This window comes from Cibotium barometz, chromosome 40 (genome assembly GCF_041138505.1).
Source record: "Cibotium barometz isolate CiBa-2024 chromosome 40, ASM4113850v1, whole genome shotgun sequence".
Taxonomy (NCBI): Eukaryota; Viridiplantae; Streptophyta; class Polypodiopsida; order Cyatheales; family Cibotiaceae; genus Cibotium; species Cibotium barometz.
The window spans coordinates 43,515,656-43,580,637 of NC_141085.1; the positions used below are offsets into that span (position 1 = coordinate 43,515,656).

At 44.6% G+C, this 64,982-nt stretch overlaps 1 protein-coding gene across 2 annotated transcripts; it reads left to right on the top strand.

Moving 5' to 3' along the window:
• Positions 1-9,006: 9,006 nt before the first annotated feature.
• Positions 9,007-38,160, top strand: LOC147615536 (uncharacterized). 2 transcript variants are annotated; one of them, XM_086779634.1, is made up of 6 exons: positions 9,007-10,308; positions 11,987-12,892; positions 36,251-36,548; positions 36,652-36,896; positions 37,389-37,564; positions 37,712-38,160. In XM_086779634.1, exons 1-6 carry the CDS (start codon positions 9,511-9,513, stop codon positions 37,977-37,979), a joined length of 2,691 nt encoding a protein of 896 aa, XP_086635760.1. In that variant the 5' UTR covers positions 9,007-9,510; the 3' UTR covers positions 37,980-38,160. The 2 variants fall into 2 exon arrangements, with proteins under 2 accessions (XP_086635760.1, XP_086635761.1); XM_086779635.1 differs by having other exon boundaries at positions 12,002-12,892.
• Positions 38,161-64,982: the final 26,822 nt, after the last annotated feature.

Below are 64,982 nucleotides of genomic sequence, written 5' to 3' on the forward strand. Positions count from 1 at the left end.
CACAGACACAAGCACATGATACGTGCACACACGCATACAAACACACGCATACAAACACACATACACACACACACACGCATGGACAGTGGACACACGTGCAACACATAGAGATATGTACACTTGCACACATACTCAAGCTTGCAAATACACACGTGTATACATGTGCACAAGCACATAAATACGCTCACATACACAAGTACATGTGCACACACATGGACATGCACACACTGACACACACATATGCACCTACACGTGCACACACATAGGTGTACACACGAGTATATTCACATGCTCACACACATACATGTAGACACTCGCTATGGATGCACACAAGTACACGTGCACACACATAGGTGTACACACGTGCACACACATAGGTGTACACACGAGTATATTCACATGCTCACACACATACATGTAGACACTCGCTATGGATGCACACAAATAAAAACATACACACCATGTGTACACACACAACAAATACACACTAACATATACACACAATCAAGACACTTGCACGACACATGCACGCATGAAGACATTACACAATCTTTTTTTTTTGTAATATCCAGTGCAGTATATTTATATGCTTATAAATTTACAATATGGGAAGTCTCCGAAGCGGAGAGTATCCCAAATGTCAGAAACACAAAGAGAAAAGCTCTAAACAAGAAGCATCCATATCACCCTCATGGCAGGCATCATATAAGGATTGCCGCAATGAGGCCCTGAAGGATTCATATGACTGGTGATTCTGCCGACCCAAGTATGCCAAATTATGCTCACTCCAGATTGTCCAAAGAGCCCAATATCTCACCCAAGAGAGAAATAGTGAGTATTGGGACAAGGAGCGCATGTATCTGCCAAAAAGCCAGAAATGTTTCCCAAAATTGTGACTAGGAAAATGGAGCCGAAGAAAATCTGAAATTCTCCTGAGGAGGATCGTGGAACAAGGGCAGTGCCAGAGCAGATGAAGAACAGTCTCTGAGGGAGCCTGACATCTTAGACATGTGGAAGGTGCAATGTGACGTTTAGCAAGTATGACCTCCACTGACAATGTACCTGTCAAACATCTCCAAAGAAAAAGTCTTTGTTTCAATGGCATTTTACACTTCCACAACATCCGGAGATTCTTTCTCCACCATGAGAGGGGCTTCCTTATATGCCATAGAGAATTAGCATGTTGATGAATCCATGGGGCAGGCTGAAGAAGCCTGTAGGCTTTGATGGAGGTTAAAGTAGGAAGGGGAACAGGATGAATGCATGTAGCAGATGGTTGCAATTGCCAATCTAGAAGCTTGTCTGTGTCAGCCACCACGGGTGGAATAGGTAAAAAGGGATGCAATAAATCAGCAATTTTCTTCCATATCAACCTATGATGCATTCCCAAGGCATAGGAAGCAGTGGCCCAGGGAAAGGATAAGACATATCCCCGATCATCTACCACATCATGTACGTACCTAATTCCCAATTTCATAAGATTGTATGCCCGAACAGGTTCTTGTAAAGCCAGTGGAGTGTCAAAGATGGCACCACTCCAATGAATACTTTCTTTCCTCATCGAGTTTGTCTCCAGGCAATTATCAGGAGCCCATTTGACCTTAGAGAGAACTTGTTTCCTCATCGAGTTTGTCTCCAAGAAATTATCAGGAGCCCATTTGACCTTAGAGAGAACTTGTTTCCAGTCAAGTATGAGGGCAGTAGAGAAAGGACAACCAGGTATCCTCCCTACAAATCTCCCAATCACAACCTCCCAATGATCCGTAATCCAATGACCATAAGCAGAAGTCCTCATGTTGACACACATGGATGCTAACATACAAGTCCATGGCTGCTGTTGAGACGGAAAAAAGTATGCAACATTGTAGCCTTCCTTGCAAGTACATGATATTTTATATTGAGGACATTAAGTCCACCATGCATCCTTGGGGAGCACACCATTTCCATCTTCATCAGTCTCAATGCTTTCACAGCAGTTTTTGTCTTCCATAATATTTCCATAGCTTGAGACATAAAAGCTGAAATATCCGTGGAGGACCAATGCAGCAAGGGCAAATAGAACTGGACATAAGACATCACAATGGATTGTACTATTCTGAGCCTGACATGAAGAGGCCAAGTAGAAATCTTCCAGTATTCCAGTTTATGTTGAAGTCTTTGGAAAATCCATTTTAACTGCTGCTTTCTGGTGATATGCCATCCTATGGGATATCCCAAATGCCTGACAATATCTCCGGAATGCACCACCTGACCTGGCCAAAGAATAGAATGCCAGTTACATTGTTTCAGGGGGAGTAATTTAGATTTTTCAAAATTGACATGCAATCCCGCTGCCAACCCATATAAAGAAAGAGTGGCCATAAGCATGCGAAGTTCCTGAGGAGAATTCTGTGGCATGAAGAAGGAATCATCAGCATATGCTTGTGCCAAAAAAGATGTAGCCCCTGGGATTTTGAGACCAGTCATCTGTCCTGTGTTTGTAAGATGATCAAGATACATCAAAAGAGGATGGATCGCAATGGCATAGAAGAGCGCACTAAGAGAGCAGCCCTGTCTAACTGATCGACCCAATATCCATGACCGAGACAGATGGCGCCCAAGAATGCACTGAGCAGTAGAGCCAGAATAAAACCAGTAAACAGCATTTGCCATCTTGGGACCAAACCCCAACTTTGTCATGATCTGAGAGATGAAATCCCATTGAACATTGTCAAATGCCTTGGCAATATCCACCTGCAATATAAGCACATCTTGATGGGAATACTTAGCATATTCAATTGCAGTCAAGGCATTGGATATATTGTCATGGATTTGTCTTTGCGGCACAAAACCATACTGATGAGGATGAAGTCCTGCATGCAATATCCTGTGAAGCCTATGTACAATCATTTTGGCAATAAGTTTGTAAAGTACAGGCATCAAAGTAATAGGCCTCCAATCTGATATATGATCACATAGATGTTTTTTGGGGACAAGCTTGACTATACCATGCTTCCAAGAGTGCAGCAACTGATTTTCTTCCCAGGGCCACATTGATCATTTGCAAAAGGACCTCTTTCAAATCATCCCAAAAAGAAATATAAAATTCCACTGTGAGGCCATCCCAGCCAGGGGACTTGTATTTGCTGAGGTGGAACAACGCATTATCAAGTTCTGTGTCAGTAAAAGGCCTTTCCAAGGTAAGAGCATCATCCATTTCAACTATTCCAGAAACATATTGAAGAAATTCAGTCCTGGCATCAGTCACTTGATTAGATGGGGAACCAGGAGCAGAAAACAATTTTTGGAAATAATTGTGGCATTCGTCTTGGAGATCAGAGAAAGAGTGAGTCCAAGAGCCATCCAGTTTCCTAACCCTTAGACATGAATTTTTATTTCGAGTAGCATGCAAGCCCTGGAAAAAGGATTTTGAAGAGCAGCCCTTATCCATCAGGGGCTTCATTCTTGCCCTAATCTGCCATTTGTGCAATTTTCTCTGATCATTAACATCAAGTTTAAATTGTGCATGTGAAAGGGAATCCTTTTCTGAATCAAAGAGTGGCCTCGAGTGAGAAAATTCAGTCAAATGTTGTGCTGTCCTTTTTGCCCATTTAACCTCATTCCTCCATTTTGTCATATGCCATTTGCCATACTCCCTAATGACATTCTGAATATGAGAGACGAAGCTGTCCCAAGCATAATTCATGTCCTCCTTGGCATGAAATGGCAAAGGATGAATGGCCAATCTGATCATTTGCTGAAAATTGTGATGTTGAAAATAAGCCCGATTAACATGCAATAGTCTACTGGAGAGAAATGGCAAATCATCCAGAGGCATGCCAAGCTGCAAATTCATCCACAATGGAGCATGATCTGACAAGCCCAATGAGAAATCTATAAGGAGATGAGGGCTAAAATCTGTAAATTATTGTGGATAAAACAGATACCATCTGTCAAGCCTTGCCCAATAGGTAGTAAGGGCATTATGATGAAAAGTATATCCAGGGACTGACCCTTGGAGAAGTATCCATAAATCTTCAGCCTGCACAGAAAGAAGCATGTCATCCCATTTGTGCCTTTCCATTGATAGCATATGAGATTGTGAAGTGGTATTATCTCTTGGCAAAGGGGAATTATTAAAATCCCCACAGATGAATGCATTGGATCTCCATGGATATCTGCATAAAGAATCCCACAAAGAAGCCCTCACGGCAGAGGGCATAGACTGATGCAAACTCAAAAATATCACCATTAACATTGCATTGTATTACTATCCATCTGCCACTATTGTCATTGAAGGCCAACTGAGGTTGCAATTCATGTCTAACCCCAGTATGCATACACATGAATAGGTAGTAGTACCAGCATAATATATATTATAACCGTGCAAAAAACCATGTTGTCCAGCCATGGAGTGTTGATTATTCTCTTGCAAACAAACAATATCTGGCTGCATTTTATGTACATAAATCCAGAAAAGCCTCCACTTTGCAAACAAACAATATCTGGCTGCATTTTATGTACATAAATCCAGAAAAGCCTCCACTTTGAGACATTGCAGAGGCTCTGTACATTGTATGTAAAGCACTTAAGTGTTTGAAGCATGAAAAGGTATGTACAGCAGAGTGTGAGGATAAGAACCATACATCAGAGAGGCTAGGCCTCTGCTTGCATAGGTTGCATGCCTTCATTGCCCATGAAAGACATAGCATTTTCCTCTTCTTCTGAATCACATATGGGGATGCCCTTCTTCAGTACGCCCACCCAATTTTGAAGGATAGGAGCAGAGGCTGAAGTAGAAGTTTGTCCTGATGAGGGAGAAGAAGCATTCCATTGACGAGATTGAAGGGGGCGTTGCTTCAATACAACCACCTTCTTGGGTTGTTTAAAAACGTCCTGATTAATCCCGACAGTTTCCTTCATCTTCTCTTTCCCTTTATCTTTTCCTTTTCCTGGAAGTGCGGGCATCTGATTGACTGATTTTGCATTCTTTGCTCTATTTGTATTTGCTGTCTTGACTTGCAAATTCTCATTCTTTTCCCGTGTCTGGGGTGGCAAGGCATTTGGGGGGGGGGCTGATGCAGAACCATTGGGCATTCAGAGGCTAGATGCCCAAACTTGTGACAGGCAAAACAAGCACCTGCAAACACACCTCACTTCAATTCAAAATACTTTTTGCCCAATTGCACTCCCTCAACTTCCACCGCAGTAGAAGGAGGAGTAGGTATGCCAGTGTCCCAGAGAATGCAGAACCTGTTACGGTTTCCCATGGGGCGTGGTGGACAAATGACCTGTCCCAAGGAAGCAGCCAGGCCAGGCAACTCTTCACGCATATAGTCCGGGAAGTTTGCAACCTCAACCCATACAGGGCAGTGATGCCGTATAAGACTTTGATAGTCCTTGTTTGGGGACCATGGCATAGCATGTACCATTTGTCTCCCATAAAACAGAGGAGAGAACTCAAGAAGCCTCTGCTTGCATGAAGCATGTACCTCATAAAAGCCTCTAGAAGCAAAATACACTCCCTCTACAAAGCATCCTCCAAGGATGGACTTAATCCACTGCGCGACATCGCTGGCCGCAGGGATTCTTCCTGGAAAGAATATTATAACCGCAGTTTGAGACAACTTTCTGAGAGGGTTTACTAGGGACAGCAACTTCAATTTGTAGGTGACCTCTGGAATCGGTTTGCCCCATTCCTGTCGTGACTGCTGAAAGTCATCCTTAAGGGTATCAAACACATACTGAGCTTCCAACGTAAATGCATCATCTTGTAAAGCCGGCTCTGATAGGCGGCGCTTAGCATCTGCAGATCTTTCTTTTCGGGCATATGTACAAACATCTAAGGCTGAAGCCATTGATAGAACCACGAAAAGGGAAAGGCTGTGAAAAGGAACAGGTTGATATTGACAGAAGGTGGCTGTGAGGTTACAAAGGCAAGAAGGAAAGTAGAATAGAACAGTAATGCAGAAAAAGTGCAAGAAAGCGGCAGAGAAAAACTGCAAAAAGGACACTATAGAGATATGGGAAAAGTATGGCAGGGAAAGACTGAATCGTGCAGCAAGGGGCACGAGGCAGGACAGTCCCGACGATAAAAACTAGGCGCGAGCACACACACTCACACACACACACGCACAGTTGCACCTGGAAGAAAGGAGGACACACCGGAAGAGGGCTGACAGTAGGCGCTTGAAATAGGAGAGACGACGAGAGGCTGGGTAGGCGAACAGAGAGTGCAGGCAACCGGCGGCACACGCCTAGCGCTGCAGAGGTAGCAAAGGGCAGAAGGCGGTGCTGCACGGGCAGCTAAGAGAGCCCACACACACACTCTACCTCACTCTCACACACACACACACTAGCTCTAACACGCCAAGACATTACACAATCACACATACGTGTGTATGTGCACACACAATCACACACATATGTATTTTTAAAAGAGAAGACAAAAGACATTGTATATTAGATACACTTATTTAAGAGTGAACACACCTTATCATGCATCCCCACGTATTAAAATTTAATATTAATTAAAAAATATATGTTTATATGTGTTTATTTATTTTATAAATGCACATGTATATAAAGGTATACGTCTCTACATATAATAAAACATAATATTATAGATAATATATATTTACATGTGGGTGTGGGTGTGTGTGTGTGTGTGTGAGAGAGAGAGAGAGAGAGAGAGAGAGAGAGAAAGAGAGAGAGAGAGTGTGCACGTGTGCATGAGAAAGAAGTGTGTTTGTGTGTGTGCATAAATGTATGTAAGAGAGAGAGAGAGAGAGAGAGAGAGAGAGAGAGAGAGAGAGAGAGAGATAGTTTCTATATATGGGAGAGTGTGTGTGAGAAGAGAGATAGCGCGCGCGTGTGTGTGTGTGAGTGGAGGAGAGAGAGAGAGAGAGAGAGAGAGAGAGAGAGAGAGAGACATGGAAGTCTATGTGTGAGAGTATGGGGGGGAAAGAGTGTGTGTTTGCATTAGTACATGTGCATGTGTGTACATGTGTGTGTGTGTGTAAGAGAGAGAGAGAGAGAGAGATAGAGAAAGAGAGTTTCGACATTTGAGAGTGTGTGCATGTGTGTGTGAAAGAAAGAGGGTGTGCATGTGCATGTGTGTGTGTGTGTGAGAGAGAGAGAGAGAGAGAGAGAGAGAGAGAGATTACATGTAAGATGCATTTATTTAATCTAAAAATTAATTAAAATTATATATATGTGTGTAAACCTATTTAAGTGCGCGCGTGTATGTGTGTGTGTGTGAGAGAGAGAGAGAGGTAATTAAATTATGTTGATGTTTGTATTTATATTTTTTAATACATATACATATATATATATATATATATATATATATATATATATATACATATATATATATATATGTATGTATGTATGTATAAGTATATGTGTCTATGTATCTAAAACATAATATTGTATATACTATATATTTACATGTGTATGTGTGCGTGAGAGAGAGAGAGAGAGAGAGCGTTTCTATGTGTGGGAGAGTGTAAGAAGAGAGAGGGAGTGTGCATGTGTGTGTGTGTGTGTGAGAGAGAGAGAGAGAGAGAGAGAGAGAGAGAGATGGTTATAGAGAGGGAATAGTTCTTTTCTGGAACCTTGGTCAGCCTCATCAATGCATGGGTGCAATATTAGTTCTTTTTAATATACTAGTTGGGAACCTGTGCTTCGCACGTCTTTTGAGGCTTCCAGAAATCAAATTCTACCCAAACCTCCTCCTCCCCTTCCGAACCTCCAAATTCTTGCCACATGGTAGCTTTGTGAAACTCTTCCTTAAGATAATACAGAGATAGAGATTTTGACCCACTTTCCAGTGTAAACAAAATCAACACTAATGGTGGCAGCTCAAAAACACACATTGAAGAGAAAATTGGGAATTTTGAAAAATAGATTCGTTGAAAACTTTGTAACACAATAACCTTTGTTTGAAAACTATAATTTTCCCTCTCTTTCCTGGCACTTCTCACAAATGTCTCCTTAACCCTTTGTGATGAAATCAATATTTGTGACTTGAAAATTCTAGTCAGGTTGAGTACATGCAAGAAGGTTTCTCATGTATTTGTAGATTAAAGGTATTAAGGTCTCTTCCATGCTTAAGGCAATGCTTTGATTAATTAGTGAATCTAATGTGTGATCTATCTTTAAAAAAAAGATTAATGAGGCTTCGACTGTGTTCCTCTTAAGGCAATGTTGGATGGTGACAAAGGGAATAAAGGTGAGGATGAGGAGAACACTTGGTGTCCTAAAAGATAGAATCTCCAGTAGGTGAGAACTCATATCATGATTACCTACATCTTCAATGATGCCCATGTACCTACAACTTTATTCTCTATACTTAGCATTTCCACATGTCGAAGTAGATACTCAACTTGACTCCCCATGTGTTGCTAACATACACTAGAGAGAATGGGGTAAAGTGATTGGCTTCCTTGTATGTTTTATTATACGTGCACATCAATCATCTCAACTTCTATACACAAATTAGCAAGCACATATGCAACTACCAAAGTGAGGCCCATACTGTTCTATCTTTAAAAAAAAAAATCCTTTGCGAAAATCTATAAATCTATTGAAGAAGAGAAAAACTGGGTATTGATCTTCAGGTGTGGATGTTGTGGCAAACATATTAGAACAGATTTGAGAAAACTTGGCTAACAGAATCACCTTTCATTGAGGTAGCTAGCTTCATTGTAAACAATTTAAAGGAGTTCTCTCTCTTGATATTCTTTCAAGCACTATGTTGAGGCTTGCGAATTGGAACATTTAGTGTGAAGTAGCAAATAGCAAGGCAATGGCTAATGATTAAACAGAATTATCAAAAGTTATTATAGTATGTTAGAACCTTAGTGTTAATGTGAAGGGCAAAGTATACATGAAAGTGTGAATGAAGGGCATGTCCTCGCCCCCAAGTCCTAGGTATCATCGACTGTCAACTCGCCCGCCATGCACGTGCGAGGCGTCCACACGGGTGTAAGATTGTGTTTAATTAAGTACAGGATTTCGTCACGAAAACACACACTGTCCCTCCCTCGCACTTTGCGTGGGGCGGGAAGAGCAATCGCCAAGCAAGCCAAGATCAGGTCTCTTCCTAGTTTCTCTCGATTTCCTTGTTCGCTCCTTTCTTCTTCCACTTCCTTTGCAATGCAGGTTCCCATGTGCACCGTCAGGTGAGGTCGACACTGTCGCTCGCTCGCTCCCTCAACATTGAATCGGCTCTTCTGTTCTGCTTTTCAAGGGTTTCTGCGCTCTGAAGTTCTTAGCTTGCCTTGTGCATTCAGTTGAGCCCCGAACATGCCGTCTCTTGGACCTCTTCTTCACCCTTCCTTCTGCTTTTCTGCTTTTCTATAGTTTCTGCGCCTCCAGATTATACGCTAGTGTGTTGCATGCAAGAGATTCTGAGAGCGAACTCATCGCAGCTTTGAGCTTTCGTACGACGAATAAATCCTTCCTATACGCTTGAGTTCTTGGAAACCTTCACAAGATTTTAGGGTTTGTCTTCAGAGACTTCATGCAATGGCAGCTGAAGCATCAGACAGCGAAGCGAATCTGCCTATGGCCAATGACAATGTGGATGACAAAAAGCATTCCTGGGCAAGCGAGGTTGAAGAAGATCAGGACGCGACCGGATGGAGCGTGCAACAAGAAGCTGCAGGAAACAGCTCCTTGCCTGTGTATCCGGGCAGGCCGACGAATCCAAAAAAGAATAAAAAGAAGAAGAATAACAACCACCACCACAACAGTAAAGCTATAAAGCAAGAAAGAGAAAAAGTGGAGACTGCATCAAATAGTATGGGGGGTTCACAATTTGAAGTTGAGTTCAAAAACCTTAATGTATCAGTGGACAGAATGTCTGGCCAGAATTCACATGCCATCACCCCTCATGATGATATTGAATGGCAGGTCACAATCTCTCAGAAGTCCGGTCATGCCCAATCCAGCCATAGCTTGCCTTTATCCAACCATAGCTTCAGGCCAGGCCCTGGGCTGATCCCTACTCCTGGTTCGAGGTATGCACAGCCTGATGCGGCAGGCTCTTTTGGTGGACATAGTGAAGGAGCTGGCTTTGGTGGAAAAGGAAATGCAGGCTCTCTTGGTGGGCGTGGTGAAGCAGCTGGCTACGGAGGCAAAGTAAATGCAGGCTTTTTTGGTACACATGGTGAAAGAGCTGGCTATTGTCAAAAATTAAATGTGGGGAACGTTCAACCTGCCCGAAACTCAAAGCCATTGCTGACCCAACCATGGGAAGTTCCTGATGCACCTCCTCAAAGATCAAGAATTTATCCTGATGCTTCTACAGCCATTCCTCAGAATGTAAGACTGCAACATAGTATGCCATTTGTTATTTTGATGTTTGGCACCATTGGTTGAAATATGGATTTTCTTAAAATACCAGTAGCATGTGCTAAATATACTCTTTTTGCCAGCATTTTGGCATCAGCACCTGTTAAAGGATGCCTTTTGGTAGCTTTTGTAAGACCTGGGTGTTGTTATATCCTATTTGGTGTCGTCCTCAAAAGGTGCATGTAAACCCCTTTGACATACATGCACACTTGATGAGATTTTCTTAGCTGTGTTTCACAGTGAGGTTTTGTAAGAGACCGGACATTCCCCGTGTGTGTTCCTGCTGTTGGGTAATATTCTTGAAGGATGTCTAAATCGCCTGTATGTTTGTTGCACACAGAGAGGTTTTGATTCATGCAATGCATTTTTTTTCTATTATGTTTGCTGTTTGTTCTCAAAGCATGCTTAAATATTTTGAACACACGCTGCATCTTGAGAGAATTGTTGGCTAAACAGCAAGGTATTGTAGGACCAGTGTTTTTTTTGGTTTGATTCTGTTGTTTGGTGATGTTCTTCAAGTGGGCTTTAGTTGATTTAGCATACCTTGGTTTCGAGAGTAATCCTTGGCAGTGAGGTTCTGTAAGGTTGACATCGGATGAGTTTCACATTTAGTGAAGCCTACCTTGCTTGTGCTTAAAGTCTTTCAAAGTATCTTGCCTTTAGGGTGCTTTGTCGATTCACCTGTGGTGGCAGCAAGGCATTTCTTATTGTTGTTTGTGCCATTTTGTAATGTTCCAATCCCTTTAATATGTTTCACATCTACAGGAATGTTTTTTGCTGTTTTGCCTCGATGTTGTTCTTGATGCATGCTCAAATCCGTGATAAACTTCGCTCAGATCCCTTTAATAGCTCTCACATTCAAGCAATGCATACTTGGCATTTCTTCTTGGCTTATTTTTTGTTAATAATGTTTTTGAAGCATGCTGAAGTCCATAATGTGCTTTGCATTCAGGAAGAGTTGCTGATTTATCTTTTACTGTACAGCTATGTAATTTCTGTTGCTGCTTTGGGTTTCTGGTAATGTTTTGAAAGCACATGGTGGTGTCGAGGGCCTACCTTCATGAGGGCTGAGCAGTGGGTCTGCCCTTCACGAGGGGAGTGATAGGAACTTGGCTCAAGAGTTATTGTATGATATTCAGATACTAACGAGCTCGTTGTGAATGAACTTGCACATTTGTGGGCTTGCATGATGTGAATTGGATTGTCACACATGGTTGCATGGCGGTGAAGCTTTACTTTGCTAAGTTTGGGATTTAATGTGAACCATCCTTTGTATCACCTCTGTGTATATTTGAAAGTTAGTTTTGGTGAGATTTTGCATTTTGTGATATGTTTGAAAGGTTACTTAGATATCTTCAACATGTCTCTCTAGCTGGCATTCAGCAATATACAATGTGTTTATGTTTGGTAGAAAGACTTATCATTTATTTCTGCTTTTGTGATTAGTTGCTGAAGTTTATGAAGCTTGCTTGAATCCTTCCATGCCACTGGCCTATGTTTGTAAAATTTTTAATGTGAGATGTTGTGTTTGATATGGTAGTCTGGCTATTGACAGTATACCGAAGTGAAAAAAACAGACAAACGGGATCTAAATCAGAGAACATGTTTTCTACAATTTTGCGTGAGATGCTTATGTTGGATACGGTAGTCTGGTTGTTTTCAGCTCAACGAAAGTGAAATGTCAAACAAACGAAATTGGAAGGGACATGTTCAACCACAAACGATAGCAGAGAGCCAGCTGTATCAGCAATCAAGCACAGACGAAGCTAGGAATGTAAGCACAACCTTAGTTGCCCAGGCCAGCTCAATTGGTTGTTCAAATGTTCTTAAAGGCCAACATACTCATGTGAATGCTTGGGACACATCTCTCCCAGTTTCCACTGCAAAAGAGGATCAGAAAAAGAATCGAATGAATCCTAACTTTTTGATGAAACTTTTGCCTTCTGAGAGAGGAGAGACAGAATTTTTGAAATCGGGCAGCTGTGGTATATCAGACAGACCAGGCACAAAGATGGGCAATAGAATTTCTTCCCCCCCCCCTGAGCTTCACGACTTACCTTGTACAGTCACTTCTGATAGTGCATGCTCAGATGGTGATTTGGATGATGATAGTGACTGGATTGGAAGTGACCCTTTTGATTCTGATGGGAGTGTTGAAAGTCTTGACACCAGGAAGCAGAACAAGTGGTTGCGCTCTTTTTTTGAGACACTGGATGATTTTACAAACGAGCAGATTGCCGAGCATGATCGACAGTGGCATTGTCCTGCCTGCCAAGGGGGTGTTGGTGCAATTGTTTGGTACAGAGGCTTGCACCCATTGATAGCACATGCAAAAACTCATAGAACGAAGAGAATTGGGCTGCACAGGGAATTTGCAAGTGTTTTAGAAGAAGAACTTGAAAGGCGCAGAGCAGGAACTGGATCTCTGGGTGAGACTAAATTTGGAAAATGGAAGGGATTGCGAAATGATGATGCTGCAAAAAATCCAGTGATTATTTGGCCACCCATGGTGGTGATACAAAATACTCGACTTGAGCAAGATGAGCAAGAGAAGGTATGCATCATCTGTCATGTGCTCCTGACTGCCTTCCTGGAATAGTTGATTGTGCATTTTTAAAAGCTCATAGACTTAAGCTACTTAGACTATGCTCTTTGTTTGAATATTGAGTGGGTTGCATGAAAGGGCGTGTTTAGCTGTGACACACGTCCACATCATGAGGGCACATGACAAAGATCCAGGGCAGGCTGGACAGCCCTCGGACAGGTGCGCCTGAGCCTTGTGTCAAAGTCACACAGCAGCAGCACGCACACCATCCTAGGGCAGTGAGCAACGTCGGCGGCTGGGCTCCCATCTCCCAACCGTTTCTCCCCCCAAAACCCGGGCGGAGGAGATATCTATGATAAGGTGCCACCACACCCTATATATGGCTCTTCGACTTCCCATGCTCTTGCATATGGGATAATCCACAACTTCCAGTCATGTGATAACCCGAGAGTAGCTATGAGAATTGCCACCTCCAACACCCTCCTTCAATTCAAACACCTTGATCAAATAGAGGTTAGGACCGCCCAGGACCACATAGGTCTGATACCATGTCAAAGTCATGCAGTAGTAGCACGCACACCACCCTAGGGCACTTAGCAAAGCTTCCCCCATTGACCACGGAGGGTATGAATGATATCAAGCCAGATATGCTCTAGATGGACTCCGTTGGAGGGGTGAGGGCGCCTTCGTTGCATCGAGCTCTCCAGATGTGCCACACAACAATATTGCTGCAAATCTGCCATCTTTGCCAAGAACTTGGAGTCTAGTGACTAGTAGATGGAGCTGGGACTGGCACTACATAAATATGAAGGTGAGAGACCTAAAGGACTAGTCCCCCACTCTCCTCCTCATATGACATGACGGCCATAGCCTTGATGGCCCAATCAATAGTGCCCCTGTGAGGAGGGGGCCCTGTCCATAGTGAAGATGCGGAGGATCTGCTGCCAAACCTGTTGAGCCTTTGGTGGGCAATCCTTAAGACAATGATGTTGGGACTCTTAGGGATGGCCACATCTCAGACATAATGTTGGCCTACCTCCAATGGCCAACCAAGTGCCAATTGTGAAACTCCTATGTGCCACTTGCCACATAAAGAGAGTGATCTTCTGCGGTCGAAAACTATCCCACAGCCTCTTCCAGAAATTTGAGAAAGTGCGGCAAGAGGCCATGGGGTTGCCAATGTTCTGATACTACTCGAGTGTCCTCAACTTCTAGCATCTGAATCCTACAACCCAGCTGTGGTGTGTATGCGAAAAAGGGGGTATTAGGAGTCTCGTGCTATGTCCACTCCCTCAGGTCGTCCCACTGAAGACGCATGAGAGGCTGGTCCTCCCAAATCCACAAACGCGGGAGTCTCTCTCTGGTCATCTTGGCCGGTAGAGAGTCAATGTGCCACTCATGTGTATGGAAACCAATCACTCTTACCTTTTGCAAGGCACATCCCCTAAAATCCTCCAAGGGGAGCTTTGCTCTCTCCAGTCTGCCATGAGGTCCAATAGAGAAGGTGAGCAAGGCGGAGGTCTCATCTGCGCCATGAATTGCCAAGGGTATATCATGCCTAGTGAATGCTCCTAGCCACTACGGGGGAGGACAGTCCGGTATCCGGGCTAGCCACTCCGGAAGGATGGAAGAGTCAATGTCAATGCTGAGTATGTCCCTACCTCATATCCCAGTAAGGCCCCTCTTGGGCCTTTGGGGGTTGTTGTCTGAATGTAAGCCAATCTCCAAGTGACCTAGCGGGACCCGTGCTCATCGATACGTGTGGGCGAGACCCAAGCATGTGACCACTAGGCAGACGGACCAGGGGGTTGTTGTCGGAGACGCTCCTTGGAGGCTACTGGAGCTGACTGTTGAAGGGCTGTCTTGAGATGATCCCAAGCACGCAAGAGATTGGCTGCAAATCTGTCCTCAAATATTAGGCTAAAGCCACGAGCCCGCATCTTTGTGAAAATCCATCTTGTGCTGTGAGGCCAAGGGTGTTGCATTCGAGGAAGCCTGGGTGTATTGATCCACATCCCTAAGCTTGATTAAGAACAAGATGTAGCATGCGCCAAGCTAGGACCGTGTGAAACAACGAGGCCTTCTTTAAACGTGAGTTTGGTGAGTCTTTAGCAGTCCTTTAAACAGCATACATGAAAATGAAAGATGTAGTCTAGACGACACCAGATGGGGTCCCAAATTACCCAATGAAGGCTCCCTTTGCAACCCGGAGTATTTGATTTATTTCTTCTGGAGAACTGAATACAAACTGAATTGTGTCCACAAGACTGAGTGGAACAACTGACCGATTGGCCGCCAAACACAAGGACAAAGTGACCAAAAGTTGGGTAGAACTGTGCATAAGCTGTAGGCGATTGTGAAGCTATTTTCGAAGAGAATACAATGGCCCAAGATTGAGGGTTGGTGTGTTGAGAGCACAAGAATGTTGAAAGTATGCAAAGGCTGGAGGCATAAGGACACATGCTTGACTGTTTGCTTGATAACTTGATTTGTATATGATGATTTGTGGATGGAGGATAGCTTGCCCTTTTATATAACAAAAGGGTGCTGGTCGGCTAGTTTAGGAGCTGTTGGCCTGCTAATTATTTGCCACTACGACTGAATAAATAGCATTAAGTGTTGGGCCCTGGCTTTGGTCGTGGGCTTCCCGTGGCTGCACGCCAACTGCAGTCTCTGGGCTTGGCCAACTGCTGCCCAAGCCCTCACAAGGGTGAGCCTACTAATGGTGGCTAAGGTATTTAATACCTTTTTCAAGGCTGACCCTCCTTCGGTAGGCCTTGGGGTTGGCCCTTGCCACTTACATGCTCTAATGCAACTAACCTAAGGTTGACATCTACATGAAGACTACTTGCTGAATTCTCCAAAGTGGGTTTAGAGGACTGAGTTGACATTGACCTGATAGATCTCTATGGCTGGGAGATTGACCTACGTAGCTCGTGCCTGACATGTCCTGGACTGGGACTCAAAAAGGGGTCACGGCATATGACAAAATAGCCTAAAAAGGTACTACTTCTGTACATCTTTCTTGCACTATTGATGAGCCAGTTTGTCACCGTATACCAATGCGTGGGTGCACATGATATTCCCTTCTGCTTAACTTGGTGGCAGGTTTGTGGCTTTGAGGTAGTTCGCCAATAACTGTGGATACTCGAGGAAGAATTCTTCATCTAGCGAAACGGCTTCATGAGTTCCTTGATCTTTGAACTTGGTATATAATCGGTGTAGTGGTCGTCCGAAACCGTGCTTGCAACGATGTAGAAAGATCTGCCCAGGCTCTATCACTGCTGCTTCATCAACCATTTTTGGCTGTTGCTCTTCTGGAACATTCTGTAATGAAGATCTGATATAAGGTTTTAACCAGGAGACGTGGAAGACGTGCATCGTCCAACTGTCTGGCAATCTGAGTTGCATGGCGACATCACTTAACTTCTTGATGATGGGAAAAGGATCAAAACTCCTGAACGACAACTTTGGACAGCGCTTGCCCACTTGCTTGAGTCTTTGCTTCATGATTCTTAATTTACCCAATCGCCCTCTTTGAAATTGACATCGCTTCTTGACTTGTTTGCCTGAGCTTTGGTAAGGCGCTCTTTGACTGACTCAACGATGCCTAAAAAATGTTTTTGATGTCTTGTTATCTTCCAAGAAAGGAGATATCATCCACATGAGAAGGGATGAAAATCTTTGATCAAAGGCTGGCTCATAAGGAGTTTTGCCAACATTGGATGATTGTGTGTCATTGAGTGTAAACGGAGGGCAATTGAACACGGAAAATCTAATCAATCATGAAATTTGAAAGTACACATAAGAATGCCAGATAAAACAAGATGACAAATCTGCACAGTACACACTAGGAGCCAAACGATGGGCTGAACCCCCCCCCCCCCCTTTATGGTTAGATTACCAAAAAGGAGTCTGCGTCCAATACAACTTTGCGGGTGCCCAGGGTTCACCACTGGCTGCACCTGTTTCTTCCAATACAATATGAAAACAAGAAAACATAACATAAACTGAATTTGCTGACAATTCTCAGCACAAGTGAGCATTCCCGGCATAAAACATATGTAGGACAACCATGGACAGCCCATAGCACTCCCACATCAGCCTGAGACAGCTCTGCATCTTCATCTTCCTCGTGTCTGGCTCATAGAACTAGTTGACCAGCCTTATTAGGGCTGTTAGCAACAGTCGACCAGCTCTCAAAAGCCACAGAAGGGGTCGCTTGGCAGCAACACACATTCAAGGAAGACTCCAATTAGCAAAAGATGACTCTTCCTCTAATCGGCCAGCTTTCTCCCCTCCTTGTGCTCTGACCAGCAGCTTTTTAAGAGCTGTAAACAGGCGGCCAGCAGCCAGAAAAGCTCCCAGGAGTAGTCGACCAACTTCTACCATGCACCTGCATGATTTCCGTCGCGATGGATGGTGAGAAAAGGCTGCCCACAGCTACAAAAACTGGTTGACCAGCTCCCATGCGCTGAGAAACGTAGGCGCATCCTCCAAATCTGAGTTTTCTGCCAGTAATAAGGGCTCCCCGATAGAAATAGCTCAAACGTGTGCTTTTCGGGTCCAAAAAGTGGGCGCCTCCTAGAAGTGGGTATAAATGAAGTTCGGTGCCCACCTTACGGCTACCACATGTATTAAATAAGTCCTACCTAGTTTGAATACCTTATAAATTGTCCGGCCGCTTATAAGTGTGTGTGAACCTGCACCCATAATTATTAGTATATGAAACCATAAAGCTGTAAATTGGGTTTTTGACCACCTGCAAAACACATGTAGACCACTTGTCAGTCCCAAACAGGTGTGCACATACACGTCCACAGGGTGCCTAGGCGTCCTCGGCCCCATGGACAACGCAGGCAGAAATCTCAGGCATTGACCAGGCAAACAAAACAAGTCATCCAAAGATAAAATCAAAGTCATGCAAGCACATGAGTGCAGCTAGATTGGAAGAAACACCCATCTGCTCAGTTGTATTTGATAAAATGTCCAAGGCTCATGATCCTTCCAGAACCTTCCCAGAACATAAATACAAAAGATCTCTAGGATAGCTAGTCCCAAGGAATTACATCATGTCAGACTCCATGAGCCATACATGTACACCATGTCAGGCCCTGCAAGCCACACATGTACTATCATGTCAGGCTACACCAGCCATACATGTATTGTCATGTTAGGCTCCATATGCCACACAGACACAACATGTCAGGCTACACCAGCCATACATGTATGTCATGTTAGACTCCACATGCCACACATGAACAATAGAAAAATAGAAGTTGTTGGTGACATTCCCCTTGGCTTCTAAGCAGTTGCTTCTAAGCAGTTGACCGCAACTGAAAAGCTTCCAAGTATGCCTTCAGAAGTTCTGGATAATCCGCAAAATAATCCTCGTCCATCCATTTTGCATCCATAGCCGAATAGTTTTTAAACTTCACAAGATACCTGCGCACTAGCTTGCCACCTGCATGCTTGCACTCTTTATGAAAAACTATCTGCTCAGGTTGCAATACCTCCTCAAGTTCATCCACTTTTGGTGGATCTTTCAAAACTGGTTCCATAGGAGGTGGTCCCACATAAGGCCTCAGCAAATTGACATGAAAGGCATTGTGTATTTTCCAGTGATTGGGCAATACCAATCTATATGCCACTTCATTTATTTTCTGCAAAATTTGGAATGGCCCATAATGCCTGTTTGAAAGCTTAGGAAACCGGCCTTCCTTACCTGGATGCTTCCGAAGACGTGCTTTTAAGTAATACCCAATCACCTTCCTTGAAAACCACCTCTCGCTTGTGTTTGTCAGCTTCCTTTTTCTTCTTAGCGTGAGATCTTTCTATGGCTGTCCGAACTTGTGCAAACGCAGTATCCAAATCACGGACATACTCATCTGCTGCAAAGATTTCATCTTTTGTTCATAAGATAGGTGGAAGCACCACCTTGCCATAGACTCTCTCAAATGGAGCCTTATTAGTTGAAGAATGCACTGTGTTATTGTATGCAAACTCAAACAATGGCAAATACTTTTCCCAATCTGACTTCTGCGTAGATACATAACACTTGAGCAAGTCAAGCAGAGCTGAATTTGCTATTTCACTTTGACCATCCATCTGAGGATGATAGGCTGATGAAAAACTCAACTTTGTGTCCATATTATCAAACAATGCCTGCCAAAATAAACTGGTAGTCTGAGGATCTCTATCCCCCACAATAGACTTGGGCATGCCATAATGTTTGAAAATCTGAGCTAAGAATAACTTTGCCATATGCTCTGGTTTGATTGTTTTTCTCACAGGAATAAAGTGTGCCTGTTTGCTAAAACGATCTATAATAGTCCATATAGCATCATTTCCATGTGTCGATTTTGGCAGATCCATAATGAAATCCATAGCAATGCTTTCCCATGGTTCTTGTGGAATGAAATGGGTAAGGGCTGAAGCAAGCCAGGTGTCTTGTGTTTGTCAAACTTGACTTTCTGACACACTATGTACTCTCACACATAAGCTTCAATATCACTAAGTAGAACTGGCCAAAAGAAATATCTTTCCAAAGCCTGTGTAGTAGCTAGAATACCACGATGACTAGCATATGGTGGAGCATGACACTCTTCCATAACCTTTTGGCGTAATTCACGCACTACACAAATACGATTCTGTGTCATTAGAAACCCATCTCTAACAGAATAAGTTGGGACAGCAGTACCATGATTCAAATCAGCCCAAATAAGCTGAAAATCTGTGTCTCCAACACACATATCTCGCATCCCTGATAAGTCCTGATTGTAGGCGATAGTTACGGCATGCACTTGTGGCCTGCGTGACAAACATAGTCACAAGGGACGGGGGACGGTGACGGGGGACGGGACGGGGGACGGCCATAAGTAGGGAACGGGGACGGGGGAGGGAACGGCACTCAAAAAATACTTTTTTTAAAAAATTTTTCTACTCTACACTTATTCTACTTTGGAAGTACATCAAAATGAGCACAAATTTACATGGACGGACTCAAATGAGTCAATGACAAAAAAGTGCTGAAGACTAGAGGCTAGAGAGACAGTCTATGCAATGTGTTTGAGACAGCACCATATAGATAGCATGTTCTTACACTACTCTCTCTAAATTTCTACCGCCGGGGGGATCTAAGGGGCGCCCCCGAAGCTTAAAACGAACTCAAAATCGTGATGATTTTTTCAATGGTCGGCAGCAAAACATCCTATTATGCACAAAATAATTCAAGAAAAATAGCAACAAGAAGTAACAGCCATAAATGGCTAGAAACGGGTAGGCAGGCGCAACGGCCAAAAACGGCAGGAGCAACGGCAGGCGCAACGGCTCTCTGCCGTCCCCGACCGCCGTCCCCGTCGCCGTCCCCTGTGAGAAACGTCCCGTGGGGGACGTCCGTCCCCGTCCTCCCTGCGCCGTCTCGATTCGCCGTTTCGGCGTTCCAAGCCTCCGTCCCCTCTGTCCCCTGTGACTATGGTGACAAAGCATCCGCCACCAAATTCTTCTTGCTTGGGGTATGCAAAATCTGAAAATGGAACATGGACAAGAAGTTTGCCCACCTTAGATGCTTTTCCAAGAGTTTAGGCTGTGTAAGAAAGTGCCGTAAACTCTGGTGATCTGTTTTTACCATAAATTCAGCCCCCAAAAGATAGTGCTTCCATGTTTGAAGGGCATGAATGACGGCCAACAACTCTTCTCATAAACCTGCAAATACAATTTCGCATGTTGCAGGCGGCGGATTTCAAAAGCCACTGCATGTCCCTCTTGGTTTAAAACAGCCCCCAAACAATCTCCACATGCATCACACTCGACCACAAAAGGTCTATGCAAATCTGGAATAATAAGAACTGGCCCTGATATGATGGCATCCTTCAACTTCTGAAAAGCTGTCTTTCCGGGTTCCAACCAATAGAATGCTACTTTCTTCTTCGTTAGATCATGTAACGGTGAAGCTAAGAAAGCAAAATGTCGAATAAATCGACGATAATACGAGCATAAACCAATAAAGCTCCTAACTTGATGCACATTCTGCAGTTTTGGACAATCCTTGATTGCTTGAATCTTTGCGGGATCCATGCATACTCCATCCTTGGAAACAATATGTCCTAAACAGTGAATTTTTGACAAGAAGAATTCACTCTTCTTTCCATTGATGAAAAGCTTATGTTTCCTTAGCTCTTCAAAAACAATGGCAAGATGCTCTTTATGTTCAGCCTCACTCTTTGAAAAAATGATAATATCATCAAAGAAACTTTCTGTGAACTTGCGGTGAGGTCTAAAAATTCTGTCCATCGTTCTATTGAAAGTAGCGAGAGCATTCGTAAGTCCAAATGGCACAACCAAATACTCATATAATCCAAATGATGTTCGAAAAGCCGTTTTGTGCACATCTTGAGGTACCACTCAAATCTGATGGTAACCACTCTTAAGATCAATGCGACTGAAACAAGCAGCTCCTTCAAGTTTATCAAGAATATCATCGATTCAAGGAATCGGAAACCTGTTCTTGATAGTAATCTTGTCAAGGGTCCTATAATCAACACACATTCTGTATGTCCCATTCTTTTTTTGCACAAGTAAAACTGGAGAACAATAAGGCGAAGAATCCTCTTGTGGGGCAGCACTCACCCTATAAGGAGGTCGGTTAGGAGGAGAGCTCCCAGGGATTATATCAATACAATGATCCTCTGGTCTCTCTGGGGGTAACTGTCCTGGTAGTGAATCAGCAAAACAATTAGCATATTCACTTAAGAAATCAATCTTTTCTTGATCTACGGGAGTTACAGCATCACGCTCAACGATATCACGTACAAAGACCAAGTAAGAACAAGTTGATTTCTTTATTGCCTTTGAAATAGATATATGGCTTACAACGAGAATGGTACGCCCAGTAGTACCCGCATCAATACAAACTTCCCTACCCCTATGAGTAAATATAACTTTCTTTTTTTTGTGCAAAATCTTGGGATCCAAATGATAATGCCAAGGCATCCCAAGTATCACATCACATCCCGTAAGTGGTGCCACGAGGAAGTCTTCATGATCCAAATATCCCTGTATTTGTATGCGAACCTTCCCAATGATGGGAGTGACCTTAACTTCCTTGCCCTCAAAGGCAGCATTTGCATGAAAGTCCATGCCCAATTCCTCGGGCTTTAACCCAAGAGCAGCAGCCATCTGTAGGGATATGAAGTTATCTGTTGAGGCATTATCAAAAAGGAATAAAGCTGTTTGGTCCTTTAACTTGCCCCAACCTTTGCATAAGATTCTGCTCTTTGGTTCATGTGTAGTGTTTCCTTGAACATCGGGTATAACATTCACACTCGGTTTGGCATCCTGCACATTATTCCTTTTGAGATTCTGGGGGTATTGAGCTTTCATGTGATCTTTGCTCCCACATGTGAAGCACTGCCCCTCTCTCATGCAATCAAAGATATGCTGTTTGGACAGCTTAGGATCATCCTTTTTACTCCCCGGCTTGTTTTTTGAGCCTCGTTTTGCATCCTTGGCCTCATGAGGCATAAACTTAGGTGGTTGTCCACCCTTCTTCTGCTCATTTTCAGCTCTAAATTTTCCCTTGTATGAGCTGAATTCTTGTCTTTTTGATGCTCCCTTGCCATGCAACTCCTCAGAATGTCTGTTGGAACTGGTTCCTCAAGTCTTCTCAGGCCTATCGCCTGTGGTTTTCCTCTGCTTCGAGCTCTGTCCGCAGTCGCTCCTCTTTGGCCTTGCGTTTGGCTTTCTTTGCTAGCTGTTTGGCCAGTCTTGCTTCACGGTCTCGCTCTTCTTTTTCGGTCATCCCATTGCTCCATTGAGGAACTTTGCTCTTTGGGTGTCTCTTGCTAGGTCAAGGTTGCTTGTAATTCTACCAGTTTTTTTTTTTCCATTTGGACTCTTTCTAGTTGAATGTGGAGTTGCCTTAGCTACTCCTTTAGCTTCTAGTTGTCTTTATCTTCTTTTTGCGGAAGAGTTTCTTCGAATGGTTCTTCTTCTTTAGTAATGTCTTCGAAGCTTGATGCCATGGTGGATTGCATCAGAGCATGTAAGTAGCAAGGGCCAGCCCCAAGGCCTACCCAAGGAGGGTCAGCCTTGCAAAAGGTATTAAATACCTTAGCCACCATCAAAAGGCCCAAGTCCACAGCCCTTGTGAGGGCTTTAGCAACAATCGGCCAGAAGCCAGGAGAATCCACGACCAGAGCCAACAACAAATGCTATTTATTCAGTCGTGGCAACTAATTAGCAGGCCAACCGCTCCTAAACCAGCCGACCAGCACCCTTTTGTCATATAAAAGGGCAAGCTATGCTTAGTCCACAAATCATCAGAGATACAAATCAAGTTATCAAGCAAACAGTCAAGCATGTGTGCTTAGGCCTCTAGCCTTGGCATACTTTCAGCATTCTTGTGCTTTCAAGCCCAAGGCAATCAGAAGCTCAGTCTCTTCCAGAGTTCTCAGCACACCAACCCTCAGCCTCAGGCCGGTGTATTCTCTTGGAAGATAGCTTCACAGTCGCCTACAGCTTATGCTTAGCTCCACCTAGCATTTGGTCACTTTGTCCTTGCGTTTTGCGATTAGCCAGTCAGTTGTTCCACTCGGTCTTGTGAACACAGTTCAGCTTGTATTCAGTTCTCCAGAAGAAATAAAGCGAATACTCCTATTTGTGGGGGGGGGGGGGGGGGGGGGGGGGGGGGGGGGGGGGGTCAATGGTTAGTTTGGACCCCATCTGGTGTCATCTCGACTACATCTTTCAGATTCATGTATGATGTTTAAAGGATTGCTAAAGACTCACTAAACTCATGTTTAAAGAAGGCCTCGTTGTTTCACACGGTCCTAGCTTGGCATATGCTACATTAGTATCAGAGCTTGGGACGTGATTCAACCCAACAACCTAAGGTGAGAGCATCCTGTGTATGGTAAAGCTGAGATCGGGAAAAACCAGGTACTACCTCTGCACATATTTCTTGTATTGTTGATGAAACAGTTTGTCACCGTGTACCACAGTGCATTGGGTGCACGTGACGCAAGATGGTAATTAAACATGATTAAGGCAGCGGAGAGAGAAGAAAAGAGAGATAGTTGGTGTCAAATTCTCTTGTATTTATATGCTACAAAAAGGTGACTTGAATGTCTGTACATCTGTTAGGCCCTTGGTCTACCCAATAGGGTGACCTGTGGCCTTCTACATGACTTCTAGAATTCTTGATGAATGATGAATGAATGAATATCCTGAATGACTGATGCAAATGTTGCTTTATGCTTATATATATGCTGAGGTTGCTGGTCAGCCAGCTACTGCTACTGTCGGCTAGCTTTGGACAAAAAATCATAGAATAATACTGTAAATGCTCGCTTTTCCTTCATTGCCCTGCCCACACTGCCAACTGACTTATAGGTGCCTGGTCGCCTGCTGCTTGGGTACCAGATGGCTGTCGAGTGCTTGTATGGAGGCTGCCGATTGGACATCAAAGCCCTCCATGAGGCTGATGCTGATGCTGACGATGCTACTGCTGATGGTGATGATGCCCTAATTGCTGTTTATCTGCTGATACTGATGCTAATGATGATGATGCTACAGTTGATGGTGATGATGTCCTAATTTCTGTCTATCCTGATGTCCTAACTGATTAGGTTGTTCATGCTTAGGATTAGCCATGGCATAGGCGTGCACGTGACAAAGGGCCTCCCAGAATCAGGGTGTAGGTAGAGATCCTAGCTAGGAGGAAGTCCTTCCAGAGCTCACCACCCAGAAGGAGGCTCGATCAATCAACTTGCCCAAAAGGACCCGTGGAGGGGTCGATGATGCCCAGGCCCCCTTTGCGTCGTGGCTGAATGATCACTTTCTAGGCCACCTAGGCCTCTCGTCATTGCCAACCCACAGATTTTTGCGGTTCAACTGCTGAACCTGACGAATACAAGCCCGGGAGAATGCCCAACAGGAGGTGATGTACCACATGGTGGTGACAAGAACCTGGTTCGCCACCACAACCTAGCCAGCTAAAGAAAGCCTGCCTGAACTCTAGTATAGTGGCTTCTTCCTCCGAATGCTCAAAAGAAGAGGGGCTAGTTGTTGCTCAAGGGAGATCTCGATGCCGACTTGGCATGCAAGTAAACAAACTGGAGTGCCCCTTGAGATCCACTAAAAAGCCTCAACTAGACACCAAGTCCGGGCGGGCGATGAGCCAACCCAAAATCGACACGACTTATGCCAGTGGATTTGTGCTCCAGATGCACGACAAAAGATCTCTATCACCTTGGTGAATCTTTGGAGTCTCCCCTCGTTCCCAGACAGGTATGCTGGTCTGTCATCGGCAAACTCGGAATCAAGTAGCTCCTCCTGCGCGCGGATGGGAAGATGCAGTCCCTGGAGCCCGATCTCTTGAGCGGAGTAAAAACTACTCATGGCCTTAGCTACAAATAGGAAAAGATAAGGTGCTAGTGGGAAGCCTTGCCAGATCGAGTGAGAAAGCGGAAACTTGTCGTCTCTGGCTCCCTGAATAAGAACTTGGTTGTGTGAAGCCGAGTAGAGTCTTGAAACACCTCGGACCCACTACTTCGAAAATCGCAACCTACCCATTGTCCCCTCGAGAAAGTCCCAATCTACTCTGTCATATGCTTTCTAAATTCTCGCTGATGCATCTTGGCCGAAGCAGTGGCCTCTAGAAAGTGAAGACGTTGTCTTGAATGCTTTGATCTGGAACAAAACCGTCTGTGTACCATGTATAAAGTCTGGGAGGAAGGGCTGTAGTCGCCGATTGATGGCCTTAGCCATAATTTTGTATGCGCTCCCTAGGAGGGTGATGTTGGAGCAGGAGAGTAAGCTAACTCTAGGTGCAGAAAGGAAAGATGGCAAACATAATGAAATGGAAATGAAGGAAATGAAAGCAATGAACAAGTACTTACATGTAGACCAAGATAGCTTGATTTGATTGATATCACACACAAGAAAGTACATCACTCTTATAGAGTGAACACACACACTCAAGTACCATATGCTTATGGGATAACTCCCAAAGTGACACGTGGCATTCTCTCACACAAAGACTCATAAACTAGTTCCTAGTACACACTCTTTGACTATGATTTCTCCAACATCCCCCCTCAGAGCAAAGAGTGTGAGACCCAATACGCAAGGAGTAAACCGATCCCTCCTCCACCGCAAACTGCAAAGAGCGAGTCCAACTGACCAACACCTCCCGTGTGTCAGTGACTACTCAGTCAACTTGCGACCGGCAGTGAGAACCATCACTCGTCACCCCCCTCTTACTCTGAACTGGGTGTCAATACTTCATATCAAAGTAAAAACAATACACATTTTTGGGGGACAACCCAGGGCAGAGGACCCTTATTGACCATCACACATCACACTGTTTATTTCATTCATTTTATGCATAATGCAAGGGCAGAGTACCCATACAGACATTGAAGAAATCAGAAATAATAATCTTTGTCATCCTCATCGAGGGTGACATGGGCAGAAAGTGCATGATCTTCAGGAAGCTCGTCTGGTGGTTCATCAGCAACAAGATTAGCATGGTGTTGTTCTTGTTCTTTCTCCTTCTTCTTGAAGCAATTGGCTTCAATATGACCTTTCTGCTTACAGTATCTGCATATGATGTTCTTGTTGGCTTTCCATCTGCTGGCGGAGATAAGCATCAAATGTGTTGTTCTCAACAACTTCCCAGACTCCTTCACGCATAAGTAGCAACTGCATCTTGGTTTGCCATGTGGGAAAGCCTTCCCCCTTGAACTTATCCATGAACAATGTACTAGAAGATAGCGAAGTCATGACTCAAATCTGAACTGAAAACTTTAGCTCAAAAGCTTGAAGGTGCAGCAGATGGGTAGGGAGTTTTTAGCTTCATGTGAAAGCCCCCCTATTTGTGGTGAAGTGTGAAGCCAAAGAAATAATAACCTTATCCCAAACAAATGGAAGAGCTACGCCTCATCCTACCGTCCACGCCAAAGACCGTGGGAGCTGTGATTGGTGGGTGATGGGATCAGTGTGAGCAGCTGAGGACTTCATGCAACCGGACCGCGGCCAGTGGGGGACGAGGCCCAGCTGTTGCTGTTGTCAGAGGCCAGTGGGTTGATCAGTGGAAGGGCGCGCATGGGAGACGACACCTTAGCTGGTTGGGCGGGCGGAGAAGCTGCTGCGCGCAAGGACATCAGTGGCGGGTCTTTGCACAGTGGCGCCACCTGGTTGTGTAGAAGCTGCGCTTCACATGCTCAACAGCCACCTGGTTGTGTAGAAGCTGCGCTTCACATGCTTAGTAGCAGCGTTCAGTTAGTGGAACCAAAGAAGTGGAACTAAAGAAGAGGCTGGTGGCGATAGATGTGGCGCTTCTCCTATGCTCAGCAGCGATCGATGAGGATGAAGGAGATGGACAACCAAAGGATGAAGACCAACTTCCATTTGTGGGTCGGCCTTCACCCCAAAGGGTTGCCCATGGAGAAGCATGGCTCTAATACCATGTTGGAATAGGAGAGCAAGTTAACTCTAGGTGCAGAAAGGAAAGATGGCAAACATAATGAAATGGAAATGAAGGAAATGAAAGCAATGAACAAGTACTTACATGTAGACCAAGATATAGCTTGATTTGATTGATATCACACACAAGAAAGTACATCACTCTTATAGAGTGAACACACACACTCAAGTACCATATGCTTATGGGATAACTCCCAAAGTGACACGTGGCACTCTCTCACACAAAAACTCATAATTTAGTTCCTAGTACACACTAGAACACACTCTTTGACTATGTTTTCTCCAACAGGTGATTGGTCTCCACTGCCAAACCTCCAATTTGTCACCACCCTCCTTGGGAATCAAATGGATCAATCCCTCTGAGAACCTCTCCGGTATGGCTCCCGTAGCCATTATCTCATTGAAGGCAGCTCTGAGGCCGTCTTCTATGAGATCCCAATGTCGGAGAAACAAGGATACTGGAAGCCCGTCCTCTCCAAGGCATTTGTCCCACCAACTGCTACTATGTGGGGCTCCTCTCTAAGGACACGGTACACCACACCAACCTTGAATGTTCCATGAGACAATCCGCATGACTAAGATTTGTGGGAGACGGAACTATCGGAACTGCCCTCTACTCGAAGAGTCTTGGGCGTGGGATTCAATGGAGAGTGGTCTCACTGTCAGTCTTGGGGCAAAGCTGCGCCAGATGGGCACGAATCCTGAGCTCCATGTGAGCCACTCTGTCTGAGCCCTGGAGTATGCACACTCTGGACTCCACCCATGGCAATGCGGGTATTTGGAGGAGGGGGGAAGGGCTACTACCACTAAAACATGAAGAAACACAAAAAGAAGCACCTCCAGGTTGGAGGACACCATCTCTCCTTCCTGATCTCTATGGCCCGAGTCACCCAACTCCATCCGAGCCAAAGGTCAGAGCTGGGTAAGCGCATCAGTGATATGTAGATCATGCAAATGGTGTGAGAGCTCTATTGCCTGCCCATGAAAAGTGGCGAACACCGATTCCATGCTCCAATCCGGCACCAATGCGGCACTCAAGGGGAAGAAGAAGATCATCGAGCCACTCTGAGGTGGAAGGTCTGGAGTGATGTAGCTGTCACCAGCCTGGACATTTCCCAGTCTGAAAGGGGTCTGGTGGACTCCAGGATGTTTAAATATTTGGAAAGTACAAGCTTTGGGAATGGGGGGGACCACACTCCTAAAATTTAGGAGAGTTGCTATTTTTGGCCCGACTTCGATGGAAATTCTGTTCGCGTCATTACATCTGGAATTGAGCAGATACCAAGAGTTGGCAAAGTGCCTATGACAGAATGTCTACCAGTTGGGATATTTTTAGAGGTAAAAATTATGGAAGGACCCATCTCTTAGATTGGGACATGTGGCAAGAAAGTGGACCAAAGTGAGACAAGTGGCCTGACACTTGTTAGAAAAAGGAATCAAAGTGAGACAAGTGGCCTCACACTTGTCACTTCAGCTATTGTGTGGCTCTCCACTTGTCATCGTAACCTTCTCTTGCCATTTTAGCTCATGGGAGGCCCAAATCTATAAATTGGAGCCCTCTCTCTTCATTAATAGAGGCTCTCTTGCTGCACACTAGCCTCTACCACCGTTACAGGCTGCCCTAATGATGTCTACTCTCTTTCTCTCTCACTTGAAGGCTGCCCATGAAGAATACCGGCTGTTGGGGACTGTTTTGGAGGCTTCCATCGTGAAGAAATACTGAAGGCAAGGGTATTTAATCATTTATTATGATTTCTAGTCATTGTACTTGTTGTACCAACATTTGTACTTGCTGTACCAGCCCTTGTACTAGCTGTACCAGCTTCTGTACTTGCTGTACCACCCATTGTACCGGTTGTACCAGCTTCTGTACTTATTATACCTGCTGTACCAGCCACCGTACCGACTGTATCAGCCATTGTACCTGCTATACCGACTGAATGGAGAGTTGTACTTGCTGTACTCTTTCTATTGCATGAAGACCCGTGGTTTTTGGGGAAGAATCAGTACCCACATGGAGGCATATGGATTATATTGTTGGCTCGGCATTTCTACAGTCTATGTTCCGGCTTGGTTGCCTCGCGTTGGGCTGTGTTATGGCATTTGTATATGGATAATCCGGCATCTCCCGTGGGGAGAGTAAGGCCCTCAAAGCTTGTACATGATATTATTCTCCTTGGGTAATTAATACTCCAAGGGGGGGGGGTCGGCCCATTCCGGCCTCTATGCGGTGTCACACGTGCAAGCTCCATTTTCAGCATTTGTGGATGTTTTGTCCAGCTTTATGTTTTATGCAAAGTGATGATGGATATGTGTTAAGGCTGTGGCCATGTTTAAATGTTTTAATATGCATTGATGGTATCAACAAGTGTGTCAAAGGCCCTAGTCCCCCGGGCACCCGCCGCGAGTTTCATTGGTATCAGATGTCACCAGCCTGGACATTTCCCAGTCTGAAAGGGGTCTGGTGGACTCCAGGATGTTTAAATATTTGGAAAGCACAAGCTTTGGGAATGGGGGGGACCACACTCCTAAAATTTAGGAGAGTTGCTATTTTTGGCCCGACTCCGATGGAAATTCTGTTCGCGTCATTACATCTGGAATTGAGCAGATACCAAGAGTTGGCAAAGTGCCTATGACAGAATGTCTACCAGTTGGGATATTTTTAGAGGTAAAGATTATGGAAGGACCCATCTCTTAGATTGGGACATGTGGGACCAAAGTGAGACAAGTGGCCTGACACTTGTTAGAAAAAGGGATCAAAGTGAGACAAGTGGCCTCACACTTGTCACTTCAGCTATTGTGCGGCTCTCCACTTGTCATCGTAACCTTCTCTTGCCATTTTAGCTCATGGGAGGCCCAAATCTATAAATTGGAGCCCTCTCTCTTCATTAATAGAGGCTCTCTTGCTGCACACTAGCCTCTACCACCGTTAGAGGTTGCCCTAATGATGGTGGCTACTCTCTTTTTCTCTCACTTGAAGGCTGCCCATGAAGAATACCGGCTGTTGGGGACTGTTTTGGAGGCTTCCATCGCGAAGAAATACTGAAGGCAAGGGTATTTAATCATTTATTATGATTTCTAGCCATTGTACTTGTTGCACCAGCCCTTGTATTGGTTGTACCAGCTTCTGTACTTGCTATACCACCCATTGTACCGGTTGTACTAGCTTCTGTACTTGCTGTACTTGTTGTACCTGTTGTACAACCATCGTACCGGCTGTATCAGCCACTGTACCTGTTGTACCAGCCATTGTACCGGCTGTACCAGCCATTGTACCTGCTGTACCAGCTGAATGGAGAGTTGTACTTGCTGTACCCTTTCTATTGCATGAAGACCCGTGGTTTTTGGGGAAGAATCAGTACCCACACGGAGGCATATGGATTATATTGTTGGCTCGGCATTTCTACAGTCTATGTTTCGGCTTGGTTGCCTCGCGTTGGGCTGTGTTATGGCATTTGTATATGGATAATCCGGCATCTCCCGTGGGGAGAGTAAGGCCCTCAAAGCTTGTACATGATATTATTCTCCTTGGGTAATGAATACTCCAAGGGGGGGGTCGGCCCATTCCGGCCTCTATGCGGTGTCACACGTGCAAGCTCCATTTTCAGCATTTGTGGATGTTTTGTCCAGCTTTATGTTTTATGCAAAGTGATGATGGATATGTGTTAAGGCTATGGCCATGTTTAAATGTTTTAATATGCATTGATGGTATCAACAAGTGTGTCAAAGGCCCTAGTCCCCCGGGCACCCGCCGCGAGTTTCATTGGTATCAGATGTCACCAGCCTGGACATTTTCCAATCTGAAAGGGGTCTGGTGGACTCCAGGATGTTTAAATATTTGGAAAGTACAAGCTTTGGGAGTGGGGGGACCACACTCCTAAAATTTAGGAGAGTTGCTATTTTTGGCCCGACTCCGATGGAAATTCTGTTCGCGTCATTACATCTGGAATTGAGCAGATACCAAGAGTTGGCAAAGTGCCTATGACAGAATGTCTACCAGTTGGGATATTTTTAGAGGTAAAGATTATGGAAGGACCCATCTCTTAGATTGGGACATGTGGGACCAAAGTGAGACAAGTGGCCTGACACTTGTTAGAAAAAGGGATCAAAGTGAGACAAGTGGCCTCACACTTGTCACTTCAGCTATTGTGCGGCTCTCCACTTGTCATCGTAACCTTCTCTTGCCATTTTAGCTCATGGGAGGCCCAAATCTATAAATTGGAGCCCTCTCTCTTCATTAATAGAGGCTCTCTTGCTGCACACTAGCCTCTACCACCGTTACAGGCTGCCCTAATGATGGCTACTCTCTTTCTCTCTCACTTGAAGGCTGCCCATGAAGAATACCGGCTGTTGGGGACTGTTTTGGAGGCTTCCATCGCGAAGAAATACTGAAGGCAAGGGTATTTAATCATTTATTATGATTTCTAGCCATTGTACTTTTTGTACCAGCATTTGTACTTGCTGTACCAGCCCTTGTATTGGTTGTACCAACTTTTGTACTTGTTGTACCACCCATTGTACCAGCTGTACCAGCTTCTGTACCTGCTGTAAGGCCCTCAAAGCTTGTACATGATATTATTCTCCTTGGATAATAAAATACTCCAAGGGGGGGGGGTCGGCCCATTCCGGCCTCTATGCGGTGTCACACGTGCAAGCTCCATTTTCAGCATTTGTGGATGTTTTGTCCAGCTTTATGTATTATGCAAAGTGATGATGGATATGTGTTAAGGCTGCGGCCATGTTTAAATGTTTTAATATGCATTGATGGTATCAACAAGTGTGTCAAAGGCCCCGAGTCTCCCGGGCACCCGCCGCGAGTTTCAGTAGCCCCACACATATATGAATGGGAGCCACCGTCTCCTTGAACATACCAGCTCCTTTGATGGGAAGGTATCAGAAGAACTTGTAGTCAACTGGTAATGGTTCTCTGACACCAACTTAAAACTTTATGAGTGTAACCATGTTTATATGGGTTGGTTAAGTGGCTAAAAAGCTTAAGATCTAAAATCTTAAAGATAAAAGAAGTTGTCTTTTCCACTTCTAAACCATGTTTATATGGGTTGGTTAAGTGGCTAAAAAGCTTAAGATCTAAATCTTAAAGATAAAAGAAGTTGTCTTTTCCACTTCTAAACCTCCTACATTCATTTTTAAGTCTTAAACATAGATTTGTTGAAGAAGATATAAAAGGTCTCTTTGATTAGATGCTTAACTAAAAAGTTTTCACATAGCTTGTTTAGAAGCTTAAATGTGCAGAGAGAGAGAGTATTGGGTCCCGAATGCCCTCTGTAGGCACCCCACCACGAATGGTGTATTTGCTTTATTAGAATGATATAAGTCTGAAAATAAAGACTGGTTCTTGACCTACACTTTTCACCTTGGCTGGAGCACTCTCCTTGGCTGTCCTGGCCCTTGGAAGCAGCAACCCTTTGTGAATATTGAGATGATTGACCTGAATTATGCCTTGGGTATTTATACCCCTAAACACTACCGGTCCGCCTGTTCTTATTTTCCCTCCACAACCTGGTCCCAGCACTTAAATGCTTCCTTTAATCATGCGAGTTCACACTGCTGCCCTGGCTAAATGGTACTGGGCAGCGCCTGGGCTTGGCCGACTGGCTGCTGGGCAGCCTTTTGGCCTGGCCCATAGGGTTTGTCGGCCGTCTGGCCAGGCCCCCTTGGGCTGGCCGATAGCCTGCCCAACCCTTCTATGGGCTGGTGGGCAAGGCCTGGGGCCTTCTTGGCCCCTTGGGGTGGCACAGAGCCTGCCCCTCTCTTCCGGGGTAGTCCTATGGGCTGGATCCCATTCTACATGCTTCTATAGAAGCCTGGTGTCCGATTGCAAACCTAACACACATATCATTTGACATCATTCCAAAGGGAGACTCACAGTATGGACTGGCACTACTTCATGTACAAGACAATGCACACCTGACCTCGGACGTGTAGAGTGGAACCTTGGTTGACTTGTTCCGGACTGGGCTCACATGGGACGAGTTTCCACTCTAGGTCTTGCACCTTCTTGTTCAGATATGTCCATGTGGCATCCAAGTGCGGGATGCACATGACATCCCCTCTACTTAACTTGACGGAAGCTGCATTGCCTCCAAATAGTCCGTCAATAAAGCCGGATAGTCGTTGAAGAATTCTTTGTCAAGCCAAACCACTTTGTGAGTCCCTCGGTCTTAAAACTTCGTGAGGAACTGTCTTTGTCTTTGGCTTGAGCCATGCTTGAAGCAGTGCAAAAGGATCTGTTCTAGAACCATCACTTCAGCTTCATCAACTATGTTTGGTTCCGTTTCGTCTTTCATTTATGAAGAGATTGGACTTGCATATAGTTTCAGCCAACTGACACGGAACACATTGTGCATAGTCCAGCTCGGAGGTAGCTTCAACTTCATTGAAATCTCATTGATCTTTCTCTGGATAGGAAAAGATCCGAAGCTTCTGATAACTTTGGGCATCGCTTGCCCACATGTTTTAGTCTTTGCTTTATAATCCAAAGATAAACCCAATCTCCTTCCAAGAACTTCACCTCTTAAGTCTTTGTTGACCTATCGAGTGTAGGCCTCCTGTGCATTAGTGAGCTTGTCTTTAACTAATTCCAAAATCTCCTGGTAAGATTCCGTCATTCTATTTGTTTCAGGTACTGAGGACAAGGTTTTGGTCAATAGTGATTGGAATGGTCTTTCAAACGCTACTTCATGTGAAGTCCCTCCAATAGCTGAAGAAAATGAATCATTCAAAACTGCTTGAACTAAAGGCAAATACGAGTCTCACTTACCTTGTAGATCGTGGATCAGCACATCAAAGGCCAATTGGTTGTAGATTTCTATCTGGCTATTAGTTTGTGGGTGAAATGCATTGCAAAAATTCAGTTTAGTACCAAAATTATCAAACAATGCTCTCCAAAAATGACCGATAAACTTGGCATCTCGGTCTGACATTATGGTCCTAGGGATCCCGCCTTTGTGGTATCAATGCCGAATGAACAAATGGCCAACATCTTCGGCGGTCACATTGGCCTTGCATGGAATAAGCATAACAAATTTGCTAAATCCATCAACAATAGTTAAGCATTGTGTATTACGCTTACCTGGACTGGGAGGCAGATTTGTGAAAAAGTCCATCGATATATCTTGGAAAGGTCCTTCAGGGATTGGTAAAGGCTGTAGTAACCCTATTGTCTTCTCATGAGGAGCTTTCACTTTCTGACAAACGTCATAGTGTTGCACATGAGTAAACACATCGCGTCTCATTTTGGGTCAATAATATTGCCTCTCTAACTTTTCCAGAGTCGAAATCATGCCTTGGTGACCACCAGTGATGGCATGGGCGACATGGAGAAGAGCTGCTCTAAACGACTTCATGACGCAGCAGCAACATTGTCGTGGGATTGTTGAGATAAATGCTGGTAATGGTTCTTTGACACGACTGTATCTTCTTGTGTTGGTGCTAGTGTGGCGGCAGTGTATTGATCCGGAAATCTACCGGTGGTTCCGCCTTGAGCTAGCAGTCTGCCACTCTCCTGCATCGAGATCAATCGAGGTTGGAACCTAGTGCTTTGGTGCCTAGGGACCGGTATCCCTCCCACCCAACTAAGGAGAATCCGAAATGGGAACTCGTGCCGGGGGGGTGGGGACATTGGCTTGGGAGGCCAGAGTACTCAACTCTTTGCAAAATAGGGCCCCCTCAGAGGCAAGGAAGCAATATGGCATGAGGCACCGACTTCGGAGAGGCTATGCAGATATGAAGGGATGGACTCCCGGCCATTTGAGCAAGACCGAAGCAGCGGTGTGTTGGGGGGGGGGGTGGTGGAAGGGGGGGATTCCACCACTCTCCCGATAGCACAACCTATCACTGGGAGGAGAGGAAGGTATTCCTTCCTAAGACCTAGAAAGCATACTGTCACGGGAAAGCCTGAGATGCAAGCCAAAGGGTTGGACGCTGGCCATGCTACCACCTCGCAAAGAAGGCCTAGGCTGTACGTAGTGTGATTGGGCTCAGCTGCATGACTTTGCCCGAAGTTGCAGGTGAATCGAACTCAACGTGGTAGTAGCCACACCCCAAGGGATGAATATCAGTGATCTTTCTAGGTGTGCCAAGAAGGCTTGCCTGTAACAGATCCTTGAGCTGACAGCGTGCCGGGCGGCTACCCACAATCTTGCATACCAAGGTGGAGGCCTCGAGGGACAATACTATCGAAGCTAAGAGCTGGATGTCCGCCTCTGAAAATAAGCAAGGGACGGCGGCCTTGGCCAGGGATGACAAAGGGGTTGCCATGGAGTCCTCCTAGAAGGTGAAGACTAGAGAAGGCCGACTCTCGCTGAAAGAACTGCCCGACGTTGAAAACTGCCGAAGAGGAGGCAAGGGAGGAAAAAGGAGGGAGGGTGGATAGAGGCAGCCTGGAAAGGCAGGCGACAAAAGGGCGGGGGAGCGAAGGAAAGCGGGTGGAGGGGGAACAGGAAGGCGGAACACAGGGGAAGGCGTAGGCTAAACGTAGGGAGGGGGCAGGGAGAAGGCTGGTGACTGAGGCGCAAAGGGCTGGATCAGGAGGAGGTGGGCTCAGGCTGAAAGGTGGCAGGGGAGGGGGAGGCTGGCGCCACAGAATGCGGAGGAGGGAGGGGGGACGAGATGGTGAAGGAGGTGACAGTCAGATGCCGGGGTAGCTCCAGCTCACTCTTTAATTCACTGCTTAGCTCTTATGAATAATTTAGTGTGGTATCCCTGGGCTCGTATTAATCACAAAAAAGCGAGCAGAATTATTTTCTGAAATATTTCTTACACTGTTATGCATGTTTCAATAAAGGAAATGTTTGAACACTGTATAGAATCAGAATATTTAATGAGAACTTGACACCTTGGGAAATGATTTTTATGCAGTGGATTGGAATGGGAAACAAGGAACTTTTAGATATGTTTAAGGAGCACTGTCCGATGAAGGCTAGGCATGCATATGGTCCTCAAGGCCATCGTGGGATGAGCCTTATCATATTTACAGACTCACCAGAAGGATATTACAATGCTGAGGGCCTTTCAAAGCAATTCAAAGATTCAAGAAGAGGAAAAGAGCACTGGGATCAGCCAAGCAAGATAATATTCCTTCCAGGGGGTGACCGGATGTTGTATGGATACATGGCAGCAGCTGAAGACCTGGAGATCTTTAACAAGCATAGCTCAGGTGATTCTTGCACATGGATTGGAGATTCAATATTTTGGCAATTTGCGATGTCTTTTGTTGTCCTCTTGCTTGAATGCTGATTTTAATGCTGTGTCTTTTGAAGGTAAATCCAAGCTGAAATGGGAGCTTAGAACGTATCAAGAAGCTGTTGCCCAGCCAATGAGACGAATGTATGAGGACAATCAGTGGCTGAACTATTACAAAGTCACGGCACAGAAGCAGAAAGAGCACAGCAAAACACTGGAAAAGTCTATGAGTGTGTTTACAAGGAAGCTGGAGCTGAGAGAGAATGAAATATCTGTCATACGAGAAAGAGCCAAAGAGCAGCATGATGAAAACCAGAAAGAAGTAGGTTTTTATTATTGTGATTGCTCACGTGTTGCCAGTGTGTTTGTACGCGAGATTCTGTAGTTTTTTTCCAGTTGCCAGGAGAGTGGTACTTGCATTTTGTTTCAATGGCTGGGGGAGAACAATTTGCACTGCAGGATGCGTTTGGGATTCTTTAGGTGATGTCCAGCCAGATGCATGTATGTCTAGGAGAGCACAACTTACATTATTGTACGTCTTTAGGTGATGTGCAGCCAGAGGCATGTATGGCTAGGAGAGCACTGCAGTATGCCCTCAGGTGATGTGCAGCCAGCCGCATGTATGGCTATGAGAGCACTACTTGCAGTGCAGTATGCCTTTTGAGGAGTCCTTTAGGTAGTGGCGATATTGAATACTGTTAGAATTATTCAGATTTGCCCAAAAAGGGACTTCATGAATAACATTCTCTCCTGTTTCTTTTGCCTTGCTGTTAAAGAAGGAAGAGACTTGTATTCAACTCTTTCTTTTTTGCAGATGGATGATCTTGAGCAAACTTACAAAGAAATGATAGCTCAATTGCAAAGGGACAGTGCTAAAAGAGAACAAGAGATGCAGGAGAAGCAAGAAGAGTTTAAGCAAGAGCATATAGAGCGTTATCAACAACTTGAGAAGAAGCTGGGAGAAGAAGAGCAGCAGCCAAAGCAAGCCAAGTAACAATATTGTCTCTCTTCTCATGCTTTGTTGGGGTGGACTTACCATCTAGTTGCTTTCATTGAGCTGGACTCTATGCATGCCTGTGGGATTGCTTCGCATGTGTACAAATCATACTTGCTGACTTATGCTTGGGACTTTTACAGAGTAGAAGAGGCGATTCAACGACAAACAGCGATTGTTGAATCTAGCTTACAGGATTCTGAAGACTATGAGTATCAGAAAAGAGAGCTTATGAAGCAACACCATTTGAAAAAGAGGGAGTTTATGAGAAAGCAATATGAGGAAGCACTTGATTTTGAGAAAAAGCTCGAGAAAGAGAGGCAAGCACTTCTGGATAATTATAGGAGGCAAATGGAGGAAGCAAGTTCTAAAGTGGAGAAGGGAGTTTTGTTAGGGAAGAAGCCTCTATAACTTTGTAGAGGTGAGTAGAGAAGAAGTTGATGCTCATGATTATGCTGAGAGGGCTGGATTTTCTAGGTCTCAACCTCTTGCCAGAGATATCAACCTCTAAATCTATGGTAGCGTATATTCTCATGATATTCAATGACTTGCGGTTATGCTCTTTTGACCACATCAAAATGTCTTTGCTGCACTTTGTTTTTCCTATAAGCCTTTTTTTTGTTTTGTTTTGTTTTTTGTATGCAGAAAGGGGACTTCTATTAAGTATGAATAGACCATACAAAATCACGGTTGGGAACAAAAAATCATCATCCCAGAATGTAGGGTGATCTCAACCAATATGGGGCACAAAGGTGCCAAGAGAGTCCTTGGGGGTCGATGAGAAAAAGATCCCTTGATCCCACTCCCTCATGAAAACAATGTGCTTTGCTTGCACAAATCTGGATAGTCCCTGTATACAAGCCCATGTGTCCATAAGAGAGTGAATAATATCTCTCCATATAGTACAAATGCAATGGGTGTTGTATATCTGAATGCAATAGCCTCAGTGCATCTGTCCCTCCAAATCTGCCAAGGTGTGATACTGGCAATGATCTTCCAAGTAGTATTAGTCCTCTGCAGAGGTAGCCTATATTGTGTATGAGGAATAGCCAATTGCATACAACGTTGGGCCACACCTCTGCATATCATTATGGCGGTGTCCAGATCCTTGTCCTCAAAAAATATTTGTGGACGAGATTGAGTGAGCCAAGCAATAGCACTCCAAGTAACATAAATGGTCTCTCTCCTCAATCTGCACAGAAGCTGAGCTATAGTCCCAAATCCTATGAGCAGCTCTACACCCCCATATGCAATGTTGTACTGCCTCAAAAGCTAGTGGGTATCTGGGGCAGGTGGGGTTTGCTCCAAAAAATACCCCTTCACTAAATAATGGGGAGGCCACCACATGTAAGAATAACCAAAAGAAGTGGGAGATCTGGCTCCTCCTATATGAGTGCCAAGTCTGCCAAAATGGTGTGTTCAATCTCATAGATGAATCCCACATCTAAGAGTTTTTTGATCTCCTCCTTGATGAGCTGAGGATATTTATAACTCTCCTAGTGCGGTGTCAGTGTAGGAGTCCTCTAAATCTGTCCAAATAAAAGGAGCAATGTGGTTGAAAAAAGGTTGACTCTTCATAGGATTGGCTGCAATTCATTCCCACTCACTAGGATTTCAATGAAGATATCTGATAGGACACCCACCATACAATCATAAGCACCAAGACCCATGGGTCACAATTTCAGGCGGAGGGTCAACATGCCAGTGCTTCTTTGAGCGACTATCCTTGATAAAGGGCAGTGCCGGGAATAATCTCTTTGCGTGTCACATTTCAACAATCTCTATCCTGGTTGGAGATAATAAAAAACATGATCTTTCTCCTCATCTTGATCCAGTAAAGCTAACACCTGTAATGGCACTCTTGTCCTAGAGAAAACACCCAGCCACCTAGGATCATGTTGATCATGAAATGTGCCAGTAATCCACTCATGAAACTCAGTACGAAGGGCTTTGTGTGAATATATGCTCTTATGTGTGTGTGTGTGTGTGTGTGTGGAGTGCATGTGTGAGAGCATATCTTGATACAGAGTTCTACACCCACTATTGGGCACTGATGACGTTAGTGGGGATGTCGTAGTATCTAGTCCATACTATGCATAATGGAGTTGATAGTTATATAGTCTTGCGGGTTGACTACCATGAGTATATAACATGCACGTTCCTAAAAGGTGAATTTGGGCATGTTCCTGGATTCATCTAGGTATATATATCCACATCAATTTGATCGATCTGTCTAAGAGTCCCTCCGAGGTATTGGGTGGATGCAAGTCTCTAATCCAAAGAAAGACTTTTAAAAGTCTTCCAAGCAATAACTATCAATGCACATCTCTCCTTGCCTGGTCCATGCATATTCTACATAATGAGCTGTATATTGGCCTCATCCTCTTGTAACATGCGGAAGCTCGGTGGATAGAATCGGTAACTTCAATGTTCAGAATTCAACCTTTCATGACGAAGATAACACACAACATAGAGAGAGATGTGCAGAAATAGAGAGAGAGAGAGAGAGAGAGAGAGAGAGAGAGAGAGAGAGAGAGAGAGAGAGAGAGAGAGCTGTATTAACGTCTACTAGAGGCCGAACTCGACCTATGAGACAAATCAATGTACAACTCTCAATGTCTTTTGGATGTCCAGGAAAAAAAAAGGACAAGATGAACATGAAATAAACTATGAAAGTACTGAGCTAGTGGGGGGGTGTGATGGATGGAGCACTACTGCTAGAGGCTCAGTATGCAACCTATATGCGCAGGGTATACAAGAATGCAATGCAGATCTGTCTAGCTCCAACCAGTACCATAATGGGGGTGTAATATGTGATACATAGGCGATGGCGAGGCAAAAATACCTCGGAGCATGGTCTCCAGGTGTGAGTGTAAGTGAGCTAGCCGCTCCTGGATATGGTGCTGAAGTCGAGCCCGTATCTCTGTGATCTCCCTTTGATGTAGTCTGGGAGTCTGGTAGCTTGGTGCTCTTGGTCTCCGTCTGGCTCGGAGGTCCGCAGCGCGCTGAAGTGTAACCCCTCCTGTGTCAGGATAGGCACTGGGATAGATTTCTGGAAGAAATCAGTGAGCTGGAGCTGTTGCCCACCTCTCCCTGTGGTATGAGTCCGTAGCAGTCTCTCTCTGTGGCGCTGTCTCTAGCAAGAACTGGCCAAATCTGCGCTGGTTTGCGGACTCCATGATCTGGCGGAGTGAGGGATGTCCACTGAAGATGGTGGTGTATCTCTCTCTAATGACACTATATGCTCTGCATCTGCATACATAATGTTCCTCACTCTCAACCTCCTCCTAGCATAGTCTGCATATCCTCTTTGCTCTGGGGATCCGTGTTGCCCTACCTGCCTCAATCTCAAGCTGGTGTGATGACACTCTGAGCTGGCCAATCATCAAAGAGAACAACTAAATGAGACTAAAAAGTACAATAAACTGATTGTCTTACAGTTATAAAAAACAGAATCGTAAGACTCCGAGATGATACTGAGTAGAAAATACTGGAAAATGTATATCAGGTAGATCAATGTATGCTGATCAGTTGAAGTGTTTCCCTCTCCTTAGATCAAATATCTCCGCCATGGGGCTGTCTAGAATGGAGAGGTCGTAGGAAGCGAGGTAGGCGCCTCCGGTGCCGGGCAATAATGGCTCTGATATGGTGATGGTGAGGATGCCGTGGTCGGGATCCTGGTGGGCGTGGCCGATGAGCACGACATAAGATGATTGCTCTATCAGTGGTGACTCCCTGGGAGTGTGGTCGGTGCCCTGGGGATATCCATCCTAATCACGCAGTTTTGCTCTGGCAGGTGAGATCCAAAAATGGACAATCTAGACTGTACTGAAAGGGTGGTAGTGCCTCTATCCGCAAACCATGTAGGTCAAACCATGATCTCATCTAATGTCACGTGCATCCCGCACTTGGATGCCACGTAGACATTCTGTACAGAAGGTGCAGGACCTGGGATGGTGAACTGGTCCCATGTGAGCCCAGTCCGGGACGAGTCAGCCAGGGATCCATCTCAGTCGTCCGAGGTCAGGTGTGCATTGTCCTGCACATGAGTCCGAGGTCAGGTGTGCATTGTCCTGCACATGAAGCAGTGCCAGTCCGCGCTGTGAGTCTCCCTCTGGAATGATGTCAGATGTGCTGTGTATCTGGTTTGCAACTGGATGCCAGACATCTGTAGGCATGTAGTTTGCATGTAGAGATGGGGCCAGCCTGTAGGGCTACCCCAGGGCAAGGATTTGCATTGGCATAATTAGCATGGGCATGGGGGAGGTATAGAACCACCCCCAAGGGGCCAGGAGGGCCCACATTGTGCCCACCAGCCATGGCTTGGGCTGGAAGGACAGTCGGCCAGGCCTAGGGCTGCTGGACAGGCAGCCGACAGGGGTAGAAGCCCTGCCCAGCCAGTCGGCCAGGTGTGGGGGGCAGTCCCCACACCCATGCGCTGATGCCCAGCACCTTGGTGCTGTCCCAGAAGTACATGCGCAGGCTGGACAGCATGTATTATGGTGTGAATTCATTTATTGCACAAGACTCAGTCGTGGGACTTCATAAAGACAGCCGACTGCATGATATGAGGGGTATAAAAGCCCAAGTCATAATTCATTTCATCCATCTCACAATTCACCAAGAGTCTCAAGCATTCAAGGGCCAGGACAGCCAAGGGTTTGCTAAAGCTAAGGGGTGAAGGACTGAAGGTCAAGGGCAGGTTTTCCAGCCAAGAAAAGGTCAAGTACTTTGTATTTGTTTCCAGATTTACATCATTCTAATAAAGCAAATACACCATCCGTGGTGGGGGCCCTACAGAGGGTAATTGGGACCCAATACTGTGTCCTTCTCCATCTCCCCCTTCTCTCTCTATTTTTCTGCACATCGTCTTTCAATTGTGCGTTAATTCCGTCGCGAAAAGAGTGCTGTTTTCTGAGTTTTGAAGTACCGATCCTTCTCCGAAGCTTCCGCATATTACAGTGGTATCAGAGCCTACTTCAAGGACGAAGATTCAGCAAAGAAGACCAGAAAATTTTTCGCTCGTGTGGTTGGTTTTTAGACGCCGGTGGACTACCCTTTTCGGAGTGACTCCTGTCCCTCGAAGGACGGTTGGTTTTTAGCCTCCGGAAGCCTCCGGAAGTCTCCCACACAGATAGTGGATGGTCAGATTGCGTTCCGGAAAGGAACTGCATATTCCCGCTATGGCGAACTTCGGCGACGAGAGAGAACCAGAACCATGGGACCAGAGTGCACCAGGCAGCCCAGCTAGGGCACCCGGCTTGAGTGTACAAGACATGTTCCAGCAGATGATGCGAGCAATCGCAGACCAGACAACCAAGTTGGACGAGCAGAAGGCGCGGATTTTGGCTCTGGAGGAGCGTTCTCGCTCTCCAGCGTCGCGTTTTCCATCTCCTCCTCCCTCTCCTTCCGTACCCCAGATACCAGATCCTCGTCACAGGGACCCTCTCGAGGGGTCACAGCCGCAGTCAAGCTCCTTGCTTGCAGTCAAGCTCCTTGCTTGCAGTCAAGCTCCTTGCTTGAGAGGCAGATACAGGCATTGGAGATTCGACAACGAGAAGACGAAGCCATGCGACGAGTGGAACACGAGCGTTACCTCCGAGCTTTGGACGCCAGATTGACACCGGCGGCGCCCTCGAATCATTTTCCCGAGAAAATGAACTTCAGTAAGTATAATGGTAAACTCGATCCCACTACTCTGTATTCATGGTTACATCAATTTGAAGCTTACTTTGCCGCAGTTAGGAAAACAGATATTGACAAAGTGATCTTAGCCAGTTGGTATTTGGAAGGTGAGGCCATTCCTTGGTGGACTCAGTGGGCTCATGCCCACACCAGATCAGGTATGGCAGCTTATAGGTGGGACGAGTTCGTCCGTGACCTTAAGCAGCGGTTTTTACCGCCCCACTACCTTGAGCGACTCGAAGACGAGTTCAGGGGAGCGCGTCAGAACGCGCAACCAGTCCTTCAGTTTGCCAATAGAATTTCGACCTTGTGTCTACAATTAGGCTTATCTGATGCGGACAAGAAAGGGCAGTTTTTGTATGGCCTGGACACGCAAATCCAATGGGAGGTGCGTATGTTTAGGCCAGCCACCTTTGAGGACGCACTCTCGCTTGCGCAGAGTGCAGAAATGAAACACAATGGTGGCAAGCCCAAGACTTCCCAGCCGGCTTCTCCCAAGGCTAACGCCTCGGGGGGCAAAAGCCAGAACCAGACGGGGTCTTCCCCAGGACAGAGCCCGGGAGCCTCTGGCTCCAAGAACTCGAACAATGCGTCTAAGCTTACTCCAGACCAGAAAGCGGAGGCAGGCAAGACAGGTGGCAAGTTGAGTGCTGAGGAGCTTGCTCAGTACAGGAAGGAGGGTAGATGTTACTTTTGTCACACAAAAGGACATACTTCTCGGGATTGTCCGAAGAAGCCTCCAAAGCCCGCCGCCGCCTCCACAGCTTCCGTGGTGAGCACGGCTCCCACACAGACCCCAGCGGCGACCCCTAGTTCTTCAAACCCCGGTGCTTCAGTTGGAGCAATTATTAGCCGGGAGCTCGAAGATAAGCAGAAGGGCGCCCATGACCAGGAGTATGAGCGCAACGAATTGCTCAAGTCCTTTGGCTACATAGGTGGCCAGAGAGTCGTTGTCTTGTTTGACAGCGGCAGCACGGAGGATGTGATCACGGAAGAGGCCGCTAGGCGTGCCCGCTTCGAGCTCACTCCGGTGGACAAACAAGTTGAGGGATTTAGCACAGGTATGACTACGAGCGTCAAGTATGAAGCTCTCGGTGCTAAATTAGTCATTCAGGGCATAGAGTTTGTGCGTGATTTTATGGTTGCCCCTCTTGTAGGAGCAGACATAATTTTGGGGATCCAGTGGTTTCACAAGTTTCTCCCTGATGTCAAGTGGGACAAGCACACGTTCCAGATTGATCGGAATGTGTCAAACACCCCTGTGACCATTAAGTGTGAGCCAGGTATTCCAAACTTTCCGCTCATAAGCCACTTGCAGGCTAAGAGAGCAGTCCGGAAAGGCGCACAGTGTGCGATGATTTACATCCAGACAGCCCAGACGGTGGCCAGTGCTTCCGAGAAGTACTCGGTTCTCCATGAAAAGTTCCAGAAGATTTTTCTTCGGGACAGTCTCCCTCCCCAGCTTCCCCCGTCCAGACCGGAAGATCACAAGATTGACCTCCTCCCAGGCTCGGAACCCCCGAGCAAGTTTCCGTATCGCCTTTCTAAGGCAATGGAATCGGAGTTGGACCGCCAACTCCAAGAATTGTTGCAAGCTGGCTTCATCCGCCCCAGCGTGTCGCCGTTTGCAGCACCGATCTTATTTGTCAAGAAGAAAGATGGGTCTTCTCGGTTGTGTGTCGATTATCGTGCACTCAACAAGCTGACTATCAAGAGCCGATTCCCGATGCCTCGAATTGACTACATTCTCGAGAGGCTGAATGGAGCTAAGGTGTTCTCTAAATTGGATTTAAAGAGTGGGTACCACCAGGTTCGGATTGTTGAGGGGGACATCCCCAAGACAGCTTTCCGTACAGAACGGGCCCACTATGAATTTGTGGTCATGCCATTTGGTTTGACGAACGCCCCAGCTACATTTAACCGCATGATGATGCGTATTTTCCGGGAGTTGATTGGAGTGTGTGTGTTCATATTTCTGGACGACATACTCATCTTTTCAGCTACAGTTGAGCAGCATGACATTGATGTGGAGAAAGTCCTTAAGTTGCTGGAAAGCAACGAGCTCTATATCAATGAAAAGAAGTCAGAATTTTATCTGTTCCAGGTACATTACTTGGGATATATAATCAGTGCCGAAGGCATTCGACTTGATCCGGCTAAAGTGGCCGAGATTGTTAACTGGGAAGTACCTCAGACTGCTTATGACATTAGATCATTTGTGGGTATATGCCAGGCATATTCCACCCACATAGACAAGTTTTCTGATCTCTCGGCAGACCTCACCGATCTGCTAAAGGGAGTGAAAACAAGGAGGCAAAAGATTCGAATGACTCCACGAGCGTTGGAGGCATTCCAGAACCTCAAGGTGGCTTTGTCAGAAGCGCCTTGTTTAGCCCTTGCCTCGTGGGACGAACCATTTCAGGTGATCACCGATGCGAGTAACATCGCAATTGGAGGTGTATTGCAACAGAATGGTCATCCAGTAGCTTACATGTCTCGTAAGTTACTGCCCGCCGAAAAGAATTACTCAGTCTACGATCGTGAACTCCTAGCAGTCATTCAGGCCTTGAAACATTGGAAACATTTCCTGTATGGCCGTGACTTCGAGGTTCGCACTGACCATCAGGCATTGCGCTGGATTCAGACGATGCCCAGTGCACAGTGGAGTGATCGACAGCACCGCTGGAGTCAGATATTCCAGCAGTTTGGTGGCATGATTGAGTACCTTCCAGGAAAGGCCAATCCAGTGGCAGATGCTTTGAGCAGGAAGGGACAAGTATCTGCGATTCAGACCACTAGACTGGACCTTGTTGGTACAGGACTAGAAGACATGAAGCACACGTACGCGGATTCCGAGGAATTCGGTACACAGTGGGAACAGGCATTGGATGCCACAGGACCATGCCATTTTCTGATACGCGATGGTTGGCTTTACTACAAAGGCCGACTGTGTGTCATGAAATCATTCCGGGCAGCTCTTCTCCATGATGCCCATGACGCCATTACAGGTGGTCATAGGGGCATGAATTCGACCCTGGAGAAATTAGAACGGCAATACTATTGGCCAAAGATGAGGCGTGATGTGTTTACTTATGTACAACGCTGTGACATTTGTCAAAAGGTGAAAGCTCCTCGTGGAAAGAAGATAGGGTTGTTACAGCCTTTGCCAATTCCTGAGGGTCCTTTCCAAGACATTTCGATGGACTTTGTCACAAATCTGCCTCCCAGTCCGAGTAAGCGTAATACACAGTGTTTGACTATTGTTGACAGGTTCAGCAAATTTGTGATGCTTATTCCTTGCAGGGCCAATGTGACCGCCGAGGATGTTGCCCAGCTATTCATTCGGCATTGGTACCCGATTGGTGGGATTCCTAGGACCATAGTGTCAGACCGAGATGCCAAGTTTACCAGTCATTTTTGGAGGGCATTGTTTGATAATTTTGGTACTAAGTTGAATTTTTCCAGTGCATTCCACCCACAGACAGATGGCCAGACAGAGATATACAACCAGTTGGCCTTTGATGTGCTGAAGTGTTATGTCCACGATCAGCAAGGTAAGTGGGAATCGTTTTTGCCTTTAGTTCAAGCTGTGTTGAATGACTCTTTTTCTTCAGCTATTGGCAGGACTCCATATGAGGCAGCGTTTGGAAGACCTTTCCAGTCGTTGTTAACCAGGACGTCGTCTTCAGTACCGGAGGCGAACAGAGTGACGGAGTCTTACCAGGAGATCCTAGAGTCCGTCAAAGACAGATTGGCTAAAGCGCAAGAGGCCTACACTCGACAGGCCAATAAAGACCGAAGGGACATGAAGTTTTCGGAAGGAGATTGGGTATATCTTCGGATTATGAAGCAAAGATTAAAGCAGGTGGGCAAGCGATGCCCAAAGTTGTCTTTCAGGAGCTTCGGACCATTCCCCATCCGGAAAAAGATTAATGAGGTGTCTATGCAGTTAAAGCTACCTCCGAGTTGGACTATGCACGATGTATTTCATGTCAGTTGGTTAAAGCCATATGCAGGTCCACCCCCTTCAGAGGTCAAAGACGAAGCGGAACCAGACATCATTGATGAAGCAGAAGTAATGGTTCCAGAACAGATCCTTCTGCACCGTTTCAAGCATGGCTCCGGCCGAAGACTACGACAGTTCCTCACGAAGTTTCAGGACCGAGGAACTCATGAAGCGGTATGGCTCGACAAAGAATTTTTCGAAGATTATCCGGCTTTATTGACGGATTATTTGGAGGCTATGCAGCTTCCGTCAAGTTAAGCAGAAGGGGATGTCACGTGCATCCCGCACTTGGATGCCACGTAGACATTCTGTACAGAAGGTGCAGGACCTGGGATGGTGAACTGGTCCCATGTGAGCCCAGTCCGGGACGAGTCAGCCAGGGATCCATCTCAGTCGTCCGAGGTCAGGTGTGCATTGTCCTGCACATGAGTCCGAGGTCAGGTGTGCATTGTCCTGCACATGAAGCAGTGCCAGTCCGCGCTGTGAGTCTCCCTCTGGAATGATGTCAGATGTGCTGTGTATCTGGTTTGCAACTGGATGCCAGACATCTGTAGGCATGTAGTTTGCATGTAGAGATGGGGCCAGCCCGTAGGGCTACCCCAGGGCAAGGATTTGCATTGGCATAATTAGCATGGGCATGGGGGAGGTATAGAACCACCCCCAAGGGGCCAGGAGGGCCCACATTGTGCCCACCAGCCATGGCTTGGGCTGGAAGGACAGTCGGCCAGGCCTAGGGCTGCTGGACAGGCAGCCGACAGGGGTAGAAGCCCTGCCCAGCCAGTCGGCCAGGTGTGGGGGGCAGTCCCCACACCCATGCGCTGATGCCCAGCACCTTGGTGCTGTCCCAGAAGTACATGCGCAGGCTGGACAGCATGTATTATGGTGTGAATTCATTTATTGCACAAGACTCAGTCGTGGGACTTCATAAAGACAGCCGACTGCATGATATGAGGGGTATAAAAGCCCAAGTCATAATTCATTTCATCCATCTCACAATTCACCAAGAGTCTCAAGCATTCAAGGGCCAGGACAGCCAAGGGTTTGCTAAAGCTAAGGGGTGAAGGACTGAAGGTCAAGGGCAGGTTTTCCAGCCAAGAAAAGGTCAAGTACTTTGTATTTGTTTCCAGATTTACATCATTCTAATAAAGCAAATACACCATCCGTGGTGGGGGCCCTACAGAGGGTAATTGGGACCCAATACTGTGTCCTTCTCCATCTCCCCCTTCTCTCTCTATTTTTCTGCACATCGTCTTTCAATTGTGCGTTAATTCCGTCGCGAAAAGAGTGCTGTTTTCTGAGTTTTGAAGTACCGATCCTTCTCCGAAGCTTCCGCATATTACATCTAAGCGTACCAGCAATGAGTATCTCCATCCTCTGCCAACTGTATGGATGAGGTCAATGCCAATCGAGAGTACCTCTGCTGAGGGAGCTCCCATAGCCGCTGTAAAAAGGTAACTGCCTGCAATAGGGCCTCGGTCACTACTGGTGTGGCACCCAGCTCAGCCCGAACAATCTCATGTGGTACTGATGAGTTGCTCTGAATCATGCGGGCAATCATCATAATCAGTGGTCTCTCCATTTGCCTCCATCCCTCATCCGTTCTTCTCTGAGATCTGTGATGTATGCTGGGCCCCCAAATTGGAGCTCCGTACAGGATGGTCGGTGTGACAAGCGTATCAAATAGCCACAATTTGGTGCGTGGCTCTTGAAACTATATGTGTGCACACTGCCTCTCAAGTGCCCCCAAGACTGCATGCCGTTGAGCTAATCTAGCTGCTGCTGCCTCCTTCAAGGAGAAACGCGGTCCTGTGAAGGTAACTCCCAAGTAGACATGACCTGACGTACTCAACCGGCTCGCCTCGGAAAGTGAACTGAGGCTCTGATCTCGTCACCCATGCCTGTGTGGTGTTAAACACCATAACCTTGGTTTTCCCAAGGTTCACTGTCAGATCTCTATCCGCACAGAAAGCCTGTAATGCATCTAGGTGTCTTTGTAATCCCTCCGGAGAGTCTGAGATTAGAACAATATCATCAGCATATAACAAGATGGGTATCAACACCCCTGCCAGGCATGCCCTTGGGCCTCCCAATCTGTCTACATAATCAGAGACCGCATCAATGTACAGTCCAAAGAGGGTGGGCGATAGCGGGCATCCCTGCTTCACCCCTATCGTGCTGGTCATCATATCGGATAGTCCGCCTGGAGCTCGGACTGTGCCTGTCACAGACTCATACAAAGCATATATCCCCCACTGCATATCCTCGGGTACCTCAATGTCATGCAATCTGTGCATAAGCCTAGCACGTGGTACGGTATCGAAGGCTTTGCGGAAGTCCACAAAGTAGCAGTAGATCCTTCTCTTCTGTGCCCTGCCCTCTTCAATAAGTGCCCGAAGTGTCAGTATGTGATCTAAGGTATTAAATCCTCTCCTGAAGCCTGCCTGTCCATGTGCTCGATGACCATGCCTCTGCCTAGTGGCTCAGCTCTGACTCCAATATAGAGCCATATAGTTTGGCCAAGTAATGACCAATCATGATCGTCCTATAGTTGCCTGGTACCATGGGGTGCCCACTCTTAAAGAGTGGTACAATGATATGCTCTGTATACTCCTAGAACTTATCAAGATGGGCGTAATCTGAATACAGAAAATAGATGGTTAGAGGAGGATATGGCTTCTGGTAGAAATGCTGAGCGACAGCAAGTAAAGCCACTTGCGAACGTGAAAGTTTTTGATGAAAAGGAGGCGGTAATTTTGAGGTTGAGAAGCATAGAACAAGAACCCAATCTAGGAAGTGGAAGACAAAGTCAAGAAGATCCATATATCGTGCTGCACGAATTGGCTCCTCAAATTTGGGTGGTCTAGGCTCCAAGTCATAGTTTGTAACCCCAAGACATTGGATCTGAGGGGCTGAATGGAGAGTAAGTGAGAGCTATATAATAATGAGATAGATGATTATACAGTAGAGGAATGCAAACACTCGGGTAGAAATTTCTACTCGGTCACTTTTGTAGAAATGGTTGCTACACAAAGAGTTCTAACTTCAAAAGAAGCGAGATTCTTCAAAGGATCACCAATAGTGGTTTTGCCTTGGAGACTAAACTTAAAAGTTGAAGAAGCTAAACTTGAAGAAATCCCGTGTTGGGTGGAAGTTCACCATCTTCTAGTGTAGTTTTCTAATTTGGTAGAAGATGTGATCTTGCCAACTCAGGGGGAAAGTCTTGAAAACACATGAGAAGCCATTATCTTGATTTTAATTGATGATACCGTGGAAGTTATTGACAAACTTCGTGGCTATCCATGAGCTGGATGAGGAAATAAGTTTTGGTGAGCATGGAACACACCTATTTGGAACAGAAGGAAGCACACTTCAAGAAATCATGAACCTTGTCACTTGGAATGATAGAGGGAGGTCATACAATGTGAGAGCTTGGAAAACTAAGAATTGATTGCAAGATATGTTTAGTGTCTCTAAGGAACTAAGGTCATTGATCATCTGTTGATCGCTCAAGAATCTATCATCAATAAGAACCACTTTTAGATAGGGAATTGAGGAATCAATGGGAAGGGAGGGTTGATAAGTGCCATCAATAAACCTAGACCATAATAGATAGCATGGCTACTGACAAAGGCTGATGGTGGATGTGGATGTCTTGAGAAAAAAAGGAGGTTCTTCTTGGAAAATATTCTGAGTCTATGCTCCTAACATTAAGGGGGAGCATAGAGTTGTGGATAGAGCTAAAAAATATAGATATATAAATTGGTGTGGTATGTGTGGATTTTAATATTATTAAGATATGTATTTCTTGGAAATATTTTTTCAAAGGTATAAACTGATGGAAGTGGAAGGGGGAGATACTGATCATACTTGCCAAAAATGTATGATAAAATTTAGAGGAGTAGATTTGATAAAATGAGTACTCGATTTGAAACACTCAAAGTTAACACCACACAACACAAGAATTGAGCTTAATTGATTGCAATATGTATTCAATAATGAAGCACGATGTTGAAACAAAGTACTAAAATAGAGTTAAGCATTGAGATTAGTGCTAATGTCAATGGGAGGGAATTGTTCACTCTTAGTTCCAGTACATAAATGTGAGCATAGGACCTTCACTTACAATTGTGAGGCATCTAGATTTAGATGCCACGTCACCACTTAGGTTAAATGACCACTCATGGTGTGCAACTTGCTCATTGTCAAACGACTAATGCCACATGCATGTACTACACAACATAAGGCTAACTCAACATTAATCTCATAGCCACACTTCACATTTTTTTCTACTCACAATCATTACACGAGTTTTGACAACTCATTCCCAAATTTAGTAGATACTAGACTCTTGTCACAATAACATGGACTGAAATGAGTATCTAAATGAATCCGGGGTACATACCAACAATAGCCCTTACCCTATGTGAACCTAACCACATTTTTTGGCTCAAGCACATGCCTTGGTTCGACCATCAAAAACCACATTTAACATATGGAGCATTGCCAATGAAAAACGATGTAGAACATTTAATTCTAATCTCAAGTCATTCATTTATGTGAGATGCAAAATTCGTCCACAATTAGGATACATTCCAAATTTACACTTGAAGTATGGACCATACTATAATGATCAACCTCCACACATGGAAATCTCACAACATGGGCTAAGAGATATTCCTTGAGTTTGGCAATATGAATACAAGTAGTATCTTAATGAATACAAGTAGTACTCAACCCGCATGTTGCTGCAGTATGCAAAAGACATTCAGAAGCAAAACACAAGAATGGAAGCCAAAATACAAAGGATCAATCGGAATACAAAGGGTCAATCGAAGGGTCTCTCAAAGGGGAAAGCCTCACCCCTCACAATCAAGACTTTTCTAGTCTCCTAAAGCAATGAAGCCTCCACTTTCCAAATGCCACAATGCCAACCCTTCCTGCATTAATTCACTTGAATTATTACAAAATGTGAATTAATATTAAAAATTCATGTTTTTTGAAATTAATATTAAAAAATTTCTAAATTTTATTGTTGAAGTAGGATTGAATAACTTTCTTTATAAAAGGCCGTGATACATCGTTCTTTTTATTATATGATAGAGTCGTTTTATCTTTTTATATTGTGTTATTTGGATTTCTTTACTTTAGATAAATATAAATTAGATTTAGTTTTTTTTAATATCTAAGCAAATTTATAAGTAGTATTGTAAATGATTAAAAGGATTTTGGATGGTTTTAAATTCAATTTTAAAATGGTTTTGCTTTTTTAAATTATTTTTTGACATTCTAATTTTTAACTTTGTAATAATAAATGTTGATTTATTTGTTTAAAAAATTAATAAATAAAAAATTAAACATAAAAATTATATTTTGATTTCTTATAGATCGTTTTGTGGTGCATCTTGTTTCTTAGGTCTAGTTTGTGTTTTGTAAGCTTTTGACTTGAATGTATTTTACGTTATTGTCGAGGACTAGCCTAGAGTTTACTCCATTTTTTCGTCCATTCTAAGCTAATGAGATCACCTAATATTGCTCAATGTTGATTAGGAGGTCACACACCAAAAAACACACGGTTTTGGAACATTAGATGTCTGTTGTTTAATGTGTTTGATTTTGCTTTGAACTTTGTGTTAGGGCATTCTATGTTCATCTATTAGTAGGGCAAAATCTTAGTTTTTTGGCGATGCTTTGATCAAAGAATTAGCTTAGTAATGGTGATTAGGAGAGGACATAAGCATTGAGCTCCATTAGGTTAAATTAGAGTGAAATCATCAAATTTTGTTCATGCATATTTTTCATTTTTGTATAATTTGGTCATGCGTTATTGAATTGGTAGAGTAGAAGCATGGAACGCCATCTAATAATAATAATAATAAATTAATTAGTTATATTATAATTATTAACTAGGATTCGAATCCTTAATTTGATCCCATCAAGTCCAAGAAATCACAAAGATCACTAAAACCAAGGCCAAACTAGCTCTTAGGTAGGAGACATGAGCCCACACTTCCGTACAAAAGATATGAATATGGACACGTGAGCCTACAATCATGAGCTTAGATATGTCAAAGCCATGAGCTTGGACATTATACACATACGCTTGCACACACGAGCCTAGCGAGTAGGTATATCTAACATAGTATGGGCTAGTTATTTTACAGACATAAAGATGGGTATGAATACACCTACTCATGCCCTTGGAAGATTTTCTTGTCATACAATGTGTACTAGCTATAAATTCTAAGGGAACTATTCTCAAACTTGCTCTAGAAGTATCTTGGACCTTTAATGATGGGAGCTTGATCTAGACTAATTGTTGGAAACAACAATACAATCATTTACAATACATTAAACCACCAGTACTCAACAAAGTGCTCCCCTATTAAATTGTAACCATTCTAAAGAGCCTTTTACCTTTGGAACCAATCCAACTAGAGTCTACACTGCTAGATGCAGTGAAGGAGGACACAGTGGGAGGTGAAAGTTGGCCTTCCATGGGTCATCATAGTCACCATAATTTTTTCTCTAATGTGATAGGTGATGAATTCATTTCGATCCCATCAGAGGCACCACCACCTAGGGAAGGATTAATGCAAGGTAAGTGAGCATGAATATCTCATAAGGGACATAGTAGGCCTCACAACCTTCTTATCCTCGTAAGTTTGAGTTTCGATAAGTTCTCTCTTACAAGGAAATTCTCAACTTTGGGGAGAATTATCCGACTAAATGAATGGGATTTTAAGAGCCCACATAGCTAAACCTGAACCTGAATACTTTGAAAGCAACAAAATGAACGTTGTATTACTTGTCATTTAAAAGGCCCGACGGTCTTTGCAATCTTCGATGGTGGTGTTGGTGTCAACATGACCCTTTCATGAGGGAAGCACAAATGGTACATGACTGGTCGAAAAACCATGTCTACCTACAATTCCAGGACTCTGTCATTCGAGTTGATCTTGAGAATGGTCGTGCACATCCTTTAGGAAGCAAGGTTATCATTGATAATCGATCGGATACCACTATTCACTCTGCCCCATTAAGGTATTGCTATACATGCAAAAAAGAGACTGATGATGGGAAAGATTCTCCTTATATGGATGTCCTACCGGGTATGACTGAGTCGGATAACGTGGATTGGGTACACCTAGCGACAACCATAGACACGTGGGCAAATAGAGGCACAAGTTGGGTAACACCTGAGGGGCAAGATATGCCACCGTTAGTGCCAATAAACATGATAGGTGTTATGCACTTGACTCCTGATGGCGAGAAAGTGGCAAACTCCACTGACACTGAAAGTAGCGATGGCTCTGACCAATGCAACTCTGAGTATGAATCTTAAGAAGAAACTGACCCTGAGCCTGATGGGAAAAATGAATCAAATATTCACCCAAATGTGGAAGCAAGGTGGTCAAGGCCTAGGACAATGGCCTCCTGCAGTTCATCCGAAAGTGAAGATCGACCAAGTGAGTCCGAATCTGATAGAAACAAAAATCAAAAACTTGGTAAGAAGAAAACGAGACATAAGCGCCAACGCTATCGAGCTAATGTACGAACTGCAATAAATAAGGAGAGATCCACTGCAGAATGGCTTAGTTATGTAGGAGCCATTGTGGTGTATTCCGCAACCTCATGACGTCGCCCAATTAGAAATCGAAGAGAAGCCAAAACTAAGTCGTACTGCAAGGCGGCGGCAAAACCAAGAGTTGGCTCAGCAACAAAAGGAAGCGGAATTGAAAGAAAAAAGCCTGGCACAACAAGAACCAATAGACTTACACCCCGCACCCGAGCATTTCAAATCATTTACCACAGGGGAACGTAAAGTGGTCTACACAAAAGCCCAACGAACGCCTACCAATGGGAGTAGCGGTGTCTACGATGGCCCTACGGTAGTTAAGGAGATAGACTTAGCAGATCCGGGTGAGGAGTCTAAACCAGTTTTTATTGCTCAAGACCTCACCAAGGCGGAAGAAGCTGCACTTACGAAGCTTCTCAAAGAATTCAAGGATATATTTGCTTGGACATATCATGATATGAAGGGTGTTCCACCCTCGGTGGTGCAACACACGATTCCAATGATTAGCACTGCTAAACCAGTCCAGCAACGTCCCTACCCAATGAATCCTAAGTATGCAAAGATTGTACAAGAGGAAATTGAAAAGCTGGTAAAATGTGGATTCATATACCCTATTGAGCACTCAGAATGGGTTTCTCCGATAGTCATCGTACCAAAGAAGAATGGGAAACTCAGAGTGTGCATTGATCTCAAAAAGGTTAATGCAGCCACCAGAAGGGATCATTACCCCCTGCCATATTCTGAACATGTGCTTGAAAGAGTGGCAGGCAAGGAGGCATGTAGCTTTTTAGATGGGTACTCAGGTTACAATCAGATCACAATTGCAGTCGAGGACCAAGCTAAAACAGCATTTATCACGGAGTTTGGAGTGTTTGCCTTTCGCGTCATGGCTTTTGGCTTGACCAATGCACCTGCAACATTCCAACGATTGATAAACACGGCCTTTAAGGAATATCTAAGGGACTTCTGTGAAGCTTTCTTAGATGATCTTTGTGTTCATTCCTCTTGGGATGAGCACTTGATGTGTTTACGAAAAATATTTGAAAGGTGTAGATTATATCGCATCTCATTGAATCCTTTCAAATGCCAATTTTGGGTTAAACACGGAGTTATCTTAGGGCATATAGTGTCCAAAAATGGGATTTCTACTGACGAGAGTAAAATCAAGGTCATTCTGGAATTACCCCCACCCACCAACTACAAGGGAGTCCAACGGTTTATGGGCCACGTTGGTTATTATCGAAGGTTTATTCTCTTCTTCGCCGAGATAGCTCGACCATTGTATAAGCTTCTCATCGAGTTTATTTAGACCGAAGAATGTGACCGTGCCTATGAGCTATTAAAGAAGGCCTTGGCGAGTGCTCCAATCTTGAGAATGCCTAACTGGGATTTACTCTTCCATGTGCATATTGATGCATCAAACTTTGCTATTGGGTGTGTGTTAACTCAACCTGGAGAACACAAGCTAGACTACCCCATTAGCTTTGCCAGTCGCCAATTGAACGATGCTGAGATGAACTACACCACTACGGAGCGAGAAGGGTTGGCAATGATATATGCAGTGAGGAAATTTTGTTATTACCTCCTTGCCACCAAGTTTGTTTTCTATGTAGATCATCAAGCATTGTTGTATCTGGTAAACAAACCATGCTCCACAGGAAGAATCACACGATGGCTATTGATTTTGAGTTTGATTTCACTGTTGTTGTGAGACCTGGCAAAAAACATGTTATGGCTGATCATTTGTCTCGCATACCTAATGGTGAGGCTCCTACGGGGGTTGATGATGACTTACCTGACACTTCCCTGTTCATGGTGGAGACAATGCCTGAATGGAGTGAGAAGATTGTTAACTTTTTGGTTAATGGCTTTCCACCCAAGGAGCTTCGTAAAGATCTAGCTCGAAAACTAATCAAAGAATGCGAACCCTATTGCCTGATAGCCGGGACTCTTTATAAAAAAGGAAAGGATGACGTTCTTAGGCGTTGTGCCTGAGAGGATGAGTATCTATACATTTTGCAAGAGGCACATATGGGCGTAGCCGGTGGTCACTTCTCAGGAGACTTAACTGTGCGAAAGATCTTACAATCAGGGTATTGGTGGCCCACTATGTTCCAAGATGCATCACTCTTTGTGAAGGGTTGCGATGAATGCCAACGATACAAGAAACCCCGGAGGAAAGATCAGATGCCCCTACATCCAATCAAAGTAAACCAACCATTTGAAAAGTGGGGTTTAGACTTTGTAGGTCCAATTAGTCCAACGGCCCGAAACACACAATCTCGCTATATTATTGTGGCCATTGACTATATGACCAAATGGGCTGAAGCGAAAGCGACACGTAAGGCAGATGCGAGGACAACAGCCAAGTTCCTCTTTGAAAATATAATCACACGATTCGGTTGTCCTTTTGAACTTGTGAGCGACAATGGTACGCATTTTATAAATGAAGTGATTAAGGAGCTCACAACAAATTTCATGATATCCCATCATAAATCTACTCCTTATTATCCGCAAGCGAATGGCCAAGCCGAGAGTACAAACAAGACATTAATCTCTGTTCTGACAAAGACTGTTGAAGCTCATCGCACGGATTGGGATTTAAAGCTTACAACAGCTTTATGGGCCTATCGTACTGCGTACAAAGTGGCTATTAATTGCACACCATTCAAAATGGTATATGGCCAAGAAGCAGTCATGCCGTGGGAATTTGTCATTCCAAGTCTTCGTGTTGCTACTCAAGAGGGTTGGGATGGTAATCCCTTAGCAGAGCGTCTGTATATCCTTGAGCGGCTAAATGAAGAAAGACAATTGGCTGTGTACAATGCCCTTGTGGAGAAGGATAGAAGGAAAAAATGGTTTGATCGCCATCTAAAGGACAAGGACATCAAGGTTGGGGATAAAGTCCTGATGTATGGAGTGCGAAACGAAAAGAAAAAGCTCAAATATGCTGGTAAGGGACCGTATAGAGTATGTGAAATTACCCCGCAAGGTACCATCAGAGTGGAGACTCTCGACGGAGTTGAAACCATTGGATTCCTTAATGGGAGTAAATTCAAAAGATACTACGATCCCCTGAGCCAGGAGGAGTTACATGCAATCCATCAAAAGAAGGCAGCTAAAGAACAAGCTGAGCTTAAAAAGATACAAGCGAGAGTCGAAGCCAAAGAACGTCAACAGCGTGCTAGGAGACAACGAGAAGCCAACTTGGGAATTACGCAAGTATTTTTTGAGGAAGCAGAAGAGGATGCACTGGAATCTGACCCACCTCTAAGATACCCAATTGAGTTACAGAGTCCTTACGGGGAGGTGCTGTATAATGCATTATTGGATACAGGAGCTCAACACAATTTGCTATCAAATGGCGTGTGGTGTCAGCTGGGAAAACCACCTTTATCCAAGAGTTCTATCCAAGTTCAAGGAATCAACAAGAAGAAAACCCCTGTCTCAGGAATTCTGCACACTCCGGTTGCTTATGACAAGGGAACCATAATTCAAAGCTTTTTGGTTATGCCTGCTGGTACCATGGAAGGGACAGTAATCTTAGGGCGCAAATGGATGATGGCCACCAAGTGCAATATCGATTGGGCAACCACACAAGTCACAACGTAAGAACCAACACTAGGTATGACTGCTCAAAATCCCGCACCTAAGTCATCCACTCAAATATTAGATAATGAAAAATCACAAAGCCCAGTGGCAAAACCATCTTTGATTGTTTTCCACCCCTCTAACGCTTCAACGCCAAGAGTGGAAACAGGCAAGGTGGTCTCTAAAGCTTCGCTTACTATGCCAAAGAGTACATACAAATGGGTTCCCAAAGCTTCGTTAACAGCTACTTCCCCTGCTCAATCTCGTTCAGCCACCAAGAAGCCTCGTAAAAGGAAAGCAGCTACCCACCCGAGAAAGGGCAATGTAACATCGCGATGGATCCCTAAAAAATTATTAGTAGTCCAAGGGTACTACGAGGAAAATGACCAGATTTGGGTCCCTAAACATAAGTTGAAACCCTCTACATCACCTGTAGAACCTTGCAAACCAATTGTTGCCACCCCAATGACAATTCAAGACCGTGGTAAGGGAAAGGTAATAGAGTGCTTTGCACCACTTCTTCCAGAGTTAGTTTGGATTCCCAAACGATATCGATCATTACCACCTAGCTCAGGAAGGGGGGAGCCACATGAAGCTTCTAGCTCCTCATGCCAGGCACACACTCATATAGAAGTTTCTACATGCTCTACACCTACTCTTGTCAACACCCAACAAAAAACCAATGAGTCTACGTCTCCCCTTGTAATAGTATCGTTGGAAACCATTTCCTCCATTCGTCAATGGGAGCATACACTACCAGCTCTACAATTGGATGTGGCCACAAGGGTCATAAAAAGCTATCTGTCCACATCCCAACCTATGACCCGCTGGACAAATTGGTTCCAAGAGGCTGCAACGTCATTGCAAATAATATGATCTACCCAAGGAAAGGGGGAGCATGTACTCACGCTCGACATTCTAATGCTTCCTCCTTAGCCTTCTCCCCTGATCATGTAATTGCCAAATTCAAGGGGATGTATATATATAGCTTCATACACAGAAAAACAAAGAAAAGAAAAACAAAAAATAGTAAAAAGAGCAAGAGCACAAAAACAAGAGAAATATCCGTATACAATCAAGAACTAGATTGACCTGTCATAAACCTACTGATGCTATATCTGTGTTTGCAGATATGGCAGATGCCCAATAATCATACACTTCATCCACTCCTACCTTTGGTGAGAGGTATCATCTGTACCTTTCTCAGATATTCCACATGTGCTATCCTGTAATTGAAACTGAATGGGATCATATAGATGTACTAGCCAGAGAGGAAAATGTTGAGGAATTAGAATGGCTAATTCGCCTATTGACCATGACTGACCCCTACTCCGTAGAGGACATATCCCCGATAGCCCAATGCTTTCCTTTTCCACAAGATGACTATCCTCGCATGGTTACATTCTTGATGAGTCTATGTGGATGGGAAAATGAAAAGGAAATATCTGACAATGATGAATGGACGGATGAAACTCATGGCACTACTGAGGTTGATTTTATTTATTTGGATGATGCGAATAGAGGCTTAGCCTTAGGGCTAGAGCCAGGACTCTACAACATCCTCTTACCGTATCCTCAGTAGTAGTGTGGTGACTAGTGTTTTTAAGTTTTTTCTAGTTTAGATTCCTTAAACAAGTCTTGAAATTTTCACACTGATGTGCCTCTCGAGGTATAGTGCTTGTTAGTTGATTGTACAGGTTAAAAAAGTTTGAGGTGGGTTCGCTTTCAAGTCCTGAGACTGCCGCAACGTTCATCAAAATATATTTACATCAAATTGCAAGCTGTCTCATCGAATCAAGGAGATCTCCAATTACAGGTGTAATTCTTCCATACCCACTCTCTTTCGTTTTTACTGTTCAATTAATTGCATAAACTATAATGCATGACCACATGGAAATTGTCAATGTACTACTTAGTTTTTGAAGTTGCTTGCATGCTAGTGTAAATCATTAATGAGATTAACTTTATTGGATATATTCCTGAGAATGCATGACGTCTTTAGTTAACCTTGGGATACGATTGTCTTAGGTCTAGGATCAAACCATCTTAATGTTTGACACCTGGCTGTGTGTGTGTTGACCTCTAGGACATAGCTTTTACCCCTTGTCGAAAGGATGTAAGAACACATTTTAGTTCAGGACCAAAGATCAAAAGAAATTTAAATAATTAAAAAAAAAGCCTACAATAAATGGCAATGCAAATATATGATGTGCCTTAATGTTGGCCTATCGCCTTATTGATACTTGGTAGGCGAGGAGTATTCTACTCCAGACCGATGCCTTGGTTGGTAGGGGGTAGCCTTGCCTAAGGTGAACTAATAGATTCCTGGATAATGCCTTGTGTTAAACATGGTACCAGGATCGATGTTAGTTTTACCTTAGGAAGGTCGCCATTGTGTATAAAAATTGTCATGTGCGTGAAGAAATAAAGGCAAAAGGCTCCTGTCACTCTAATGTTTCTTGTGTCCCTAGGCTCGTGGTATAAACTTGTTCTTAGAGTAGACACAGTGTGGTCATCTGTTTATTTATTAAGCTTGGTTATTTTTCTTGACTTAGGCCAGTTATAAACCTTGATTAACCTTTGACACCTTGCTCACTCTTGATTTACTTTCAATAATTTTAAACTCCTGTTAATTTGCTACACTAGCTCATTCATGTGACACTTAAACTAAGTTCTCATAGCAACATCCATTGTGGTCTAACATGCTTGAATTTCTACACTTTATATCTTTTGAATTCCAGCATACTTTCACTCTACTTCCCTGTTTTGCAGACGGTCCACCACAACAACCCTGTCGAGCTTACCATGCCATAGATTCCGAGGACGGAATCTACATCAGGAAGGGGGGCATGTTAACCCATGGCGGACATTGAGACGTACTATGTTTTACGTCATTAATTTAAATATTCTGAGTCATGGGCCGGGCTTGTCGGCACCATATGTTAAGGATAAAGGGATTGGGTGATCGTCGATGAGAGGCGCACCTTGGATATCAGTAGGATAAGGGTTAGGGTCGGCCGGCCATGTATGGGCGCCCAAGTGTGAACGGCCAAGTCACCTATAAGAGTCAAATGTAACCCTAAAATCCTCATTCTCATGTGTTGTGAATACAGGAGTGCTCTTGCCTTATCTCTTTGGTTTCCTTCTCCTGCGTGTGTGAGAGAGAGAGAGAGAGTGAGAGAGCGATCGAGCACTGTGTAGCGGCACGGCGGGGGCGGAGAGGCGGTAGAGCGGCGACGGCGGCTCCTCCTTCACGGCTGCGACGCGGGAATCCTTCAAGGCGGCGGTTGAGCGGTGAGTGACACACCCTTTGGCATTCTGTTTGAGCTTCCTTCCCTGGTTGTATGCTTGCAGCCATTCGTGGCTCGCATACGGTGCCCGGCAAGTCCCCAGCTACGACCTGTGCGGCAAAAGCGCACAATGTAGAAATCATCCATGTAGACCTTAATAGAGGTCCCAAAAAGGGCTAAAAAACATAATTTATGAATCTCTAGAAGGTGAGAGGTGTATTTGTGAGGCCAAAAGGCATTACTTTGTAAGCAAAGCATCCCCATGGAGTGGTGAAGGTGGTTTTGCGTTGATCCTCCTCTGCTATCCTGATTTGGAAGTAGCCAGACCCCACATACTATGTACCTTTCATGGCCTGCTACTTCATTCAAGATTTCATCTTGGAATGGGAGGGGGGAAGTGGTCCCTTTTTGTGGTAGCATTTAAGGGCTTGTAATTTACACAGATCCTCCATTTTTCATTCTTCTTAGGGGTAACAACTACAGGGGAGACCCAATCTGAGTTTTCCATTGGGTAAATAAAACCTAGTTTCAAGAGCCTCTTTACCTCCATTAGTAAAGCCTCCCTCTAACCTTCTTAATTTTTGAGCCACAGGCTTAGCATCATGCTCTAGTTCTATATGATGTTTTATGACTTCCACTTCTTTTACCTAGGTGTAGTCCGTGGTGAAGAGGTTGGTGTACTTTTTTAGCATGGTGATGGAAGCCACTTACTCCTCTAGTGTCAAATCCTTTGCTAACATATTCTTTATTTGCTTGTCCTCAACCTGTAGAGAATCACCACCCTTTTCTTGGTCTCCCTTTGTTGTGGTGGCCTCCTCCCCTTGAAAGATGAGTCCCATCACCTCCATAGAGGAATCCTCCTCACTAGTACCTGATCTTGACTCCGTTTTTGAGTAATCATAAGAGCTTTCTTCATCCAAGCTAGTTTTATACCTTAGGTCCACTTTCCTTCTTTTTTTCATATCATAGGTGATATCTTTCCTATTGGCACCATTCTCTCCCTCTGGCTTGAGAACTAGTAGATGTGTTCTCCATTTTTGGTCTATCCCAATAGCTATGAGCCAAGGCCTACCTAAAATAATGGGATAGCCATCCCTCTTTGATGGGATCACATACATGTCTACCTCTACCTCAACACCACAAACAATTACCTTTACACCCTTGATGACTCCTAGGCACTTGATGCATACATTATTGGCTAGTTTAGCTTTATAGGGAGATGGAGCATTAACTTCTAGCCCTAATCTATGCATGGTTTTCTCTGTCATGACACATTTGGGCACCCCCATCCACATACACCTTAGGAATCTTATATCCCTTAATCCAAGCATCCACTAGAGGAACAATATCTTCATCAAGATTAGCTTTAATTAAATTGACTGATTTTGTATGTTTTCTTCTAGTGCTAACTATCTTTGACCATTGCCTTCTCAAATTAGGTGCTATTTGTAAGAGTTGTGGCCATGTGATGTTGGGATGTTGAGTGCTCACATCAGAGATAAGATTATAGGGCTCGAAACCTTTACCTAGTAAGAAGTGCTCCATATTCTTCATCTTTGGCCTCTTCTTGAACTCTTGTCCTTTTGATTGGCATGGCATCCATCTCTTCTATCACTTCTTCTCCTTCAAGCAAGTCTTCAAGTTCTAACATATTCACTGTCCTCTCTTCCCCTTGTGTGGTAGAGATGGAATGTCAGCTAGTTTTTTGAGAGGGTGGTTGTCATTGAAGAAGTTGGGGTACTTGGGGAGCTTGAGGAGGACCTGGCTGTTGTCGTCGAGGTTGCACGGGCCTTTGTGGTGGATAAATGTCACTTGGGATCCTTCTTGGATATGGGCAATTATACATCCCATGCCCTCTCTCATTGCAATTGTAACAAATATATTCTTGTGCTTGCCTTCTTTGTGCTCGACCTTCCCTAGGTGGCTGTGTCCTGGGTGATTGGATTAGGTTTAGGGTGAGTTGGTCCAACTTCTGAGCAGTCAGCTTTTGGAGAAGATCTTGCTGGTGTAGTGCCTCCCACTTGTGTAGATGGTGCTCTATAGGTAAAGGTGGATCTTGAGACTGACTCTCCCCCATCTCCCCTATTTCTCTTTCTATCTTAAACTTTTGGTTTTGATACCTGAATTTGTAATCTTTATCCCTTGCTACCTCTAGTGCAATCTCAAAAGTTGGAGGGAACTTTGACTTTACTTTTTTCCTAAGTGGAGGGAAAAGACCTGCTATGAACCTATCCCTCTTGAGGAAATTAGGAGTAACTTCATTCTCCCCTAAGGCAGCAACCCATCTAGCCAATAAATTTTGGAACTTGGCTTCATATGAAGAGAAATCTTGAAGAGAGACTTGTCTGTGTTGCAAAAATTGTTTCCATATTCCCTCCGATGTGTCTCCTCTACTGCCACCATAATGGTTGATGAAAGCTTGACAGAGAGCATTCCAATCTTGTTTGATGGCGGGGGGAAGTGCTCCATACCAAATTCTTGCCTCCTCCTTTAAAACTAAGGGAAAGGCCCTTAGTTTTACTTTGTCTTGGTCTCGCCCCCAAGATGAGGTGCACCATCTCCAAGTTGTCAAGGAATTCTGATGCGTCCTCACCTGGTTGCCCATGAAATGTAGGGAAAGAGCTTGCCATGGTGGTAAATTTCTTAGAATAAGGATGAAGAGGAGAGATGTGATTAAGAATATATTTGTGTTAACTTATAGGAGAATAAATATGATTAAGAATATAGGAGAGATGTGATTAAGAATATATTTGTGTTAACTTATAGGAGAGATGTGATTAAGAATATATTTGTGTTAACTTATAGGAGAATAAATATGCAAACATCAAATGTAATGTTATAATCTAGAATTGGCAAAATAAAAGGATCTAGAGAAGAATTAATTTCTGCCAAGCGTTGTGGGCCAAAAAGTAAGGCTATCCTTCGCTGGAAGAAGATCTTATTGCTAATAGCTCCTAATGGATAACATCTGGGAAGGAAAACTCCAGCAACAAAGGTAAGCATCATATACATCACTATCCAAAGATGTCTCTCATCGATCGATGGCGGATATCCTCATACTCTGACTGGACGTCTTCCATGCTGTGCTAGTATGGTCCTGATCCTCTGTTGTAGTCTCCGTCGGTGTCGAGATGGGCCTCTCATCTTGGGGTGCCTGGACCGCCCAACGCTATAGCCCGATCAATCAGTGTACCTCTGGTGCGGCTATACTCTGGGGCTAGCTGCAATGCCTGCTGGCCTAACTGCTCAATCTCTCGTGGTCGAAA

Bases quoted from the DNA above. Each gene is read 5' to 3' on its own strand.
- LOC147615536 (XM_086779634.1), top strand. From the start codon at position 9,511: ATGGCAGCTGAAGCATCAGACAGCGAAGCGAATCTGCCTATGGCCAAT. The intron at 10,309-11,986 runs GTAAGACTGCAA...TGGATACGGTAG, and splicing joins CTACAGCCATTCCTCAGAAT to TCTGGTTGTTTTCAGCTCAA. The intron at 36,897-37,388 runs GTAGGTTTTTAT...TCTTTTTTGCAG, and splicing joins ATGATGAAAACCAGAAAGAA to ATGGATGATCTTGAGCAAAC.